This window comes from Phoxinus phoxinus, assembly GCF_949152265.1.
Source record: "Phoxinus phoxinus genome assembly, chromosome: 4".
In the NCBI taxonomy this organism is placed as follows: Eukaryota; Metazoa; Chordata; class Actinopteri; order Cypriniformes; family Leuciscidae; genus Phoxinus; species Phoxinus phoxinus.
In genome coordinates this window covers 12,522,116-12,594,204 of record NC_136879.1, presented here as the reverse complement: position 1 = coordinate 12,594,204, position 72,089 = coordinate 12,522,116, and the positions used below count along the sequence as shown (strand labels likewise).

The 72,089-nt window shown below is 38.4% G+C and overlaps 4 protein-coding genes across 5 annotated transcripts in view; 2 read left to right on the top strand and 2 right to left on the bottom strand.

Annotated features, from left to right (window-relative positions):
* The window catches only part of ppp5c (protein phosphatase 5, catalytic subunit), a 26,403-nt gene extending 4,765 nt beyond the window's left edge, over positions 1 to 21,638 (top strand). Inside the window, exons 3-13 of the mRNA XM_079611234.1 lie at positions 3,668 to 3,815; positions 4,245 to 4,366; positions 12,031 to 12,096; positions 12,233 to 12,331; positions 12,763 to 12,868; positions 12,992 to 13,134; positions 13,241 to 13,328; positions 15,963 to 16,003; positions 16,089 to 16,267; positions 18,514 to 18,595; positions 20,416 to 21,638. Coding sequence (XP_079467360.1) covers positions 3,668 to 3,815; positions 4,245 to 4,366; positions 12,031 to 12,096; positions 12,233 to 12,331; positions 12,763 to 12,868; positions 12,992 to 13,134; positions 13,241 to 13,328; positions 15,963 to 16,003; positions 16,089 to 16,267; positions 18,514 to 18,595; positions 20,416 to 20,478 — 1,137 coding nt within the window. The 3' untranslated portion in view covers positions 20,479 to 21,638. The remainder of the gene's footprint in view (positions 1 to 3,667; positions 3,816 to 4,244; positions 4,367 to 12,030; positions 12,097 to 12,232; positions 12,332 to 12,762; positions 12,869 to 12,991; positions 13,135 to 13,240; positions 13,329 to 15,962; positions 16,004 to 16,088; positions 16,268 to 18,513; positions 18,596 to 20,415) is intronic.
* Positions 21,639 to 30,190: 8,552 nt separating this feature from the next.
* On the top strand, positions 30,191 to 52,959 carry LOC306996622 (BICD family-like cargo adapter 1). 2 transcript variants are annotated; one of them, XM_079609344.1, is made up of 10 exons: positions 30,191 to 30,552; positions 31,256 to 31,471; positions 35,136 to 35,252; positions 35,656 to 35,802; positions 36,240 to 36,419; positions 42,346 to 42,495; positions 43,819 to 43,896; positions 50,858 to 50,958; positions 51,084 to 51,204; positions 51,426 to 52,959. In XM_079609344.1, the coding sequence occupies exons 1-10, from the start codon at positions 30,337 to 30,339 to the stop codon at positions 51,615 to 51,617; spliced, it is 1,518 nt and encodes a 505-aa protein (XP_079465470.1). In that variant the 5' UTR covers positions 30,191 to 30,336; the 3' UTR covers positions 51,618 to 52,959. The 2 variants fall into 2 exon arrangements, with proteins under 2 accessions (XP_079465470.1, XP_079465469.1); XM_079609343.1 differs by having other exon boundaries at positions 42,343 to 42,495.
* A 6,935-nt stretch (positions 52,960 to 59,894) lies between these two features.
* LOC306996764 (claudin-3-like) lies at positions 59,895 to 66,316 on the bottom strand. The gene is made up of 2 exons (XM_079609620.1): positions 65,414 to 66,316; positions 59,895 to 64,399 (listed from the first exon to the last, which is right to left on the bottom strand). The coding sequence occupies exon 2, from the start codon at positions 61,291 to 61,293 to the stop codon at positions 60,646 to 60,648; it is 648 nt and encodes a 215-aa protein (XP_079465746.1). The 5' UTR covers positions 61,294 to 64,399; positions 65,414 to 66,316; the 3' UTR covers positions 59,895 to 60,645.
* Positions 66,317 to 66,491: 175 nt separating this feature from the next.
* LOC306996760 (uncharacterized protein) lies at positions 66,492 to 67,644 on the bottom strand. The gene is made up of 2 exons (XM_079609616.1): positions 67,355 to 67,644; positions 66,492 to 67,151 (listed from the first exon to the last, which is right to left on the bottom strand). The coding sequence occupies exons 1-2, from the start codon at positions 67,619 to 67,621 to the stop codon at positions 66,741 to 66,743; spliced, it is 678 nt and encodes a 225-aa protein (XP_079465742.1). The 5' UTR covers positions 67,622 to 67,644; the 3' UTR covers positions 66,492 to 66,740.
* Positions 67,645 to 72,089: the final 4,445 nt, after the last annotated feature.

Below are 72,089 nucleotides of genomic sequence, written 5' to 3'. Positions count from 1 at the left end.
GCTGGTTCAGAGCTAGAGCTATTGCCTTTACAGAGTTGGTTCTACTGACGGGTCTTCTAAGAACCGGTTTGTCTTTCCACAGGCTAGAGAGCCAAAACAGAGCCAGATCTTACGTCACTGTGTATACATCTCACATTGCCCAGCAACGCTAGCACGGCAGCGCCAAACAATCTACTTCTCGCAGACCGATCGCCGCATGACATCAAAGCACTGCGAAAGCGATCCAAAAGCACAAGGAGTCGTATGCTCTCCAAACACTCCCGGAGCTCTGATCGGTCCGCGCCGCTCCGATGCATCTCGAACAAGCCTTACATCAACAATGGCGGTCATTGCGTTACTATTCATGCTCATGGCTTTGCGAACCTACATCGGCATCCAAACACGGCGAATCCAACGCGTTCGCGCAGCTCGCCGTAACTTGCATAGACGGGAGATTACAATCGAGCAGCTATTAGCTCGATTAGCTGCTATTTTAAAAATGGCGGTCACAAGTTTCTTTTCGTCTTGTTGGTCACGGTAACCCCGCCCCCAGCCCCTGATGCGAGCGGTTCTTACTTCTAGCCCAGCAATGTTTTGGTGCTACTTAAGAACCACTTTTACTGGTTCGGAGCTGGTGCTTTGGTGGTCGAAAAACAAAGAACCGATTTGAAATTAGGCTCTGGCTCCGAACCAGCACCAGCTCTGCCTTGGTGGAAAAGGGGTATCTATGGTACATGGTATCACATTTACATAAGTATGCACAGGCTTTTCTCAATACTTTGTTGAAGCACCTTTGGCACCAATTATAGCCTCAAGTCTTTTTCAGTATAATGCTACAAGCTTGGCACAGCTATTTTTGGGCAGTTTCTCCCATTCTTCTTTACAAAACCTTTCAAGCTCCATCAGGTTGGATGGGGAGTGTCGGTGCAAAGCCTTTTTCAGATCTCTCCAGAGATGTTCAATCGGGTTCAAGTCTAGGCTCTGGCTGGGACACTCAAGGACATTCACAGAGTTGTCCCATAGCCACTACTTTGTTATCTTGGCTGTGTGCTTTGAGTCGTTGTCCTGCTGGAAGATGAACCGTCGCCCCAGTCGGTTACCGCAATACCGCTCGTCACCGTCATCACCGCAAAAACCCCCCCAAAAAAACATTGGCGTGCTTGAACGTTTGTATCTAATGACATGGATTAATTGATTCTAATTCTTTTTTTTTTTTCTTTTTTTTTTTCTTTACATTTTTTTATTAACAAAACAGTAACATATACAAGGTAAGAAATCAGACACTTAAACATACAGAAGAGAGAGAAGAACTGATTGAATTGATTCTAATTCTAATGACATGGATTATGTCTAATGAAATTGTGTCTTACATGGATTCAAGGTTTTCTAAACAAAACTTATCAAACGATGGAGAAAATCTGACCTTTCAAGAGTTGGGGAACGCAATGTTTCATGACGCATAATATAGATTCCATTCTAGAGATGCGCGGATGGGCTATTATTTCTTCCACAAGCGCATCACAAAACTAATCCGTTCACCATCCATCCGCACCAACGTTTTTTGACCAATTTTTAAAACCGCACCCGCCCTCAATCCGCGGATTGTTTTAAGGTCTATGGGCGATGGAAGGCGCTGCTGCCGCGAGGCTAAAGCTCTTGGCTGTTCTAGAAAGGAGACTGATCCAATGCAGCAACGATATTTAACGGCTAAAGTCCGTAGTATTGCCTATTGGCTCTGTTGTATCCCCAGAATTCCGATCGGCGCACAGGGACTAAAATAAATCAATATTTTCACAGAGTAAAGTCTTCTCTACGAAATGCAAGAGAAGGCACAGGTGCCTCCGCGTCCTGATTATATGTCTGCTATATTTGCTTCTTATTTATTAATTCCAGGCAATTGGTTGATGAAACATTGATTAAAATTAAGATACAATTTATACAAAACAAAATGTAATTTAAATAAAGGCTTTCTACAAAACAAAACTTAAGTGGTCAAAATAATCTCTGACCCATCTTATGATCCTACTCATGCTGTTCACTTTTCATATACCAGTTATCAACAGATTAAATTTAAATAATAAAATAACATTATATTATGTAAACATAAATATGGAATATAATTTAATTACTGCCTGATGAAAATTTGACGATTTCAAAGTGTGCTCGTTTTTTTTTCTGAGGTAACAACATTTAACAAAGTCTGTCTAGCAAAAGATGTAAAGCATAGCTAGACTATATTTTGGTTTGCCAGCACTTTATTTAGACATCATTCCATTTCTGTTCTAAATGTGAAATAATAAATATAAAAGCTAGGGATGCAAATTATCGATTAATTCATTAATCATTAGTTGATTGACCTTATCGATCGATTAACGATTAACTGATAAGCGGCTATTTTCCTGAGAATGTAAATTTAAAGCGGTTCACCGCTATACCGCAGGAATTTCTTGCTTTTCAACCGCGGTAAGAAAAAATCCATACCGTCCCAGCCCTAGTCTCTGTACATTACTGCGTTCATCTTTCCCTCAATCTTGACTAGTCTCCCAGTTCCTGCAGCTGAAAAACATCCCCATAACATGATGCTGCTGTAAGGATGATATTGGCCAGGTGATGAGCGGCGCCTGGTTTCCTCCAGACATGACGCTTGCCATTCAGGCTAAAGAGTTCAATCTTTGTTTCATCAGACCAGAGAATTTTATTTCTCATGGTCTGAGAGTCCTCCAGGTGCCTTTTGGCAAACTCCAGGCGGGCTGTCATGTGCCTTTTACTGAGGAGTGGCTTCTGTCTGGCCACTCTACCATACAGGCCTGATTGGTGGAGAGCTGCAGAGATGGTTGTTCTTCTGGAAGGTTCTCCTCTCCACAGAGAAACGCTGGATCTCTGTCAGAGTGACCATCGGGTTCTTGGTCACCTCCTTGACTTTTCCCCCGATCGCTCAGTGTCCTGGGTGGTTCCAAACTTCTTCCATTTACGGATGGAGGCCTCTGTGCTCATTGGGACCTTCAATGCTGCAGAAATCTTTCTGTACCCTTCCCCAGATCTGTGCCTCGATACAATCCTGTCTTCGGAGGTCTACAGACAATTCCTGGGACTTCATGGCTTGGTTTGTGCTCTGACATGCACTTCTTCTTTGGGACCTTATGTAGACAGGTGTGTGCCTTTCCAAATCATGTCCAATCAACTGAATTTTCCACAGGTGGACTCCAATCAAGTTGTAGAAACATCTCAAGGATGATCAGTGGAAACATTATGCACCTGAGCTCAATTTTGAGTGTAATGGAAAAGGCTGTAAATACTTATGTACATGTGATTTGTTAATTTTTTTATTTTTAATAAATTTGCAAAGATTTCAGACAAACTTCTTTCACGTTATCATTATGGGGTATTGTTTGTAGAATTTTTGAGGAAATAATAAATTGAATCCATTTTGGAATAAGGCTGTAACAACAAAATGTGGAAAAAGTGAAGCGCTGTGATTACTTTCCAGATGCACTGTATGTACATACTGTATTAGTGAAATTATACCTTTGAATAGTGCCTTGCTGAAAAATTCCCTAACTGAACCTTGAAATATAATTTCTAGTCTTAAAACATAATTCAGCTCAACACACAAAAGTTCAATAACTTTTTTTTTTTTTTTTTGTAAAAACTAATTTTGTTAAGTTTTTCATGCCATTGTCATTTTCAGGTAGTTCGAGTTCGTCCCAATGACAAAGATGCCAAGATGAAGTACCAGGAATGCAATAAGATTGTCAAACAGAAGGCCTTCGAACGGGCCATTGCCAGCGACGAGCTCAAACGATCAGTAGTCGACTCCTTAGACATCGAGAACATGAGTAAGTGTTTGGAGTTACAGATTTATAAAAAATTTTGGTATCACTTTATTTTACTATATTTATAACAGTAAATTATGCATAATTATAAAGAACCAACCTCAACCCCATAGTAAGTAATATTTTGTTAATTTACATTACTCCGTACTTAATTACGTCACAAAAGTGGATGTCAGTCATACAAATATATCTTCTGGGGGGAAATGCCAATATTTTTCTCATGGTAAAACTGATTTCATTGAGGTACATTATTTTAAATAAGGTGACTTAACTAAAATTATAGTAATAGGGTCAGCTATTATAAATCTTTATCGACAATATTCTGTTTTGACAAGGCAGCAAAAAGTGCTATGGTATTATTGAGTAATTCGTTGATGGACACTAATACTCTCTTTACTTTACTCTACTAATGCTTTTATACTCTCCCACCAGCAATCGAGGATGACTATACTGGACCTAAACTTGAAGATGGGAAAGTTACACTGAATTTCATGAAAGAGTTAATGGACTGGTTCAAAGACCAGAAGAAACTGCACAGAAAGTGTGCTTACCAGGTGAATGCTCTTCAAGTACACGCATATACATAGATATTGAAACATCTATTCATCTATTATTTATTCTTGGTAAAATTCAACACTTTGAACAGTCACTTTGGGCATCCCTATATCTCTGGGATTGAACCATGTAGGGCCTTTAAAATGAAGATTCCAAAAGAGAAGTTTATTAAGAACCAGAATCTAAAAGGATATTAATGTTTCAACATAATTTGTTGCTCAGACATTCCTCTTTAAAAGAAAAAAAAATATCAGCTGTATGCTGACCCACATATGATTTGAGCACTTAAAATTTGTACAATTTACTCATGGAGCGATATTGAAATCCATATATCTCTGGAAATGAACAATATAGAGCTTTAAAAATTAAGATACCAGAAGAAAAGTTTAAAGGTGCTGCATGTAACTTTTTTTGACAGTACTAAAGCATATAAATACCATATTATGTTTGCAGGTATTTAGGAAAAATGCTAAGTTCACATACTTGTTTCTCAGAAAAACAATGCTACAGTAATTCTACTTCTGCTACTACTATCTGCGTTCCGAGTTGGAATGTCTTTTTTTTTCTCTGTGATCCCGCCAACAGGCGCCCCATCAAATACCCAATAGTATTTCAACACCTCGGGTCGCCAGTTGGTGAAAAACAGCGTAAACAGCCACAGAAGCCAGCTAGCGATCTGAGTCTGAGATTGCAGATTCTACCTAACTAAAAATCCTTGGCATCCATCTAAAAATCTCTATGACCAATTAAAACCCAGATAAATCAACTCATGAACTTAGTGTAAGGCTCATCGCCTTCCATTGACTATTGCGCTCGTTCCTGTTGTGAGTCCTAAATCTTGTCAACCCATGTGAGCGTCGAGTCTGAGGAGGAAAGGGAAACAACTCTCTCCAATATTTTGTATTTGGACTGCAGTACCCATTTCAACCGCTAGCTGTCAATATTACAAACGGCACCTTTAAAGATTACTTTGAAATAAAATTTTGGTATGTTTTAGCTTACCTCAAGGGCATCCAAGATGTAGGTGTCTTTTTTTCCGCAGTAGTTTCAATTTTGATATTTTTAGGTCAAACCGTTCTTGTCTGTCAGTCATATAATGCAGGTCTATGGTCACTGTCTCAAAGAGCACGCACAGAGTCCAAATTAAATTTTTTTTTACGTTTTAGGGCTAAAACGGGGGCTCAATGACGCACTGGAGCCACTGAGCTCCTGGCCCCGCCCCTACTGTCGATGACGCACTGGAGCCACTGACCCTGGCCCCGCCCCTAACAATAGAGCACATTCACATCAGTTCGCCGCTCAATCGCAAGTTACTGTCGGTACTATTAGTTACTACAGCCTACAGTTTGCTAGCTAGCTATGCCTTCGTCACGGAAATGCGTATTACCTGGATGTGATCGCGTACAAAACTGATCGGTGTCCTTATTTAAATTTCTGAAAAAACAACCATATCAAGAAGAGGTGGATTAATTTTGTGAATATCCACCTTGATGGAGAGCCGAGGATCACCAACACCCGCCTCTGTAGTGATCATTTTACACAGGATAGTCTTATAAACTTTCGTTGGAGACAATAATCTGATAATCCGCTGTTACTGGTGAATGTGGCCGAACCAACTATCTCCCGCCTCGGCCTTTATTCTCCCGTCCAGCGAGTGGCCGTGGTTTCAGCGCAGCCAGTGGACACGCCCCCAGCATTTGAGAGCAGAGAATACTGCTAATTTTTTCAAGATGTTGATCGCTTATTTTATTTACTTGGCGGCTTTTTTTATAATTCAAATTTGGCTGGGTGGCTAATAACACATTTAGCTCAACGCTCAACGCAGCAAAATATAGATATATCATTAATAAAAACCTGGTTCTTTCCGTGAGATGGAGCAGAACGCTGAACATGAAGTACACCTGGGCCTTAAGACAACGCAAGAGTGTTTTTATGAACAACTCTGTGAATGTCTTTGAGTGGGTCAGTGAGAGCCAGTACCCAATCAAACATCTCTGGAGAAACCTGAAAATGGCTACATGCCGATGGTCCCTATCCAACCTGACAGAGCGTAAAGGAGTTCACTTAGTTCACTTCAGAATAAAAATTGCCTGATAATTTACTCACCCCCATGCCATCTAAGATGTTTATGTCTCTCTTCAGTCGAAAAGAAATTAAGGGTTTTAAGGAAACCATTCTAGGATTTTTCTCCATATAGTGTCTTCAATGGGGTCCAACGGTTTGAAGATCCAAATTGCAGTTTCAGTGCAGCTTTAAAGATCTTTACACGATCCCACCTGGGGAATAAGAGTCTTATCTAGCCAAACCATCGGCCATTTTCTAAAACAAATACACATTTATATACTTTTTAACCAAAAATGCTCGTCTTACACTAGCTCTGCGATGCGCCACACATCACGATGAAAGGTCAAGCGTGAAATAGGTGGAAGTACCGACCTAGTGTTTACAAAGCGAACGTGCAAAGACTCGTGCTAAGTTTACTAAGTCAAACGGCATTTACAAAAAATAAAAAATAAATAAAAGGTTTGTTTCGCCCTGCCCTACATTTTTTATCCGGAACACGCGTGACCTTTCAACGTGATTAATTAATGCATTGCACATCACAGAGTTAATGCAAGACGAGCATTTGTGGATAAAAGTGTATATATATATATATAATACAATTTTTTTTTTTTTTTTTAATGGTCGATGGTTTGTCTAGATAAGACCTTATTCCTCGGCTGGGGATCGTGTAGAGATCTTTGAAGCTGCATTGAAATTGCAATTTGGACCTTCAACCCATTGTACCCCATTAACCCTCTGGGGTCTAAGGTGTTTTTGGGGTCCTTGAGATGTTTTGACATGCCCTGATATTTGTATTTTTTTCAGTTGCTTATAAACATATTAATGGCAAAGGTGTAATTACACTCTATTTAGCACGAACATGGCTATCATAATATGTGAGCAACATGCATGTACATGTTTGCATTTTTGAGAGAATATTATTTATGCGTGGTTATTCAAAAAACTCAAACTTAAATTGTCTGATATAAGACCACAAACGACCAACTTCACATATTTCCACAATACTTTTGACTAATGGATGTTGTCGGCTAAAGTGTTTACTTCAAAATGATCTGAAAATCATCCGGGCTAATCGTTCACATTAAACAATAGATTGATTTAAATTTTGTAAGACACTTTTTGTTTGGAAAGGCAATATGCAGGTGGGCGTGAATGATCCAACAAGGTCATGAATAATGTCCTCATTCACACCTGAGGACACAAAGACCTGCTAATGCTGCATACTAATGAGCCTTTCATTCAGGTGTCACTGAGCCACAAGATAGAATGCAAAGACAACACACACACACACACACACATATATATACATACATACACACACACACATATATATATATACACACACACACACACATATATATATACACACACACACACACACATACATGCATACACACATACATGCATACATACATACATGCATGCATACATACATACATACATATAGGGCTGGGTTGATATGACCAAAATCTCATATCACGATATAAGTCATCTCATATCCCGATAACGATATATATCACGATATAGTACCTTTTCTGTAAATTCAATCAATTAATAATTTATATATATAATTACTACATGGAAAATACTTTTAGCATGTATCAAATAAAAGAAAAGTTGATATATATTGAGTATATATTAAGTATATCCTCAAAAATGTTTTTTATATATATATATATTTTATATTCTCAAAAAAAATGGGCAAATGTTTGATTAAGAATGTAGAAATATAAAATATGAACGAAATATAAAACACTTTTCAAAAACAAATGATTACAGGCCCAACATAAAATATTGCTATATAAAATACCAAATGTAAAAATTCAATGGAAGGTGTTTAAAATGTAGCAGAAATCAGGGCTCCGAACCTGTTCAATGAACGAAAACAAACAAACGAAATTTTGACAGGAGCATAACCAGAAACGGAACCAAATTAAATTTAATCGTTCTGAACAGACACGCTTATTTGAAATGGCCATTAACCGGTTAACAACGTTATTTTATCGTTCTGTTAACTATTTTAATTTGCCAGTCAACCAATCATGAATTCAAATAGTACAGACTGAGAAAATGTGATATTGACGCGCATAGCCTATCCAATGAGTGAAATGCCCATGCTCAGCTGTCAGTCATCATTGATAAGACGCAATGGGAATGCGCTGGCGTTAGTTTTCCATACTGTATGTCACCAACTGTCAAGAAATTAGGCCTACATTTCAGTGAAAATGAATAGCAGGTAATATGCAACTTTTTGTTTTTTGAAACCAGCGAAAATTGCAGGATAGTGTAGAACATGGATCCACACAACGTCACATCACGCACTTAAAGCGCTTCTGTGAACGGAGAAAACAGAATAAAGCTAAATATATAAAACTAATATATAGGCCGATATGCGAAATATAGGCTATTTGCCTTAAATAATTACAGATTAACAAAACGAAAGGACATTTTGCTGAGCTTCGGATCATGCGACAGGGTCCAAAGTTCACAAAAAGGAAACCGAGATGGTAGAAAAGGGAATCGAGCTTGTTTTCTGTATTTTACGGCTTTACAGTTTTGAATAATTTTTTGCTTCTATCCGTATGACCATAAATTACGGAGTAACGGATTCCTGTTCCTGTGATCGCGCCGACGCTTCACAGCACGCGCACACGTTCTTGCATTGCTAACTTGACATAGCAGCATGTTCATTATCAAAATATAATAGTCAACCAAACATATAGAAATATAACCAAATCATGTTCATGCTACAGAGGTAGCCCCTCATTTAGGAACGAGCTCCTCGGTTTGTCCTGGCTGGTCCTGCTCGGAAACACCCGGTTCTATCACCCTTCACTCGCCATGTTATTCACGTTTCTGCCATTCTCATGGAGGCGTGTAAGATTGCAGTCCTCCAAATGATGAAAAAGTTTTGCCGTAAACAATTTTTTTTGCGACACCACGATATGAACGATAGAGCATAATATGGATCGATAGACTTTTTATATCGTCCATCCGATATATATCGTCATATCGCACAGCCCTACATACATACATACATACATACATATATATATATATAACTACAGAATTGGTTCAGAGTTGGAAACATCTTGAAAAAAGTGTATTTTTCCACAAACTGTATGCTTGCAAATTGTATAATATCCAAGGTAAACATTTCTAGTAATTGTGCAGTTAATTCTCATTCGTATTTTCAGAAAGTTTTGGATGTAGGCTATCCTCTCCCCAAATTTGTCACTAATAAAACACAAAAATAATTTAAGGCTTATATTGATCATTTAAGATTTTGTTTGCACCTTCTAAATTAGGTTTTGATGTGGCAGTAAAAACTTTATAATCTATCCAAAAAGAAATGTTGTCTTTCATATTTCGTCTGTAACATAGGCTATCGTCTTTTATAGGCTAATATATATTAGCCTAGGGCATAAATGTTAATTTGCAGTTTAATATGTTGCTTATACAAAGACATTTTATTTCAACGTATTCAGTCGATTTTTACTCATCTCAGTAGGCAATATAGATAGTTTGCTAAAAGCGATATTCATTCACACACAGACACGCGTGAGCTGTAGACAACAACAACAACAACAACATGCATGCATGCATATGTGCCGTGCATTCATTCAAACACAGAAACGCGATTCAAATTTAAACAGTCTTTTGCGGTTTACAGACACCATTTCATATCGCGATTAGAACAAAGCACTTGCTGATCATCTGCAGCTGGATCCGTTGTTAGGCTACTCCAGCACGTTTGAGGTAAAATTTCCAGGATTATCACGATATTATTATTCCTCACAGCGAGTGTGTTGTCCAGCTGTTGTGGGCGTTGACTGGTTTGCATGTGTTGCTCCAGATAATCTGTGTTTGAATAGCGCGTGCTCTCGATTAGCGGAGTAATGAGCTGGCAAAACGATAATGAGAACTGCTGATCTCTCTCTTTTTATATAGATTACATAAACAGAGAATATTTCTTTTAGTTTTGAATTAGATAATTTAAAACTACACACTTAAATGATTATAGAGATATATAGCTCATGTCTGAGTGAATAGTATTCGCTGAGTTTTGTTTATGTTTAGAGACGTGCTTCAGAAAAAAAGTTCACGGAGACGGAGAGGCAGAAAGCACTCCCTGTATATTGTCTTTATTTTACAAAAGCACAATGTATTATTTCGATTGTAAGTGGACACATAAAAAAATAGACATTTAACAGCTTATTTTTTTCATATTTCTTAAGTCTGTATGACCAAAAATGACAGAGTATTTTAGGTCTATTTTGCTGCTATGTAAAAAAAAAAAGAGCAAAACGCGCCCGCGCGTTTGCCGACCTCAGAGGGTTAAAGTCACTATATGGAGAAAAATTCTGGAATGTTTTCCTCAAAAACCTTCATTTCTTTTCGAAGAAAAAAAAACAAACATCTTGGATGGGTGTGAGTAAATTATCAAGAAATTTTAATTCTGAAGTGAACTACTTCTTTAAAGCTACACTGTATCATTTTAAGTGGATTCTTAGCAAAAACCACTTTGTTCTTTCAAAATTATATGTGCTCATTAATGTATAATTACTTCTACCAACTAATCAAGTATTCTCGTAAGTGTCGAATCTGCCATTTATAATACATACGGGTGAGTCGCTCGAATGGTGGCAGCCATGTTGCGCCTCCATCTTGAAAATACATTAGCCAAAGAGGGACATACCTGGAAATTCAAGCTTCGCCTTTCAGGTTTTTACACTCAGTGGCACCGTGACGAATGCGAGGGGAGATTACTCGCGACTGCCGGGAGATTTGAAATAATACGGCCACCGTAGGAGTTAAAACGCCCACGGAATGGGAGGGGCTAGATAGTAATATTCAGTTGGTAGTCATATACAATTTCACCGCTAGATGGGAGTAATTCCTACACAGTGTAGCTTTAAGAGGATCTGAGGAGAAGAATGGCAGAAAATCCCCAATGCAGATGTGCATCATACCTAAGACGACTTGTGTCTGTAAAGGTGCTTCACCTAAGCACTGAAAACTAATGCATTGTAATTATTTCATTTTTTCATTTTTAATAATTTTGCAAAGTTGTCACAAATCTTTGCTTTGTCATTATTGGTTTTGGAATGTAAATTGATGTAAAAAAACAACAAAAAGAGAGAACAGTTTAACATAAGATTGCAACACAACAAAATGTGAACAAAAATGAAGGTGTGTGAATGCTTCAGTGGTCCATCGATCTTTACTATATCATAGTATATGCTTTACAATTGTGCTTATGCAACTTCATGGAGTCTCTTTTTATTTTTATTTTTTTTTATAGAAAAAACCCCACAATTTAGATAATGTGTTAATTTATATCATTCAGTAAACATAATAAATCAGGAAACTAAATCAATTTGTGCTTCTAGTGCAATAATTCTGATAAAATGTAAAAATACATTTCTCAAAAGGCAAACATGATCATCAGTTGAACCAATATCAGGCATTCCATATTCATTGATAATGTGTGTTAAAGTTACTGTCTTTATGAATTGTATTTTTGAATAAAACAATAGATCTTACAAAACAATCACGTCATTGACCCATGATCATAATGAAACTGTCTGCGTTTCAGATGCTGATTCAAGTTAAAGAACTGTTATCCAAACTTCCAAGTCTTGTTGAAGTTTCGTTAAAAGAGGTAAGAGAATATTCTGCTTGACAACAAGCTTGAATTCAGTTTATGGCCTTTTTATGTTTTTGTCGTCCTTATAGTAATTCCCTTTGATATTGAAATGATTTTCTTGTTCTCACTGTTCATTTGTCTTGTTGTTTAGACAGAGAAAATGACTATTTGTGGGGACACGCATGGCCAGTACTATGATCTTCTAAATATCTTTGAGTTGAACAGCTTACCGTCTCCAACTAATCCTTATGTATCCTTTTCCTTTTGGGTTTGTAATCTTAATTGTGTGAGAGCTGTTCTCATGAAAATGAATATTATATTAATTTGATTTAAATGAATAAGCTACACAGTACAAGCTTATCCTTTGCATTGTTTTATGATTTTATGATTTCTGCTTTTACCCAGTGTGAGGACAGTAACACATGGCAGCGCCTGCGAGTGACTTGAGTCTTTTATAAAACCCTGGCAGCAGCAAGACGATGAAAGGCACCAATGTTCCATAGTTTATGTTATTATTATTATTATTAATAATAACAAAAACATGCATTCCTCCTAGTAATGTAGTTTAGCCAAACTGTTTGCAGTGTAAATTCTTAGCAGCATTGCTCAGTAATGATGAGTTGTGCTATACACACTTCCCCCACGAGGTCCAGTAAATTAGCCTTGACTTTCGGATCTCAGCTGTTCAATGGTGACTTTGTGGACCGTGGCTCTTTCTCTGTAGAAGTCATTCTCACACTTTTTGGCTTCAAGCTGCTCTATCCCGAACACTTCCACCTGCTTAGGGGTGAGGACACACCAACGCTTCCTTGTATTGTACCAGCAGAATTCCCAAAAACATTTCAAATGTTCGTGTGTGAAAGATAAATGTTATCATTCGGAATGTATTTTTCTTCTTGGGTTTGTGAAGGTAACCATGAGACAGACAACATGAATCAGATGTATGGGTTCGAGGGTGAGGTGAAAGCGAAGTACACTGGCCAGATGTTCCAGCTTTTCAGCGAAGTTTTCCAGTGGCTTCCTCTCGCACAGTGCATCAATAGCAAAGTGCTGGTAAGAAGCAAGTCGGACGTCATATTCAGTGTATATTCTGCAGTCGGATTTATACCGCTTTGTATTTTTGTCTTTGAATTTGAGTACAAGTGGAATTGTGTTTCAGGTGATGCACGGCGGACTGTTTAGTGAGGATGGTGTGACCTTAGATGACATTAGAAAGATAGACAGGAACAGGCAGCCTCCAGACTCTGGTAAGACGTGTCTGATATCACAAGATAATGTTGTTAATGTCAAAGCTTATACGGCCCGGCACTGTTTATGACCTCAGAGATTCCTCAAATCAGGTGGCTTATTGCTGAGAGGTGTGCTATTACTTGTGATCAGATTTAAGATTTTATTCTGGTGGACTGTACAATGGACAAAATAATCTCATAGATTTACACTGAAAGAAGAATCTAGAGCCTTGAGTATTTTGACTCTGGCTAAAGACCCGTCCACACCAAGAACGATAACTGTAAAGAGAACCATGTTAGTGTCCACACCAGCAGACGATATCGCTCTGTTTATTCTAAGCGCGTGCTTGTCTGACGCTTTAAATGCTCGAGCTCGTTACAGCAGGATGGGTTCTGATTGGCTGTCAATGTTCATCATCTGGATAAAATCGTTGTGAAAGTGATTCCAACGATATTGATTCTCTGTGAGTTATCGTTGTAGCTGAGGTGTGAACTCTGCTATTCTTTTATATCGAGAACGATTTTTAGAACTATATCTTTATAGTTATTGTCTTTGGTGTGAAAGGGCCTTAAGAAGAAACCTAGCAAAGCCTTAGCAGTCAGAAGGCTCCAGACTGCGACCTTTTCTGCCGTCGTGACTACATTCTTCACATTGGTCACACTGGTGCTACTTCAACATTACAAAATATTTGGTGACATTTAAAAATATGTATACAGTCATAAAGTGCTCACAAATTATTTGCAAACTATCAGTTTGTAGTTAATTTATATATTGTAGTCTCTACATTGGTTATATATTACTAGGATATATACAATTATTACAGTTTTATTCATTATAACACAATTATTATTGTTTAATTAGCTCATAAAATAGTTAGATAATGTTTTAATGTTTTGTGTACAGTATTTTAAAGTTGTTAATGGTTATTAGGAGTAAATGCTTAGATTTCACTCTATAGACCTTATGTAGCCCCGCCCCCTTTCAGCGCTGCGCTCATTGTCTTTCGTCTTCCGGTCTGTATTTTCACTGCGATCTGACATATTTATGAATGAACGGCTCGTTTTAAAATCTTCCCTGTCTCCTAGCATTTGTTAAGACATCTGCTTTAAATATTACAATGCTCTTTATGACTTTTGTTTACTCTACAATAAGTAAATCCACTTCACCAGCTAATTACTGGACAGCGATGCCATAGAAATATACAGAGCAACCGCAAAAACAGAAGTTCAAAGACAATATTCTGAAGATGGCTGCGCTAGATAATGTTTAGTACAGCTAAGTTCCAACAATCACTTTAACAACCACATAGTGATGCCCTAGCAACCATCCAGAGCACCCTAGCAACCACATGCACCAAGACCAATCAGAAGGCCTGGCCAATCACACACAACACTCTTGCACAGTGTTATCAAGTGTTGCACGGCCAAGCATGTTTTTATTGGAAAATGTAACTCTCAAGTTGTAATTTGTAATAGAGCCCTGCACGGGCCTCAAATCTAGGCCCTAGCCCGGCCCGAGACGCTCAGGCCCTAGCCCGGCCCGTGTCCGACAGCTCATCATAATTATCAGCCCGAGTCCGACCCGAGCCCGTTTTTTATTTTTTATTTTTTTATATATACACAGCTGTAGCCTGGCCTAGGGCAAACTAGCTATTTGCAGCCATTAAAATAGGTCCGTTTTGTTAGTTATGTATCTTTTCATTTCTTTATTAAGTTGATTTAGACAAATGTTCGGTTTCTTTTTGTTTTTTTATTGACGACCAAGCAGCCGACAGCGAGTTAAACATGTTTGATCCATTTAGCCTCTCAAATCAACACTTTACTTGGCTACAATAAAATCCATAAACAGTTATAGAGTTATCACACATAGACAGTTATAGTTTAAACGTTTATTATCATTTTTTAAAAGCTGAGGCAAACTGCTGCTCACAGTCGCAACAGCGCTCGCAAACAACATGAGCTATAGCCTACAATCTAAACAAATCAAATAAATGGCATTAAATTAAAAACAAACATGCAGTTTATCTTACCTCAAAAATCAAGTCTTCACTACAGAACATGATCATTCTTATTTCCAATAGTTTCCAACAGACTGATGAAAATAAAGTCGTTTTCAAACGAAAACCAACAAGACAGCCCCATATGGCTAAGAATAGTTTCTTACAGAGCATCGTGAAGAAAAATCACAGCATCCACAGTGGAAGGTTTTAATCCAGTCGTACTTTTTTCTTGAACTATTCCAGCTGCGCTGAAGTCACGCTCGCTATACTTCTGCTGCTGGCGGGGACACTAACAGAGCGAGCCGGTCGCGCAAATCTTGGGTCGTGCCGCCGGGAAACCTGTGTGCGTGCGTGTGTGTGTGCGCGAGCGCGAGCAGACTGTCATGTGTCAGTCATATGTCAGTGTGATAGGTTTAAAACGTCTTTCTATGTTTGTTTTTCCATCGTCAACTTCTCATATTTAATTTTAATACATGTCTGAAATAGGCTATAAAAAGAAGGATAAGCCTAAAACAGGCCCGAGGCCCGGCCCGCGTGTGAACTATGACGTGAAAATTGGCCCGAAGCCCGGCCCTAGGGGTGTAAATAAGTCGGGGCCCGTCGGGCTCGGGCTGAAATGCAGGGCTCTAATTTGTAATTCTCTGTTGCACAGGTCCAATGTGTGATCTCCTGTGGTCAGATCCTCAGCCGCAGGTTAGTTCCTGTTCCCCCTTCAGCTAACCAAAGGCTTTAGGCCACAGCGTTCACCTGTGTTTGACTGATGTGTGTTCTCTTCCAGAGCGGGCGGTCCGTCAGTAAGCGGGGTGTGAGCTGTCAGTTTGGGCCTGATGTTACAGAGCGCTTCCTGGAGCAGAACAAACTGCAGTATATAGTGCGCAGTCATGAGGTGAAAGCCGAGGGTTACGAGGTCACTCACTCAGGGAAGTGCATAACCGTGTTCTCAGCGCCAAACTACTGGTATGATCATCTCTCTGTCCTTATTGTGTGTTTGTGCCCTAATAAGTGCATTGTGATTTTCAGAGGGGATATTAAAGGCACAATATGTACGATTTTTGGATCAAGATACAGTGGTATATATTTTATGGACTTGTATACTTGCATTCTCCCAAATGTTTCCAACAATGTTTAAATCTAGAGAAAACCCCAATTTGTTTGGATACCTTTATCCTCAGAAAAATAACCATTATATAGTTCAACACGGTTAGTTTTATAGTTTGAACCTCTTGTTTTCTTGATTTACAGCGAGTATCATAGTTGTACCGTGTCTCAGAGACAACACTATTTTGTCAAGAGGATAACATAATCAGAAAGAGCTTTATTTGTAGTTACAGTAATATAGCCTTTTTCTGCACCATACAATGTTTTAAAATGAATTATTAACACAAGTCATCCAGCTTTTATTAATGTGATATTCTAATATCGATCTTGTTTACTGCGATGTTCAATAAGTGTCTCACAGCAGCCGTCGAGCGAACACACAGAGTAACGTTATAACACAACTTTCAACACACTCAAATGTATTTTTGATATGATTGTTTTTTTTTACCAAGTTTTGACCGCTGCGTTACACCACAATTTTAAATGGTCAAATAAAGTGACACGAGTAGTAATTCAGCACTTCCGGCTGTTTTCATTAGAATGAAATACAATAATGTGAATTAGGGCTGAACGATTTTGGAAAATAATCAAATTCCGTGTTTTGTTTTTTTTACCAATATTGCAATATTTTTTCAAGCTCTTTATCTTCTGTATTATTCAACAAAGATAAGCAATAAATCATTGAATAGTATGACCAACACAATATTAGATCAATTAAACATAAATTGTGCTTTCCTGTATGCCAGGCCTATATATTATGATGAAATTAGGTGATAAAATTGATATGAATTACATATTTTTATTTAACTATTTGACTGATTTGTTGAACTTCCAGCCTTGTAAACATGTAATAATTATCATGACAACATAAAGTACTGACAAATAAGCCTGGTGTAAACATTAATATGAAAGTCAGTAACCAATCACACAAACTAAAGTGCAGATTGCCGGCTTTACCACACTCAGTATTTAGATCATTCAAAGTCACTGTAATAAACATATATAAACAAGTGGATTGCACTTTTTAAACAGTCTGTGAACTTTACTAGACAGTCTTTAAACACATAAATAAAAATATAAAATGTATATTATCTTACTGATCTCCAGTGCAGAAAAATAAAGGAGAACAGATATCTGCCTGTACCTCTTTTAAAATATTTAGGTAAATCAAAGTTAAACGTAATATAAACATGTGAATTTTTAAAAAATTAAATCTTAAAAGAAAAAGAAACTGTCTGAACTAGGGCTGCCCCTTAATATTAGACTGAATCGCAGAGCAGAATCTGCACTCGTGGGAGAATATAGTGCTTATCACTTTCTCTGAGGATGACTCCGTGTGACTGTGTTTCCGATTTCAGTTTCAGTTCTTCTTTTGCGCTAAGTTTGTGCGCACACTTGGTAAAAAGACACAATCATCTCCGGTAGCTGGGCACATGCGTCTAGAACCACATCTCGATGTGACTCCTCATTAAAAGTTCATAAAGTGGCCAAATGTAAATAATCCCGGACTAGATCCAATGTTTTTGGAGTGATCGGATCATAAAATAAGTTTACGCCTGTATTTAGTGCTGTCTACTTGTACAAGGATTTCCTGAGGTGGATGTTAATATTAGAACATTTTCAATTAATGCAATCTTATTGAAAACAAACATTTGATACGCAAACATGTCATGATCAAGTCAGGATTAAATGTTTGATTTAGAAATCCGCCTAGAAATCCATATCTCAGCGCGCAGTTGAGAAATAAAACGCATGTGTAACAGTATATTGGATCCGTGCAGCTCTTAAAGTGACAGCAGCCTAATATTCCTGCTGCTGTCTGTGTTTTTAAGGTTAAACAAAGAACAATTACTCATGGCTCTTGACTGAAAAACTCACTGACAACTTACTGACAAACTGATAACTTTAATAAAGATAAATAAGTGTTTAATGGAAGGTAAAATATATTTATGGCCGGTAAATGTTCTTAAGTTACTGGCCTAACTAAAAAGTTAGTTTTAGGCCTTGTTTGAACCCCTTAATACAGACTAATTTCCCGTCAGTTACTAATTGTGTGTGAACTTTCATGACTTTTTCTTTTCTGTGTGCTTTTTTTTTGCTCTTAGTGACCAGATGGGAAATAAAGGAGCGTACATTCATCTCAGGGGATCAGACCTCAATCCAGAGTTCCACCAGTTTATTGCTGTGGTCAGTAGAATTACATTTTTATACATTATTTACATTCATTCGTTTTGATTACCGTATTTTTACCGTAATTCGCTTCGGAGTATAAGTCGCATCAGTCAAAAAAATTATTTAGAAATTTATTTCACAAAATCCAAGACCAAGAACAGACATTTAATCTGGAAAGGCAAGTTATTCAGCTCCACAATAGCACACAGAACAACAGGCTGAATAGGTGTCCGGTATGTTAACGTAACACATTAACAGTTATTCAGCTACACAACAGCATAAAGAACATATACCTGGGAGGCTGAATAGGCTAAACTAACATTAGCCAGCGAGTCCAACAAGTTATCGATAAACAAGTTCACCAAGCTCCCGATCTCATCACACAACACTGAATTCTTTCTCGGTGTCGCTTCTGAACAACTCCGCCAACTAGAGCGCACTCTCGCGGCTGTAGGCGGTAATGTTTTCTCTTGGTTCATCTCAGTCAGTAGGAATTAATTTTGATATATAAGTCGCACCTGACTATAAGTCGCAGGACCAGCCAAACTATGAAAAAAAGTGTGACTTATAGTCTGGAAAATACGGTAAGTGACATCTCAAGATTATTGGTAGGGATGCAACAAAATGAGGAAAATGTTTATCCAAAAATGCCATACATGGCATTTATTGCAATCACTGCACAATTATTATAATATTAATAAAATTAATAGAATTGTTTCAGGAAAGTGTCATTTAAAATGAGCTTTTTTTTCCACTAGTGTGTCCGAAATATCTAGGGCCAGATTTACTAATAGCCTCTTTTGGCGTTAAAAAAACTACAGTCAGGATTTACTAAAGACACGCAGTGTTACATTAGCACTGAAAGGCATAAACTGGGTTATTTTTGCGGCTTATTGCAGATGCATTTGTAGGAGTTTATCTTTCAGACGCAAAGTTTATATGAAGAGAGTATTTAAATGAATCACGCAAAGTGACTTACCAAGGTTTGCTTTAGTCAATTTACAGGTATTTGCGGCATTATTTGCTTCCCAAAAAAGCACGTCTTAAAGGGGAACTTGGCAACTATTTCAACTTCAATAAAACCGTTTAGAAATCATTTGGATGGTTAAATAAATGGAAAATGGTGACTTCCCCTAGCGTTCCCAGGTGGAAAACCAACCTAGCAACATGTGGACTAACATCCCGGTAAGTTGGAAATAGGAAGTGTCGTGAGAAGCGAGAACGAGTGAGAAACATGAACTGCTTTGCAGCAATTCGACATGCATGTCAATGCTCTATGATACTGTGTATGATGTATTACCCGCCTCTGTAGACACAGCTCCACACGATAAAGTTGACCGGCTCCGATAATAACAAATGCACATGAGCAGCGGTAGAAAGGGGGAGGAGGGCGCCGCAAGTGAGTTTTATTTTTTGACAGTGTTGTGAAATATACGCCCCACCACTGTAGGGGGCGCTCGTTGAGGAAACATGCGACAACAAAAGTGAAAATCAGCGAAGAAATGGCGAAGTTCCCCTTTAATTTAGACGCTAATTTGCGCTGCTCTTGGTAGATTGCATTGGTCATAACGGAAATGGTCTGGCGGTGTTGGTGTTCTTTAATTTGTCAGTAGATCACGTGCAGAACTTTCCACTCACATCGGCGCTGTTTTGGTTTTGCGCTAATTTGCCTTGTTTCGTAAATCTGGCCCCTACTTTTTTCCTATTGGTGCATCGCGCCTGTCATTTAAAAAAATTATTATTATTATTACATGGCTTAGCACACTAGTACAATTAGAAAAAAAGTGTTGCAGTTATAAATTAGTCTATGAACATCATTTTTTCCTTTTCCGCAGCCTCATCCAAACGTCAAGCCGATGGCATATGCGAACTCTCTGATGCAGATGGGGATGATGTAGAGGTTTTCCATTTATCCCACAGCAGCTGCTGTGCTCTGAAGTCCACACCAATCCCTCTAAATCCACTCTCACATTCTTCTCATCTCTGTTTCAAACAAACAGCTTCTTCCTTGCGAACACACACACACTTTTACAGTACTCACCTTACCTGTAGCTACATAGGGGAGAAATCACAGAGTCATACATTGGCAATGCCTTGACTTTCAAAAGGAAATAGGAATGTAATTTGCTTATTACTGGATGTCATTCTTGGGATGATGCTTCCCCCCCCCCCATGCCCCCACACCCTTGTCATTAATGTATCAGTTCATGTAGAGCCGCATAGTTTGAATTGGATGTTGCTCTATGATAATGGAGCTGAATTGTACCAAAGAATGGGCAAATGTATACAATGCATCCCAAAGTAAGAGTGCAGATGCAGACTTTCTCCTCCTGTGACCATATTATTATGAGAACCAGAGGCATAAAACCTGATCAGCACTTTTACCCAAAGGTGTGTTTCTACATAGGGCCTTTATTTTAAAATCCCCCCCCCCCCCCCCCCCCCCCCCATGAATACTTCATAACCCCCCATGTTATTTCATGTTAGTGAAGTTCTGTTGGGAGGGAGAACAGCGTGTCATTTCATTTGTGTAGCAGTTAATGTGTTGTATGTGTCATCTATCAAAAACCATTAAAAAGCATAATAAAAAAAAACCTTTTTATAACAAACTCCATCAGGAAACCTGACCCAGAGCATCTGTCTAATCCGTCAAGTAAACATCACGAAACAAGTTTAGGTGCTGTGTAACTCCAGTAGTTTTCTTCACACACTCTGAAGTGCAGTATTGTGAAGCTCAGTAATGTTTGGTGTCCTCCACGATGTAGGCAGCTCCCACATGTTCTGTCTCCCAACATGCTTGACTGGAGATCTTTTATTACTCTTGTACCTTCCACTGTTTGTCTAGCAGATCCTGAACCCTTTGTGTGGACTCAAAATAACAGCAGAAACCTACCTTCCTCTCTTTAAGCGCACAGCAGCCATGTCCCATGCCCTTGACTTTTTAGAGAATATCATTATATACACCAACATGTGTATATATATATACTGTATCATTGAGATTTCTGTGTATGTTTGGAAAAAAGAAGCTATTGAATAAAAAACGCCAGTCCAATAATATAGAATGTGGTCATACCTTTTTTTTTTTGTGAACGATATGTTTTAGTTTAGACATGAGTTGCACCAGCAGGGTAGGGCTGCACGATTCTTGCTAAAATGTGAATGACGATTTTTCTCCATGGGAATTGAGATCACGATTCTCTTACACGATTCTCATTTTTTTCAACAAAAATTTATTGCACTCAAGTACAAAAAAACACAGGACATTCAGTATAATAAAGTGCAGGTCTGCAGGAGTAACAAAAAATCGTCTCTACTCTCTTTTCTTTATTTTAGACCCCTTAACCCTTATGTGCTGTTGGGGCTGTTTTCAGCCACTATGGGGTATTTTTGAGTCTTATTTTGGCCATAACTTTTTCCGTGTTTCAGCAAATGGAATGATTTTTGGTGACAAAGCTTATTTTTACACATATTTTAGGAAAATGCTTTGAAAATTTTCAAAAACTTAACAGTACACTCTGGGCAAATTCACTACCCTTTCGTTATGTTCGTGGCTGAAAACAGCCACTACTTTAAACTGCTGTAAAAATTGATCAGATAAATATTTTTTTGCCATTTTTTTTTCATAAATCTATTAATCAACATCAGTCCTGTTCAAAACTACTAAATGTTTTTAAAAAAAATCAAGATTTTAACTCTTTAATTGCCAAATTCATAAATTATGACACTGATTTGGGAGGGGAAAAAACACAAAATTACTTATTTTCAATATAAAATGTGATTGTGGACTGGATTTTTTTTTACCTTTTATCACAGTCTTGGACATGTCAAAGATTAGAAACAACATTGGTTTTGATGCATTGTTAGTTTTTGTGCAGCATCAGATTTTAACTTTTTCTCCCTCATTTACTGTTCGTGGCTGTTTTTGCCCCATTGACTTCCATTATAACCACATTTTTTGATTGCAAAGCCATGACACCATAAAATCATGCATTTTTGATTGTTGGTGGTTTTCCCTGTTGGGAAGAGGTAAAATTTGTAATTTTTACTGTTGATAACCAGGTGGCACCATTAACCCTTTAGATAGGCCTGTGCAAAAAAAAGCTTAGTTTCTGGCTTTTACATGGAGTTATATGGAGTATAATAGCATAATAAAGTGTGTGTGTGTGTGTGTGTGTGTGTGTGTGTGTGTGTGTGTGTGTGTGTGTGTGTGTGTGTGTGTGTGTGTGTGTGTGTGTGTGTGTGTGTGTGAGAGAGAGAACTCACCTTGATGCGTCTGAGAAAATCAAAATATGCACCTCAGAACTACATGGAGTAAACAAAAACAAAGTAAGTGTATTTATGCATCTGCCTTTTGATAATGAGAAATGCAGACTAAACAAAAACAAAGCAAGTGGATTTGAACACTTGCATGCAAGCCTGCTGGTCATTTGATGGTGAGAAGAGCAGGCAACATGAGAAAGGGCTTGACTTGTAGTGAAGTTTTAGAGATGATCATGCAGCCCGACCCCTCCAGCGAGCTGCAGGATGTATTGTCTTCTCCCTCTGACACCACAGACTCAGGAGAGGCAGATCCTGATTTGGATGTGGCACCCTCATCATCCTCTCTAGCTTCCACTGAAGGCGAGGAGGATTCGGAGGATCCTGGGTCTGGGTGGATTGGGAGAAACGGCGAAGTGTGGTTTTCCACCAACGCGGAGACAACTCCCTTTCTTCAGCCTGCCAGAGGCGTGACTCCAGGGCCGACGAGATGATTGACCTCATTGTCAGCATGACCAACCTCCAAAACGCAGAGCTCTGCTGATTTCTTGAATCTTGAGAGGGACATGGTGGCTCTAAAAATCGCACGACCACTGCGATCATCCCACAGGCAACGTGTGGACTCCCCTCTGGACCTGTAGACACCGGCCAAAATCAGTAGCCCCATGTATGCACGGAGATCTGTGGAGTCCACCCCGGTCCAGTTTCTCATTGTGCGGCGCCCGTAAAAAACAGATTGAACACAGAATCGATGTTATGGACCCTTGCGATGGCATAGCGCGTCGGCCATGAAGTCACGCCTCTGGCAGGCTGAAGAAAGGGAGTTGTCTCCGCGTTGGTGGAAAACCACACTTCGCCGTTTCTCCCAATCCACCCAGACCCAGGATCCTCCGAATCCTCCTCGCCTTCAGTGGAAGCTAGAGAGGATGATGAGGGTGCCACATCCAAATCAGGATCTGCCTCTCCTGAGTCTGTGGTGTCAGAGGGAGAAGACAATACATCCTGCAGCTCGCTGGAGGGGTCAGGCTGCATGATCATCTCTAGAACTTCACTGCAAGTCAAGCCCTTTCTCATGTTGCCTGCTCTTCTCACCATCAAATGACCAGCAGGCTTGCATGCAAGTGTTCAAATCCACTTGCTTTGTTTTTGTTTAGTCTGCATTTCTCACCATCAAAAGGCAGCAGATGCATAAATACACTTACTTTGTTTTTGTTTACTCCATTAGTTCTGAGAGCTGAGGTGCATATTTTGATTTTCTCAGACGCATCAAGGTGAGTTCTCTCTCTCTCACACACACACACACACACACACACACACACACACACACACACACACACACACTTTATTATGCTATTATACTCCATATAACTCCATGTAAAAGCCAGAAACTAAGCTTTTTTTTGCACAGGCCTATCTAAAGGGTTAATGGTACCACCTGGTTATCAACAGTAAAAATTACAAATTTTACCTCTTCCCAACAGGGAAAACCACCAACAATCAAAAATGCATGATTTTATGGTGTCATGGCTTTGCAATCAAAAAATGTGGTTATAATGGAAGTCAATGGGGCAAAAACAGCCACGAACAGTAAATGAGGGAGAAAAAGTTAAAATCTGATGCTGCACAAAAACTAACAATGCATCAAAACCAATGTTGTTTCTAATCTTTGACATGTCCAAGACTGTGATAAAAGGTAAAAAAAAATCCAGTCCACAATCACATTTTATATTGAAAATAAGTAATTTTGTGTTTTTTCCCCTCCCAAATCAGTGACATAATTTATGAATTTGGCAATTAAAGAGTTAAAATCTTGATTTTTTTTAAAACATTTAGTAGTTTTGAACAGGACTGATGTTGATTAATAGATTTATGCAAAAAAAATGGCAAAAAAATATTTATCTGATCAATTTTTACAGCAGTTTAAAGTAGTGGCTGTTTTCAGCCACGAACATAACGAAAGGATGGGAATTTGAACAATGCACAAGGGTTAAAGAAAATAATTTGTTCATATTATGGGCTCATCTGATTTTTTGTACATAGCCTATTTGTTAGGATTATTATTATTTTTTTTTTTTACTTTGTCATAATGATTAGGCTAATAAATGCATGCACAATTATCCGTGAACTTTTTTTTTAACAAATGCCTTTCAACTTGTGTGTGCAAAATTCAGAATTAAATTAATGTGCAGAAATTTGTACAAATAGAGAGTAGGCTATGTAGGCCTACTATAGGCCTACTGTTGTAGCCATTAAAAAAAGCGCGTTTCATATTTGTTAAAATATTATAATGTTATTTTTTTCTTCATTTATGTTGATTTATGAAAAGTGAACAGCACGACGAGTGAGGATGCGCAATATGAGACATGGAGCGGGTCAGACATGATTTTGACCGTTGAAGTTGTTATAGAAAGCCTTTCTTTAAAGTGAATTTCGTTTTGTATAAATTGTATCTTAATTTTAATCAATTTTTCATCAACCAATTGCCTGTATTTAATGAATAGGCCGACGAAACAAATATAACGGAGGCGCCCGCGCGCTCACTTGCACGTGAACTAGAGCACATCCTAACTTAACGAAACTCAGTGTATGCCTCACACAGACATGACAAATACATCAAATAGGCTACACAAAGCTTGAAATGTCTTTACACGAAATAATTCAAAACGAAAAAAGAAAAAGGCTAGGCTACTCTCTGATTATGTAATCCATTATTAGGCTTATTTATGTAGCCTAGAAATCTAGACGCCCCTAGCGGCAGCAAAATGTATTTTGCAGCCAGGGCCAGTCTAGCAACTCTCAATACACATTCTAGCAGCAAAAACCCAGATTGGGTCAGGCCAATCACGTCGTGTATAGAGCATGCGGGGCGGGCTTAACATATGACGACAGAGTTGCGACGGCTGGCATAGGCACTTGTAAACAAAGAATGGCGGCAGCAGCTGTCGAACAGCAGTCTTTCGAATCGGCTTTGGCCGCGACTCTGGAGGACTTGGAGTTAAGTTTCTCTTTAAGAAAAGAGCAAAAAACGGCACTTAAATCATTTTTAAAAAAGGAAGATGTGTTCGGAGTTTTGCCGACTGGATACGGAAAAAGTTTAATATACCAATTAGCTCCGCTGGTGGGAAAACGTCACCTTCTTCGTTGCTCTGATTGGTTGTAGCGCTATCCTATTGCGTGCAGAGGGATTTTGAGAGACAGCCGTTTATCCCGCCTCTCGGAGTAAGCCTAGTCTATGGAGAGTGTCCAGACTAAACATCTTGATGTAAGTCTGGCTGGCCAGGCTATTATTTATGTGCATTTCTCTCTAAAAGAGAAATGCCGTTCACACGGAGATGGCGATCGTCAACTTCATCTTTGCAGCCGAGCCTACACTTTTAGAGAAAACACTTGTTTATTAATAAAAATCAATACACGTGTCACCGGATTTACAGATGCACGCACACATATTTCGAAATAACGAGATATTGTGTTGAAATAACATTATTATTAATAATAGCCTACATCTTTTAGAATAGGCCTATTTGATTGAATGTTGAATGTTGCGCTTGTTCAATTTAATAAAATTAAAACTTTAATTGTGATCAATAACATAACTGAATATTAAATATTTAGTGACCAAGTTTTGCGCAGCTCCCCGTCAATGATCTAGCAGCACCCACTCAGCACATGCTGTCCCTGCAGAGAAGGTACGTAGGCAGTGTATTTTTTATTTTTTTTCGTTACCTCCAACCCCTGTTTTGAGTCGCCGGATCCCCCTCTGCGCTCCGGGATCTCCCACTTTACAAATTAAGCACTGCACGGAAGTGAATCGCCATCATTAAGAAATGAGATCGCATTTATGTTTGAATCGAGATCGTGATTTTTTTTCTTCGATTAATCGTGCAGCCCTAGTAGTGACACAGGTTGGCATTATCAGCATTGGCTGCGGCTGATAAGAAAAGGAGCGTTTCATTCATTCAACGGGGACTGAATGGGAAAATGTGTCGTTTTATGTTTCAATATTGCACAATAGGCAAAGTGTCTGGCAGTATGTTTTGAATAAAAATTGAAAAGCGGACAAAAAAAACTAGTTGTGTTTTTTTTTGTGACTCCTGGAGGTTTAGCTGGTGCTATCGACCCAGAGCTTATTTGAAAGAGACTAAGTTCATCACTAACCCCTTTAGGACTATAAAGTGTGTTAGGTCAGTCAGATAACAGCACAGAATTCATGGCAGGGGATTTTCTGTCACTGCTAAACATGAACTGCATTATGCTCGAGACTAAAGAAACATTTACACCCATCAAAGTTAAGCTTCTGGGAGAACCCTGTTTGAATGGCAAGATGGCTCTCGGAGAGCAAAGGTTGTGGACGACTGCTGTAATGATAAGAGATGCTACAATAGTTGAATATGAAGCAAACCCCAAAGTTAGAAAACATAACTTTTCCAAACTACTTGTTTCCATATGTTACACACAACAAACTTTACAAAAAGAAATTGAATAATGTGAAAAATGACTTTTTCAAAAACAGCCCTGCTTGCTTAGTCTATTATTCAGCCAGAGAAAAAACACTTATGCACAACCTGTTGTTTAACTCGTCAGAAAGTGTGTTGCTGAACACTAGACTAGACAGACACCGATATGTATTCTCTCTGCCAAAAGGGGAGCATGGGGACGTTTGAACATCTTCAGTTTTCAGACAGAGAGAGATGAATGGATTCTAGCCAATCTTACAGAATGTGTGACATACCACAGACTTTCACAGAAGCTATCAGTTTAAATAAATCCCAGATGTGGGCTTAGGTCATGAAAGAGGTAACACACATTTACTTTAACCACACTACCCGAGGGGAAACCTGCAGTGTGGGGTAGATGGGTCGAAGACATACAAGGCCAGATATGTTGCTAAAGGTTATAGCCAAGTGATGGGAGTAGAACACAAAGAGTCGTTCTCACCAACAGCAATTATATCACTTTAATACGAGCCTTGATACAAATGCACAATATGATCCCGACCACCAGATGGATGTATAAACAGCCTACTCGCATGCTCCAACTGACTGATATCTACCAGGAAGAGCCGGACGGATTTGAGTTGAAGACATTGACATTGGGAAAAAAACTAGTTAAGTGGTTTAACACAGTCATGTAGCAACTGGAACAAGAGAGTGTTTCTGATAATCTGATAATCAGGATCTCCACCATTGGTGTAATGGCTTTGCTCACATTGTGTTGATCTGGGTTTACAATCTGACCATTTGAAATGTACACAAATACCAACAAAACTATCGAAGACCACCTCACTCTTTTAGAAATGTGCAATAAAAAAAAGTGAAATAAACCATAAATGCTTATAATAATAATATCAGAAGAGTTTTGCTCTTAGTGGGGTTTTCTTTTCTTTTTTTTCCAAGAAGATACTATCACATTTATAATGCGCAGTGACCTTTAGACCTCAAATTATATTACAGGTCTGAGGGGATTTTGAACATTTTTAATATCCATTTTTGCCATTTTGTTTTCAAAAGGGAGCAAACAGCAGTGGATTTTATTTCATATTTTGTTCACTTTTTTTACCAAGAGGTCTAACAATTACTAACCACTGAGGTGTTGATCATATTAAAGTAAAAATTAAAGTTGCAATATTTTCAGTGTTTGTATTACTTTTGTTATATTATGTGGATCATTGAAAGGGTATATAAATATATATAAGCTTGTTGATTGCTTTATTTACTGCTATTTTATTGTACAGCAGTGGCAAAAAGTAGTTATTTTGTATTTCGCAAAGTTTCCTGCCTCAGTATTTGTAGATTATTTTTTCATGTTGAAAAAAAAGATAAATATTTCATATGTTTTAAAGGCTTCTATTAGCAAACACATTCAATATAAGAGTCAATATTTACAGTGTTGAGCCTCTTCAATTCACTCTGGCATGCTGGATATCAGCTTCTGGGCCAAATCATGACTGGTGGCCATCCATGGCCTTGTTAGGGCTTGGTTTTGGTGATATTAAGCTTTTTGCATTTATTTAAAATGCATCTGATCACTCTGCACAATATTCTAGAAAAAATGTGTATCAAAACCACACCTGAAGCAGAAACCTATGTGAAACACAAAGTTAATTTCACTGCCAATACTTCTGGCCACGGCTGTAGTTCACGTAGTCCAGTGGGATACTTCAAATTCAAGTTAAATCTCTTGTTTGAGCCCTTTGTCTTGGACAGTATGACATTTACCTCATTTCATTCAAGGATTAAATCCTAAACATATACCTTTCTCATTTAGGGTTATTCTTGTTGCAGTATTAATGAATGTAAATTAGTAAATACATAAAAGTCTAATTTGTTTTGGTCCCAGTGCCTCAGTTACACCAGTAAGATGATTGGCCATGTACAGGAACATTCAAACTAAAAAAACATATCTTCTTGAGATGTACTGTTTTCGTTTGGTACTTATTCTTGTATTTTATGTTAGAATGTGAGAACAAGTCGTGTTAAACATCAGTAGACTACTGTATTAATTATCCATTTATTATCTTGTTTTAAATAGAACACACATTTGTTTGGCCAAGCAGTGTTGTATATCCTATATAATTACATATTAATCATTCACAGTATGTGAATATATAGTGTATCATATAAATATATACTATAACCTTGTGTTGTGTTGAGGTAGGAAAAAAGAAAGAAAGAAAGAACTTATGTCTCATACTGTAAGGGCACACCATAAATTGCAGGGAAAAAACAAACAAACATGAGATCACTTTGGTATTAAATTCCAGACTACTGTAGTCAGCTGTTGCATTGATAATCTAAATATCATTTTGAGTAGAATATGGGTGGAGTGAGTCCTCCTGTTTCCACTTCTCTACACAGCCAGCACTCCACAAGGGGCTTTAAACTTTGGTGGAATAAGTCCCGTGCCCTTTTGGAGTTCCCCAACCCCTTTAGTTCAAGAGTTGAAAACCATTTGAAAAACATGTTTTAAATTTATTTGCAATAGCCTAAATATCGTAAAACTCAGTGTGTGTTTTATTTTATTGATTCGTATGCAAATCCGTTTAATTTTTGTGAAAGGTATTACCGGTACATTTATTTGTGCATCTGCTTTTAGATATTTGTGATGTGAAATGCATCTACTTGTAAAAATAATAATCCCATATGCTAATTTCGTTTTTTTTCTCCGCGTAAATGCCTTGCATCTAAACTATCTAAGGTCTTTTTGCATGTTGTAGGCCTGAATGTGATGTTCTCAAAAAGTATTACTATAATATTTAGTAATGCAATAGTATAGTAGATACATTTGTTTAAGAAAAAGAATAGGTGACGAGTCACCTGTCCTGAAACTAACCCGCAAGCCCAACCCACACACGACGACACCAGTTCCTTTCCATCATCCGCCTTCGAGAAAACCATGAGCAGACTGGGACTATTACACAGAAGCACACACGCATGGAGCGTTTTCACTCATAATACACACGCCATGAGTCGGGGAGAAGAGCTGTAAAACAAATACATAAGATGGAAGTGGAGGAAGACTTCTACTCGTACGAGTTCAGCAATGGTGCTGGTGGTCTGCCGGTGTATAAGGACCGTGAGGAGTTGTTCGAGGCTCTTCGGCAGAAGGAGGATGAAGTTCTTCTGGCTGCTCAGGTGGGGAATGCTCTGCTCATAGAGAACAGAAAGCTGAAAGAAGACAGAGACACACTTCAGGACAAATACATGCAGCAGCTGGAGGTGAGACTCGAGACAAGTTTCCATTTCTCTGCAGCTTAATAATAACCGCACGGTAGCTATAGAGAGTCGTCATAATTTCCGTTTTTTGTTTGTCAAGTCAAGTCACCTTTAATAGTGCTTTTTACAACACAGATTGTTTCAAAGCAGCTTAACAGTGATAGCCTAACAGGAAAATGTTATGCAACAAAGTTTGTTTTTGATAGCCGACACTTTAGTCTTCTAGGTTTCTGTTTTATATAAAATGTAATAATATTCATGTGTCCACCACTTTCATGTCTCTAGATCTACTGTACATAGTATGTCTATATTAAAATTCTGTTATATTTTACTCACCCTCGTGTCTTTCCTAACTCGTATGACTTTTTTAGCTGTAGAAATCAAAACAAGATGTTTAAAAATATATAATTTGCTCTCATTGTATGGATAAAAAGCACTGAGACGTTTTTCACAATATAGCCTATGTTGTGTTACACAGAAGAAAGAAAGTCATACAGGTTTGGAACGACATGAGGGTAAAAGTTTGGAAGACTGTCAGTGTAAGTTTACTACCGTCTACCGGTACTAAAAATAAAGATGCCCATAGGCATAGTTTTGTGTCGCTGTAGGATCCACTATTAATGTAAAGTTAAGCCGTGTTGTTTTTATAACTGTAGTGTGATATCTCGGGTTAAAATGCAGTGAAGCTGTTGTGGTTGCACCTCAGGAGCTCCAGCAGGGCAGGTACGAGCTGCGAGTGAAGCTGGATATCTGTCAGGCTCAGTGGGAGAGTCAGGCGTCTGAGCTGGAGCGAGATGTGCAGGAGCTGCAGGCGCAGGTGGACACACTGAACCAGACTCTGAGTGAGGCTGAGAGTGAGAAGACCAGACTGAAGCATGAGCACAGCGAGCAGAGCCAGAGACTCAGAGAACAGCTGCAGACGGTCAGTGACACACATCACACCGCTTTTACTCGTCTTTTCAAGCATCACTTTTACTCATATTTTGGTTAGTGATCTGAACAAACATCAACCCCGAGTATTAATCCTTGGTGTATCGTTGGAACTACTGGCATGAAGTGACACCTCAAGTAGTGCAGCAGTTAAAAAATAATAACACTGTGTCAAATCAAAATCATTGTAACCTTCTCTCTCATATATGTAGTGATCATAGTGATAAGCCAGTTTTCATGATATGATCATTAAAGGCTGGTGCATTTGTTGCTTTTCCAGTGGAAAGAGAGAATGTGCTTCAAAACCTGACGTAATATACAGTACGCACAACATATGTAGGGGTCATAAAAAAGACGATAACGATTAGAAGGCCAACAGATACTGTCTCTCACTCAGAAGAAGATGACGTCACACTGTTCCCTGCACAGATATGAAATGGTAAAATGAGCCATTCGCACATTTCAAGTGCTAAGCCTGCAATATTTGCTTTAAGTAAGTCTATATAGCACTTAACAAACAATTAAAAACTCATTCATCCCAGTGTCTGTAAAGATGTTAAATAGTGGTGCTATGGAGTTGTAATTTATGATTTTTTTTATTTTTATTTATTTATCACTATTATTGTTGTCTAGTTTGTCGATTTGTTGTATGTCTGTACTGAATGCAGCATGGGTGATGGCCCAAGACAAATTTCCCTTCTTGGGATAATAAAGTTTTACCTTACCTTACCTTACCTTACCTTACAATGAACAGCATTTGTTAATCTTAGTTCATGTTAATTTCAACATATAATAATACATTTTAAATTAAAATATTGTATCTGATAACATTAATGCTCTGTGAATTGTATTTTGTATTAACTAACATTAACAAAGATTAATAAATGCTGTAAAAAATATATTTATCAATGTTAGTTCATGTTGAATAAAGCATTTACTAATGTTAACAAATGGGACATTACTGTAAAGTGTTACCAATCTATAAAAAACAAAGTGGTGTCATCTTGTAGAGTGGGTCAACATGTGACAAGAAAGAGTGGATCATCACAGTATTTGTCTCTGTGATTGTGGAAGTGCTGTTTTGTTGCATTCCTGTTTTCTTTTATCATCCTTTCCATATGAGCTAAAGCACAGCAACATCTGACTCATATGCCAAAGATAATAGTATGAAACTCATAAAAACACATTTCAGCCCAAAAGAGAAAAACAAGAAAACATATTTTGCATAAAGAAAATGAAACATATTTTAGGACAATTCATATTTCCCCCCACTATTATGTTATTTCTTTTATAATAATTTAGTTTAATAATTTATTATTCATAAGGGTTATTCTCATTACCATAATACTGTAATGTTTTACATTATTATAGTAAAATAAAGATTTTTTGGACTTGGACAAGAAAAAAGCAACAACACAAACCAATTTACCGTATAGATATAATCTATATTTAGATCACCTGCTCCTGTTGACTCATTCACACACGTTGCTCTCACATTGGGCTGATATCTAATCTCACCGGTTTGTTATGCTCAAGGTCAAGCTTTACACATGTTTTATTATGTGTTTGTGCACTTGCCAGGATTCCCAGTTCAAACTCATGAGCTCATTTAGAAAGCTGTTTAATCACAGTTTTGTATTACAGACATGCCAAAACACCAGGGCTGTATTCTGTTATGTGTGTGTGTAGTCATGTGTTTTACTGTAGTAATGGCTAACTCTTGCTGTTCCACTGGGTGGTCACTTATCCTCTCATTCTCCACATGACAGTCGACTGAAGTAGACGTCTTTGACAGTTTTTTTCCAAGAAGTCAAAGTTCAGGAAACACTGATGTTTACTGTATGCATCCTGTCTTGCTCTGAAGGAAGAGGAAGTATCTCTCACTCATTCCACTGCGGCTCCCACCGTCTATAACTGCGCTCGAACACTGTCTAGAGTGGAGTTATAGATAAGCGACTTTTATGGCTCGGTTGGAGATATGCTTTTGTCAGTTATGGTAAACAGACCTTGAATGGTGAGTATTTAAGCTATACTTTTTGAGACAAAAGTAAACTTGTGTGTCTGTCTGTGTGGACCAGTGTCCCCACAAAGACAGTGCAATATTAACGTAATATGCTTAATGAACATACTCAATAATGTCTTCATAAAAATTCAGAAAGTTTTTTGTGAGAGGGTTTAGATTAGGTTGGGTTAAATATGTGTATTTGAAAGTATTCCTAATACCTTCTGGTGTTACTGTTTATTACATACTCTTAGTACATGACTGTCTGTACAGTACAGAGGCGTACAGAAGCACTAGGAGAGTCTTATCAGGAGCATACTGGGTAATTCAGAGGAAATCTGCCTCCCCCGATTGTTTACAGAGAAGGCTCAAAACAAGCATTAGTTTTTCCAGGAAAGCTGTGCCTTCCTGTTGGAGAGAGTACACCTCTCAGGATGCTTCGAACACACACCATGCAGGAGTATCAGTTTGATTGTGTTGTTGTTTCTTATACAAGTGTATTTGTAAGAACATAAACCTGTTTTCTCTGCACACTTTGAATTCACCTTTAAATGTGTGTACTGGAAGTGGAGAGTTGTTGAGGTCACATGACTCTGATTCAGCTAATCAGTCAGTTTAATTGCATGATTTGTAAATCATTCACACTTGTGCTGTTCTCCAGTCACCTGACCACAGGGGACCAGTCTTACGTAATGCCACACCTACAAAAAAAAAAAAACACCATCAATGGAATTAAATTGGTTATGCAATGTTCTGACTTAAGAAAATAAAGTCTTGAGTAGGGAGCCTCCAAATTCATGCACTGAATTTAACAATATACACAAAGTTGCTTTCAGAGTTGTGCGCAACATTAAGTTGTTCCCTGATTTTTCTTTTTTTTTTCTTTTTATTCTTTGATCAATTTCACTCTTTTGACCACATTTGAAAAAAAAAAACACTGCTCGACTGCTAGTAGTCCCTTGAGAAAAGCCTGCGATGCAATCTGATTAGGAATACATTGAGATGTATTGGCTTGGAGACGCCACAGGAGGTTGATGCGCTTCGTCATGAATGCGGTCTGGCTGGGGGCGTCAGCTGGGGGGAGTTACTGAACGCTACAGGAGCGGGACTTGTGCTGGTTAACATAATGGCACGTTAGCTTTATCTTCAGTCCTGAATAGCCTTTCCCTCAAGGGACCACTAACCTTGTGCCGGTTGGTAGTTGAGTCTCATTGAACCAGGACCTCTTGCCACCCCCCATATGCTGTTGGGCGTGGGGTCATTCCCCGCCCCGTCCCATACACACTCACAGGACGATGATGATGCCACCGCCAAGGCCGAGATGCCAAGCTGCATCTGTCATGTGTCTCTTTGATCTGTTCTGAGCGTGTGTGATGAGAGCTGAGGGCTGTCCAGTTTTCTGCTGATTCAGGTCGGTCTCCACAGGCCTCCCATCGCCCAGTGCAGGCTTTTGTTCTGCTCTTATCAAGCGAACGTAACTCCTTTTCATTATGAAAATGGGACACATTCCTTAGTGGAAAAACACGGCTCTTTGTTTCTGTGGCTTTCTCTTCTTAATTGCGACTCTCCCGAATATGAACCCATTTGATTTGTGAACACTGCATGTATTTGAGAGTTTTGAGGTTGATAAGTGAGCTGTGTTGTGTTTGTTTAGGGAATGGAAGTGGAGCGAACCATGAGCAGCGAGCTTCAAAGACTAAAACAGGAAATGAGAGAAAGGGGGCATCCCAGACCCCAGGATGAAGAAATCATCAATGCTCTTAGAGAACAGGTGAGCAACGGTTCCATACGTGCACACTCAGATGTCTGTATGGCATTATATATGATACAAATATACTCCAAAAATAGTCCAGCACTGATTCTGCAGCTTTCCATGCATGCTTGTTTATTAAATATGATATAACAGTTCATTCCGGACCTCAGATTTGATTGGCTGAGAGACGTTTAAAGAGTGCTTTCACTGCTGTGTCACTCTGTTTGTCTTTGTGGCATTCTAGACTAGACCATGTGTGCAATTCTTTGGAGGGGATTCATTCAAGGATTATAATAACATGCAAACTCATGCTAAAGTGACAGTATCTTTAGCGTGAACGATTGTAGTATCTGCTAACTTTAAAGTTTAGAAAGTTGTGATAAATGTTTATGTGTGTGTGTGTGTGTGTGTGTGTGTTCAGGTAGCGCGGCTCACGCAACGGGAGCAAACACTTGAACAGCGCTTGAAGATGACTTGTCACGAGAATGAGGAACTTAAAGACAGTGTGTCCTCACTGCACAAACACCTGGATTTACAGGAACAACAGAGTCACGCACACATACAACAGGTTCGGTCACTCACACAACACACACTCACAGACAGGCTATGCTCAATCGAGCAGAATGCTTAATGGTAAATAATAAGGCGGGAAACTGTTGCCTGTAGATTATTGGAACAGGAATCTGGTGCTCTAGGATTTCAGTTCTTATAATAAGTTCTTATAATAGATGTGTTTTTACATGAATCAGAGAGGACAAACGTTCTCAAATGCTGATGTTCTGCCACAAGATGTCTGTGTGTGCACGAGGGGGAGAAATCAACCAGGGCTCAGGGCAAAAATCACACCAAATGTTTGTTTTATACAGTTAGGAAAAATATGCCCTTGTAAATGTTAAAAAAATTCACATCTAGGGTCAAATGTTGGCTCTTTCTAGAAGATAGCGTGCACAAATTTGTACATAACCTACATAACCTAGTAATAATGCATTTTCCCCTGTGTCCCAGCTGGCAGAGGCCTGGCGAGACGTGGATGGCGCTCGTTCCTGGGCACACGAGCTGCAATCTCAGGTAGAGGCGCTGCAGGAGGAAGTGGCCCTCCAGGAGAACAGTCACAATGACACTTCTTTACTGTCTGAGCTGGAAAACAATCTGGACACCGCAGACTGGAGCCGGGACAAAGAACAGGTGATACCCTGAACTGTTCTCACTGAAACCTGATAATGCCAGATTGTACCACACTCTACTTTCAAATAAATGTGTTACTGGAAATTTTTCGTGGGTCTGGTTAAAATGAATACACGTGCAAGGGACAGTGTAACAGGTCAACATTTCTATGGTCATCTTTTAACCACATTTAATCAGAGTTTAATTAGTCCAACAGGTTAACAACTATTCCATGTAGTCAAGTCTAGTCATCTTCATTTATATAGCACTTTTAACAATGTAGATTGTTTCAAAGCTGCTTTACAGAGATAAACGGATAATTTAAGGTAACAGATTGTTTTGGCTTTATATGGAAGCTTATGAGTAGCAATATTCAATTTGATATGTAATATGCAAAATGACAATTCAATATGTAAAATGGCAATGCATTTCTGTAATTACATTTACATTTTCCCATACATTTGTGCAACGTTTGGTGCAAAATGAAAATGAAAATGCAATTATATAATTTACATTTGCCATTTCATACACTAGGTTTAATATGTAAATTGAATACATATTTTAACGCTTTATAAGTTGCAAAATGAAAATGAAAATGTATTACAGAAATGATTAGATATGTGTAACATGTTCAAGCAACAACTGTTGCAAAATGATCATTCAAATGTTATTTTTCTCAATTGCATTTACACTCACAGTCAAGACACTTACGATTGCATTTTCATTCAATGTCCCGCAATGTATGTAGCAAAATTCAATGTGCACATTGAAAATGCATTCCGAGCAGATCACGTCTGTCTCCGCCCCCTCCCGCCATGTCAATCACTGCGTGAAGGCGGGGTTTCCCCACTCCCCTAGGCCTATCCGAAGACAATCGTTCTTTCACCACATTTAAGATGTCAGCAGCCAAACGGGTGTCAGCACCTGATAAGGCAGACAATTCTCCCAGACGTTCCAACAACGTATTTGTTCTATCACCTACATACGCGTAACAATCTTCGGAAATACTACCGTTTCTCTGTTCACGCTCCACTTCATCTGCTAGTGTATTTAACGCCCGTATTATCTCTGCCGCCGCCATGTTTCCAACATCTCAAAAAGCACGTTATGTTTACCTGTTGCCGTGCCCGTGCCCGTGCCCCGCCTTCACGCAGTGATTGACATGGCGGGAGGGGGCGGAGACAGACGTGATCTGCTCGGAATGCATTTTCAATGTGCACATTGAATTTTGCTACATACATTGCGGGACATTGAATGAAAATGCAATCGTAAGTGTCTTGACTGTGAGTGTAAATGCAATTGAGAAAAATAACATTTGAATGATCATTTTGCAACAGTTGTTGCTTGAACATGTTACACATATCTAATCATTTCTGTAATACATTTTCATTTTCATTTTGCAACTTATAAAGCGTTAAAATATGTATTCAATTTACATATTAAACCTAGTGTATGAAATGGCAAATGTAAATTATATAATTGCATTTTCATTTTCATTTTGCACCAAACGTTGCACAAATGTATGGGAAAATGTAAATGTAATTACAGAAATGCATTGCCATTTTACATATTGAATTGTCATTTTGCATATTACATATCAAATTGAATATTGCTACTCATAAGCTTCCATAGCTTTATAGCGGTTCTTGAATAATGTTATTTTTCAGCTAAAGTTAGTTTTGATTGATTCACTTTCGTCACACGGATCATTAGTTATTAAATTAGAGACCGCTAAGACGACATCGTTCTCTCTACACAGAATTTAAACGTGAACCTGTGAGAAACGCTGATGGCGCATTAAGAATGAATTCTATAGTTATGTGCATTTGAATATATGTGCGCAGGTTTGTAATTCCCTACAAACCAAGCCTTAAACTACTTGTCTGGCCTTAACATTTTGATACAGAATTTTATCACTTCGGGGTAGATACGCGAAACCGAAATTATCCCGACAACGCTTTATCTGTAGAGTGGTAAAGAGATCCTCCATAGGGAGAGGCTAGTTGGCACTTCAGCACTGCGTTGTCATCGGGTCTAGGCGAAGGTCCTTCGTCAGATCTGGATACGGCCTGGATCCGGCAGGCTGCGGGAAAACCTCGGGATAAACAAAGACACTAAAATTAGCGTAGATGCCATTCTTCTTATGATGTAACGAGTACATCAGGATTTAAGGGAAGTGTTCCCAGTTCCGGCTGTTCTAAACTATGCAGCCTAACATTGAGTTATAGAAGTCTATAATGTATTATGTGAATGCTAGGTCAAGAGATGTGTCTTTAATCTAGCTTTGAACTGACAGAGTGTGTCTGCTTCCCGGACAACGGTAGGAAGACTGTTCCAAAGTTTTGGTGCTAAATAGGGAAAGGATCTACCGCCAGCAGTCGATGTTGATATTCTAGGTATTATTAAAGGGATAGTTCACTTTGAAATAAAATTTTGGTATGTTTTAGCTTACCTGAAGTGCATCCAAGATGTAGGTGTCTTTGTCTCCGCAGTAGTTTCAATTTTGATATTTTTAGGTCAAACCGTTCTTCAGGTAAGCTAAAACATACCAAAATTTAATTACAAAGTGAACTATCCCTTTAACTGGCCGGAATTTTGAGATCGCTGTAAGACTGGAAAAACTGGTTGGAGAGATAGACTGGTCTATGAGACAAATTACCTTGCTGGAAATTAACATTTGACCTCCCCTATGCAGTCTCACTCCCTCTCACACCTAAAAACTCACACAAGAATATATATGTGGTTTAATGTGAATGACAGGATGATGATGATTATCATTGAGTATTATGTTTAGTATCATTTAAAATGTCTCAGAGTGAGTGGTACAAATGTCTCATTTCCGCGTTAAGAGCTCGCTAGAGTACTGCGGAGCTAAACCATTTAGTGCTTTGTAAGTAATCAGCAATATTTTAAAATTTATACAATGTTTAATAGGCAGCCAATGCAGTGTTGACAGAACGGGGCTAATATGGTCATACTTCCTGGTTCTGGTAAGAACTCGAGCTGCTGCGTTTTGAACTAGCTGTAGTTTGTTTATTAAGCATACAGGGCAACCACCCAGTAGAGCATTACAATAATCTAGCCTTGAGGTCATGAACGCATGAACTGCATATGCATGTGGCGTACTGCATAACTGCATATGAGCATATGGCGTAATTTAGATATATTTTCAAGATGGTAAAATGCGGTTTTACAGATACTAGACACGTGACTTTCAAATGAAAGATTGGTATCGAAGAGCACACCCAGGTTCCTAACCGACGACGAAGACTTAACAGAGCAGCCATCAAGTGTTAGACAGTATTCTAGGTTATTACGTGTGGAAGTTTTTTGTCCAATAATTAGAATCTCTGTTTTTTCAGAATTTAGTAGTAGGAAATTACTAGTCATCCAATTTTTTATATCAGCTATGCATTCCGTTAATTTTGTGAATTGGTAAGTTTCGGTTTTGAAGAAATATACAGCTGAGTATCATCGGCATAACAGTGAAAATGAATGCCATGCTTCCTAATGATATCTCCTAATAGTAGCATGTACAGAGTGAACAGCAGCGGTCCTAGTACTGAGCCTTGTGGTACGCCATACTGAACTTGTGATCGATAAGACATCTCTTCATTTACTGCTACAAACTGATAACGGTCAGATAAGTATGATTTAAACCGTGCTAGTGCAATTCCACTAATGCCAACATGGTTTTCTAAATCTAGTCTATTTAAAAGAATGTTGTGGTCAATGGTGTCAAATTCAGCACTAAGATCAAGTAATACTAATAGAGAGATACAACCACGATCAGATGATAAGAGCAAATCATTTGTGACTCTAACGAGAGCTGTCTCGGTACTATGATACGGTCTAAATCCGGACTGAAAATCCTCGCAGATATAATTTCTTTCTAGAAAAGAACACAGTTGTGAGGATACTGCTTTTTCTAATATCTTTGACAGAAAAGGCCGATTCGAGATCAGCCTGTAATTGACTAGTTTTGTAGGATCAAGTTGCTGTTTTTTAACAAGCGGTTTAATCACAGCTAGCTTAAAGGTTTTTGGTACGTATCCTAGAGACAAAGACGAATTAATGATATTAAGAAGAGGATCTATGACATCTGGAAGCATCTCTTTCAGTAGCTTAGTCGGTATAGGGTCTAACAACATCGATTTAGATGATTTGACGAGTTTGCAAAATTCTTCCTCTCCTATAGCAATGAATGAATCAAATTTTCCCTCAGAGAGACTACAATGCACTTCCTGATGCGATACTGTATTAGACGGTTGCAGTTATAATTTTGTCCCTGATATTATCGATCTTATAAGTGAAGAAGTTCATAAAGTCATTACTACTGTGTTGCTTGGAAACTTCTGGGCTTGAAGCTTTCTTTTTCATTAGTTTAGCCACTGTTTCAAATAAATACCTGGGATTATGTTTATTTTCTTCTGATAGGGTTGAGAAATAAGCAGATCTAGCAGCTTTTAAAGCCTCTCTGTAAGCAATCGAGCTCTCCTTCCATGAAATCCGAAATACCTCTAGTTTTGTTTTCTTCCAGTTGCGCTCCATTTTTCTAGCTGCTCTCTTAAAGGATTAGTTCACTTTTAAAATGAAAATTCTGTCATCATATACTCACCCTTAAGTTGTTTCAAACCTGTATGAATTTCTTTCCTCTGCTGAACACAAAGGAAGATATTTAGAAGAATGTCAGTAACCAGACAGTTTCTGGTTCCCATTGACTTCCATAGTATATTTTTTTCCTACTATGGAAGTCAATGGGAACCAGAAACTGTCTGGGTGTGCTCGTTGTGCCACGGCGTTGGACTATTTCCTTTAATCTTCTTTAAGCGCAACGGAGCAACTGTGTCTAAAGTGCTGGAAAAGAGAGAGTTAAAAGTTTCTTTTGCAATATCAAGTTCTTCTAAGTTACCTGGGATGCTGAGATGATGAAACTGATCAGGAAGATTATTGATAAAGCAATCTTTAGTGGCAGAAGTGATAGTTCTAACATATTTATAACACGGAGTCGGCTTTGCAGCCTTGGCTAAATGTAATTTACACGAGACTAGATAGTGATCTGAGATGTCATCGCTCTGCTGCAGTATTTCAACGGCATCAACATCTATTCCATGTGATAGTATTAGATCTAGAGTATGATTACGACAATGAGTCGGTCCTGACACGTGTTGTCTAACTCCAATTGAGTTTACAATGTCTTTAAATGCCAATCCTAATGCATCTTTTTCATTATCTATGTGTATATTAAAATCACCAACAATTAGTACTTTATCTGCAGCCAATACTAATAGAAAGTCCGCAAATTCTTTGATAAAGGTACCCTTGTGGCCTGTATACAGTAGCCAGGCCAGCACAAATCTCACACATGATTTATCGTTTACAATAGATATTGTTATATTAAGCACCAACACTTCAAAATAATACAATTTAAAACTAGACTTCTTAGTAATTCTGAAAATATTACTATAAATTACAGCAACACCTCCTTTGCCTTATGGACAAGGTTCATGTTTATAACCGTTATCTTGGGGGTTGACTCATTTAAAGTAATGTAATTGTTTGGTTTTAACCAGATTTCTGTCAAACAGCACATCTAGGTTATAATCTGACTCTGTAATCATATCATGTAGTCTATATATTGTCTGCCTCTAAAGCCGCTCACACACCGGAAAAGAAGCGGTTCAGCACATTCAGATGTGGTCTGGGATGGATTCTGACCACATTTAATGAAATATAATACTACTAATTTATTACATGGGTTGGGTGGTAGGGTGACCAGAGTTTTTCCAGAGACAGTCCCATATTTCAGCTCTATGTTTAGTGTCCGTATTTTTCTTTCCTAAATGTTATTTGCTAGGTGATCATAAAAGCGAGTAGTAGTCTTCTGTCACGTGAGAACAGCATAATTAAAGGTCGCCGATCTCATCTATCTACCCTTGCCCAGCAGGTCTCTCGGGACGTGCACTGCGTCCTGGAATTGCTTCAGCCTGTGGCCTACAGAACAGAGGCTGAGCAGAACTCAGATGACAGCCTGCAGGGCATGCTGGGACAGTTGAAACATGCAGCACAATGGATAGCACAGAGCGAGACACTACAGGTAAAGTTGTTTTGGAGCACACACTGTCACAAGCGTAACAGAAGCTGACATGTGATGTGCTGCATATAACATATCATCTTCCCTGGAGTATTTTGACATCTCGTACAGTCTTACATTTCAACAACAATAATTCACATTCACAAGCATATAGTAGTGGCCAAGAGTGATGTCCGGAGGTGATATTTGTTTTTAACGACCTTACAAGTTCGAGTAAATCATCAAAATATTTTATATATTTTAAAATACGAGGGAAGAACAAAACGTTAAACTTGGTTAAAAGGTATTTAAATTACTCCTTTTTTTTTTTTGAACAAAAGGTTAAGATGTCAAATTTCTTAGGCCTGAAAACCCCTTTTGGCCACTACTCCATATCTTCAAGTATATCTTCATTCAGACCATATCAGTTGTCTTTGATTTGTCCTCATGGCTTATAACAAGTTTTGTCATTGGGTAAATCTTACGTAACCTGTCAAGAACCTTCCCGGATCATATTCCTTGCATATTATAAAGGATTTTTTTTTTTTTTTTTACATTTGCTTAAAAAAGGGAAGCAGTTTGGACCCTGGTGTTTTTGGATTGTGATTTTCTTTCCAATGCAATTTTTTTTATATTTTTATCTAATTTTTACTGTAATGTGATTTTTTTTTTATTACATTAATGATCTATTAATAATTAATTCAGCATCAGTATGAACAGAATTACTAATTGTTGAATTACTAATTACAAATATTTGACAGAAAATGAACTAGTTTATGAATATAATGCAAAAAGTATTATGTTAATATAAAACATGCAACACATTTCTTTCTTTTGTTCTTTTAAAAAACAATTATTAGGAGGTAAAAAGTCACCTGGACCTGTTTTTGTGAGATTTGCCCATTATGAATGGAGAGGGGATCAGAATATATATTATTTACTGTTAATTTGCATCAGTAGTTGCTGAAGTGTGCAATGTTATTAATGGACCAAAAGTTTGGATGTTAAAAAACTTTCCACTATGCTATTGATGATATTATATTGCTAGTTTGGGTCAGTTGACTGGTTGAGTGTTGGTGTGTGTGTGCATTGAAGTAAGAGTTTGTTGCTCAGGTTGGGGTGTGTTCAGTTAAGGATCAACAAAGACACAAATGTAGCCAGAGGTAGAGACTGAGAGAGAGAAAGAGGGAGAGATGGAACAGAGGGCTGTTTATGTCTGCTACATGATACTGATGCTGAAGAGAGATACACCCTCCCATCAAGCCCTAACAAAGGCGACGCTTCACAAATTCTCCCAGGCTAACCCGCATGCAGTGCTTAACGCTCCAGTATCATTTGTGTCTGCAGGAGATGAGGAAGTCCATTGTGGGACCGGTGAGCGATCCTTGTGAGAATGTCATCCGGATACAGGAGCTCCAGGATCAGGTAACATTTATCCATGCATTCAAGCTTTCAGCCAATACCACTGTCACTGACCTGGGGTCAGTTTCTTAAAAATGGCTCCATTCTTTGGAAGGCCTGGCAAAGCCTGAGGAATGTGTTTTTTTTTTTACAAAGATTCACTGCTTTTCCTGCTGGGATTCTCAGCTGAATTAAGATATTTAACAAATGCAGTCAATTGGTGAAAGTGTTGCGAGTCTCCAATAGATATGCTTTTAGGAAGAGAAGAATATTACATGGCAAGACCTGTAAAACTGGTCCTCCCTCACTGACTCTTAGGCCCTGTTTACACGAGAACGCTCGTGGGTGAAAACGTAAAAATATTTTATCGGATGTGCCTTTCGTTTACACGGCGACGGCGTTTTTGGGGCTTAAAAACGCAAAAAAGTGAAACCACCCTCCAGAGTGGAAATCTTAAAAACGCTCCACCATCGCGTTCCCGTCTAAAGGGTAAAAACGCAAAAGTCTGCTAGACAGTGAAGGCGTCGCGTACGCGTTTACGTCACAGGCATGCGCCAGTACAGGAAAATAACAAAACATTATCAAACTAAAATATAGCATTAATTTCATTGACAAAAATAAAATACAAAATTCTGTCATTTCTGAGCGACACGCGAAGAGCACCGAGGGTTAAAGCAGCAGCTTTACCGTATTAAACATGAGAAAATGTGTCAGCGGCTCTTTCACTTTCAGTGCTTCACACGCCACCTAGCCGTCTGGAGTGCACACTACATCCAATTTCACACACTTTTGCGTCACCATATGCACGCAGATTTCCCCCCCATAACGCTCGTCTAAACGCAGAATAAAAAGTGATAACGCAACGCCACTTTTGCGTTTTCTCTTCAGATCGTTTTCCGTGTAAACATAGCCTTATTTGGGCCTTTCACACTTTTATTGGCTAAAGGTGAAATGTGTAATTTCTGGCAAAAATTATCAATTGCATAAGTAATAGTTGTCAAACACTTGCACCCCATCTAAATGACATGCTTCACCTTTAAACTCACCATTTACATAATCCTGGCTTATCTTGTTCTATGTTTTACACTGTTCATACTTTGCCCTAGGGTTAACGTCTGTCCTGGGTCAGCTGTTTTCAAGTTTTGGGTTAGCATTTTTTAATTTGCATATTTACAGTTGAGAAAATAATAATTTGAACCCCTGAAGATTTTGTAAGTTTGCCCACTTACAAAGAAATGTAGGGTCTATAATTTTTTATGGTATACTATATTTTAACGTATAGAGACAGAATATCAACCAAAAAATCCAGAAAAAAACACACATTATTTAAAGGTTATAAATTTATCAGCATTTGGTCGAGTGAAATAAGTATTTGATCCCCTACAGAACAGCAAGAATTCTGCCTCCCACAGATTAGTCCGGTCACTTTAAGAAAGTACTCCTCATGTCTGTTAGTTATGTGTATAAAAGACACCTGTCCACAGAATCTGTATCTTCCATTCCAACCTCTCCACCACCATGGGCAAGACCAAAGACCAGTCAAAGGACGTCAGGGACCAGAGATTGTAGATCTGCACAAGGCTGGTGTGGGCTACAAGACCATCAGCAAGAAGCTTGGTGAGAAGGAGACAACTGTTGGTGTGTATATTCGGAAATGGAAGAAATACAAAATAACCATCAATCACCCTCGGTCTGGAGCTCCATTCGAGATCTCGCCTCATGGGGTAAGGATAATCATGAGAAAGGTGAGAGATCAGCCCAGAACTACACAGGAGGAGCTTGTTAATGATCTCAAGGCAGTTGGGACCACAGTCACCAAGCAAACCATTACGCCAACACACTACACCGCAATGGATTGAAATCCTGCAGCACCCGCAAGGTCCCCCTGCTCAAGAAGGCACATGTTCAAGCCCATCTGAAGTTTACCAGTGAACATATAATGATTCAGAGAAGCCTTGGGAGAAAATGCTGTGGTCAGATTAGACCAAAATTGAGCTCTTTGGCATCAACTCAACTCGTCGTGTTTGGAGGAAGAGAAATTCTGCCTATGATCCCAAGAACACCGTCCCTACAGTCAAGCACGGCGGTGGAAACATTATGCTCTGGGGCTTTCTCTGCTGAGGGTTCAGGACAACTTCACTGTATTGAGGGGCCGATGGACGGTGCCATGTACCGTTAAATCTTGGACGAGAACCTCCTTCCTTCAGCCAGAACACTGAAGATGGGTCGTGGATGGGTCTTCCAGCATGACAATGGCCCAAAACACCCTTACGGAAAACAAAAATATATGGGAATATACTGCAAAATATAATGCAATGTATATTACATAATACATTTTCATATATGGGAAACTTGTCCTTGCATTGACCATTAATGAATATAACATATTTATAAATTAAGACAAAAATAGCATTACATGTAATATTCACAAAGCTTTATTCTTTATTGCACATACATGTTCCCATATAAATGTGAATGTATGTTCGCACACATTCACGGAATGAGTTGCAACAGATTTATAGTTCCCAGACTGACTTCTGAAAGGAGAGCAAATGTTAAAACTAAGTGTTATTTAATGTATTTTGCTCATTATTAATATAGGGGGAGATCAGTTAGTGTTTAATGTTGTATTATTTTTGAATTTAGAAGGTTTTCTGGTGTGTGTGAGTTGTTGGGGTCATAGTGCTGAAGAGCAGGTGAAAAAAAAATGCACTAAAATACATTTTATTTAAGTGCACTTAGTACACTTCCATAATACACTTCCATAATGTACGTAAAGTGCTCTATTTTCGACCCACTTATTTTGCACTTAATATACTAAAAGCTTATCTTAAGTACTGCTTAATATAAACTTAAGATCATCTTAGTGTACTAAATTGTGCTTTTTTGGGACACATTGAAGTTGAACTAAAGTGTATTTTTAATATACTATTTCATATTTGTAAAAAATGTATTTCGTTAACACTTTAAGTACAATTGAAACCATCTTTAAATACAATAATAAACTATTTAAATAATAATAATATATAATTATATAAAAATTATACTTATAATGTATTCCTAGATTTTAAAAAATGGACTAAAATACATTTTAAGTTCACTTAGTACACTTCTATAATACACTTCCGTAATGTACTTAAAGTGCTCTATTTTCGACCCACTTATTTTGCACTTAATATACTAAAAGCTTATCTTAAGTACTGCTTAATATAAACTTAAGATCATCTTAGTGTACTAAATTGTGCTTTTTTGGGACACATTGAAGATGACCTAAAGTGTATTTTTAATATACTATTTCATATTTTTTAAAAATGTATTTCGTTACCACTTTAAGTATAATTTAAACCATCTTTAAATACAATAATAAACTATTTAAATTATAATAATAATAATATGTAATTATATAAAAATTATACTTATAATGTATTCCTAGATTTTTTTAAAATGGACTAAAATACATTTTAAGTTCACTTAGTACACTTCTATAATACACTTCCGTAATGTACTTAAAGTGCTCTATTTTCGACCCACTTATTTTGCACTTAATATACTAAAAGCTTATCTTAAGTACTGCTTAATATAAACTTAAGATCATCTTAGTGTACTAAATTGTGCTTTTTTGGGACACATTGAAGATGACCTAAAGTGTATTTTTAATATACTATTTCATATTTTTTAAAAATGTATTTTGTTACCACTTTAAGTATAATTTAAACCATCTTTAAATACAATAATAAACTATTTAAATTATAATAATAATAATATGTAATTATATAAAAATTATACTTATAATGTATTCCTAGATTTTTTTTAAATGGACTAAAATACATTTTAAGTTCACTTAGTACACTTCTATAATACACTTCCGTAATGTACTTAAAGTGCTCTATTTTCGACCCACTTATTTTGCACTTAATATACTAAAAGCTTATCTTAAGTACTGCTTAATATAAACTTAAGATCATCTTAGTGTACTAAATTGTGCTTTTTTGGGACACATTGAAGATGAACTTAAATATGCTTTTAACATACTATTTCAGCTTTAATTTTATCTTTAGATTAAATCTTTAATACATTTTTAAATACACTTATAAATTATTTAAAATATACGAATATATCAACTTTGCTATACAAATCATATTTATGTATTGCTCACATATTTTTTTATATAGTAAATCATTTCAAATATGTTTTAATACTGTGAACAGTACCTTTATAAAACATTAAATATGTTAATGGTGTATTAAAACACACAGTAAAAAAATATTTGTATAAAACACACACACTTTGAAAGCTAGTAAACTTTAATGCATTACCCAGTGTACATCAGTACAGCAGCATATGTAAACTGTAAAAAAAAATATATACATTAACATAAAATACAGTGATTTGCAGAGGTATTATAAACAACAACAAAAAAAACTAACTTCAATAAACCTAACTAGTCAATAAAGTGCAGTCATTAATAGCTGCAAACAGTTACAGTACTGTTACTGATTGGTCTTTGAGTTTGCCTCATTGTTGCATTTCCTTCGAATCAGTGCTCGCACCTCAGACGTGTTGGAAATTGTTTGATCACAGTGTCTATGAAAGGGGAAAAAGATGAGTTTATTTTATATTAAAGCAAAATTAACCTCTGTTAAAAAAAAGTAACTTCCCTATCAAAAGTGAACTTGCACTGCTTCGATGATGCTATTGGGGAACAATGTCCTCTAGGCGCCTCTTTAATTCACCTGAGTCGCACTAGTCGTGTCATAGGCTGTCGCCAGTCAAATTCTATTGATGTGATTGTACAGCTTTTCAAACACCGGTTCACATGGAGGGTGTTCCTCATAGCGTCATCAATGCAGTGTCTCATTGCCTGTTCTCAGGGAACAGAGGTCGTAACCTAGACGTTTTTTTATTACAACACAGTACACTGTAAAAAAATTCTAACCTCTCCAAGTCAAAATTTTCTAGTGACTGGTCACATCTAAATTTTTTAATTGGCCCAAGTGCAATTCTTGTTGCAATAGTCTGTTAACATTGGCTCAATGAGAAATAATACGTCAGACTAATTGAAAAATTTTGATGTGACCAGTCACTAGAAAGTTTTGACTTGGGGATGTAATTTTTTTTACAGTGTATGATGTTTTGACATTTCCCTCTGTTGTACATACAAGGTGAAAAACACATACTGTTAAATGTATTATAAATGCATTAAAGTATATTTGTTTTGTACAAAAAACATTATTTTGGTTAAATACTCTAATACATGTAGGTGTGCTTGAGTTTTTGATAACTACTTGAAAATATGAAACATTTATAATGTAAATAATTATCTGAGTAAATATATATTACACATGCAGTACTGTTTTTGAACCAGGAGGCAGAGACAGATCCATGTGAAACAATTTATTAATAACGTAATAGTAAAAAGGGAACTCAAAACAGTAGCAAAGGCAGCAGGCAGAGTAGAAGTAAACCAGGCGTGAGTCTGGGGTTGGGAGCAAGCATGCAGGTCAGAGTCAGGCAGAAGTTCAGGGCTGGCGGAGAGTATCAGAGTCAGGTCACAGGCGGGGGTTCACAAGGCAGGCTGCACACAATCAAAGAGGTTAGTTCAAGTCCAGGATCAGTATATCAGAATAACAGAGGTATATCCAGAGAAGGCTCAGACATGTAACAAGGGAATGAGACAATACTTCGCAAAGAGCGCTGAATTAACAAGCTAGATATAGGCTTGAGCTCAGAGTTCATTACAGACAGGTGGAAGGTGATCAGAGCACCAATGATGCATACTAGGAGGCTAGTATGCAAAATTAGTATTCAGGGGAAGGGGCTCGAGACTGAGTACTGGGGATCTCACTAGATGCCGTAACAAGTACCATATCTGATCACATATACATCTATATATTATGAATGTATTACTGAATATAAAATCACATACATTATGATATATTAGTAAATATATTGTCACATATTTTTCACTATATGAAAAGCAGCATTTCCTTATATTAAAACAATACATTCTGCATATTTTCAAATATATGGTTAAACCATTTAATACATTGATCATTCATATATGGGAAATATATTTTCGTTCCTCAGAGTGGCTCAAGAAGAAGCACATTAAGGTCTCCAGACCTTACTCCTACTGCAAATTTGTGGAGGTTTGAAGAGCTGAAACTTTGAGTTGCAAAGCGACAGCCAAGAAACCTTAAGGATTTAGAGAGGATCTGTAAAGAGGAGTGGACCAAAATCCCTCCTGAGATGTGTGCAAACCTGGTGACCAACTACAAGAAACATCTTAGCTCTGTGCTTGCCAACAAGTACTAAATTATGTTTTGCTTGGGGATCAAATACTTATTTCACTTACTGAAATGCAAATAAATGTATAACCTATATATGTGTTTTTTTCTGGATTTTCTGGTTGATATTCTGTCTCTATCCGTTAAAACAAACCTACAATTAAAAAATATTGACCCTTCATTTCTTTTTAAGTGGGCAAACTTACAAAATCAGCAGGGGATCAAATAATCATGCTCCCCACTGTACAAGGTTATCAACATTGATTGGACATGTTTTTAACAGATGCTGAAAAACACACAGAAAAATTGTGTTTGTGTCACACAAACACAATTTTTCACAATGTTTTTCAAAATTTTTCAAAAATTTCACAATGTGTGAAAGTTTCTGCAACTGAAAGCTCCTCAATATTTCATGAGGCACACTCATAGTTTAAGAGCACTTGTCTGTTTTTTAACAACTCGCTTTTTTAAAACATTTTTTTCCCATCTGTACACAACCAGGACAAATATTTTAAATATTTATCATTACTTTAAAAACATCAGTGAGCTTAAGCTTAAATGCTTGAAATGAGTTTAGCAAGCTAGCAGAGCAAATACAGAACGTTTTATGTTTCTGTGTTCACTGAGAGACATTAAGGTCTTTATTAGTTGCATTAGACAGACATTTGCAAAACATATTAATCATAATTTCTCTCCAGAATGAGCGTCTGATGGCAGAAAACAGCGAGCTGAAGCTGCGACTCGTGGACGAGGAGGTAGTTCAGCAGGCCATGAAGGACCGAGACGATGCCATCGCTAAGTAAATATTACACACTTACTTGGTACTATGGTTCCTTAAATGAGAAAGTGAATATACATAATATAATTATAAAGTATAATAGAAAGGTGTGATTTTTAAGAAAGTGTTGATTTCCTCCCTGGCAGGAAGACAGCGATGGAAGCAGAGCTGCTGAGGACTAAGCATGATATGATGTGTTTAAACAACCAGCTCCTGGAAGCCATTCAGCGTAAACTCGAGCTGTCACAGGAGCTGGAGGCCTGGCAGGTAGGAGAACAACAAAAGTCCTCATGGATCTTCAGTTGTTAGGATTATGTCTCTGTCACCCCCTGCTGGTCACAGTGGAAGCATGCAGCTGTTTAATGTGCCATCATGGAACTGCCTTTGAGATTAAATGAATTAACTAGCTCATAGACCAATAACAGAATAGAAAAACAATAATATATATATATATTTTTTTTTTTGAACGATTGACGTGTACCCCTCAGGACGATATCCAGATTGTCATCAATCAGCAGCTGAGGAGCCAACAGCAGACAGAGCAGCAGCAGCTGCCCCAGAAGAGATCGACCGGACGTCTTTCTTTCCTGCGTAAGTCCAGACGGCCCTCGGCTGTGTCCGAGATCAGCCCAGAGCAGAACCTGTCCCACTGGAGAGACTGGCTCAGACTGAGCAAGTGAACCGGCTGCTGTGATCAATGCCAAAAACACATGCCAACCATGTTAGAAAACATTTTCTTGGAGAGAAGACCTGCTTTCACATGTGCAAAAACACGTGGGCACATGTGGAACACACACGTTGCACATGTGAAAACCATGTGATGGGATACTCGTGTGGTTTTGAAGGAAGTTTGGCTGAATCTCACAAAAATGCATTCCTCCCCAAACTCAAAAAATAAAAAGAAGTCATATTTTGTATGAAGATAATGCATCTTTTTAGAACCAGGTATTTATTTTTATTTTTTTTGCATTGACACATTTTGACAATCAAGCACATTTCCCTCTCAAAATTCTCATAAATGTAATGCATCCAGATGTTTTACTTATAATTTCATTATTTTAATTCCCAGTTTTGTCATACGTGGCCATGATTTTACTCTCTCAGTAAATGTAACATAAATACTGTGGTATATACAATGGTATATGAATATTTTTCGATTTCAAAATCCTTGTATTTTTGCATTACGCTAATAAGAATGAGATATTTTTTTGTGGTTGTAATCTTATTATTCCTAAAATGTCTTCTTTAAAAAAAAATCCTTATGCAAAATAGTATTTCTTTTTTCTTTCTATTGACTTTGGAGTGAAATTTGCTTTTAATGGTTTTTGTGAGATTTAATTGTATATTATGAGTATTTATACTTACTTTACAGTCATATGATTTTTTGTAGAAAATGTGTTTATTTAAATGGTACTATTAATTTACATGGTAATTTTTTGCTGCTGTCAAATCCTAAATGTAAGTTATGAGAGAATCAATGACATCATGCTGGTCATGATCTTGTTGGTTTGAATGGCATTTCACATAATACTATTATGATATAATAACATTACACAGAAAAAAACATGTACCTGAACTCCAAGTATGTGGGCATGAAAGTATGTTTCAGACTATAGTGAAATACTCAAAATGGTGCTTAAGATTTCAAAAACTGACATTGTTCACTGCAATAATGCTCTGTATCATATATGAAGAATCTGTAGCGCTCAAACTCGTGCCATTGTAATGATTTAAAGCCGGTTCACACCAAGAAAGATAACCATAAAGATAACTTGATTAGCATTCATCTGCTGGAAATCGTTCTGAAAGCGAGTCCAACGATATCATTTTGACTTAAGAACCATATCTTTATTAGTTATCGTCCTTGGTGTGATCGGCCCTATTCGATGGTCTTTGCTCTGGCACAGTTCTTCTGCTAGAAGTGTGTTATCATTCATGCATTTTTAAAGCTAGTTTTGTATGTAATTTATTTATTTTTCAATGTGACAGATTTGTACAATTAAATGTTTTATTATGAACGGTCTTCTGAATATTTATTGAGAAATGCATTTGCGCTCCAGGCATTTGTGTTTTCCGTTGTAAAAATCATTAGTTATTAACTTAGGGCCGTTACACACCACCGTTTTAACTAAAGACAGAAAACCTTTAATGCTCTGGTCGTTCATGTACACCACAACAGCGTTTTGAGAACACACACTTTGAAATAGGTTTTTTGTGTGCCTGCTTCGTCACTGGTAATACAGTGCAATACATTATTATAATAAAACATTTTTAAGGAATAAAGCTTTACATTGAACAGACTTTAATACATGGAACAATGAAACAACCCCAAATAATGAATATTAACTAATACATCACATTGGCCGGGGACAAAAGCACATTAACACAGTCATGTCATCACATTTCTTCAGGGAACGAGCCAAACATCAGAAAAAATACAACAAAAAGAGATTAGAAAATCACAACAAATGAGTCATTCAGTAAGACAGATTGCACTACGCTCAAACCAATGTGCACAACAGGACATCTCGCTTTCCCAGGTAAAGGAGGAAATACTTTGATTGATTGAACGGGTTTTAATCGTGGCGGTCAAAAAAAGACGGGTACAAAACTAGTGAGGATTGAGACAAACTGAGAAAGTACTGCCATCTTCACGAATGTATTCTTACAGCCAGAGTAAAGGAAGACCTCACCACCTCTTCAAATCCAGATGAATTATTATAAGGACCATTCACTTTTTGTTTTGTTTCCTGAAAAACTTCCAAACTAACCGGATAATAATGCAATCTCATATGGGATCACTAATGTAAAGCAAAATGTCTTCTGCATATAGAAACATGTAATGTTCAATACACCCTCGCTCTTGCTTGTGACAGTTTGACTGGTTTCATTGCCGTTTTCAATTGCAAAAAAGGGGGGTGAAGCAATGGGTATCCTCCATATCTAAAAGGTCGAACTATATAGTGAGGAATAAAAAGCTTTACAAATACTATTAAGTTTGCTTGTTTGTTTAGAGTCTTATCTTTTACAGGGATTAGAAGCACCTTTGCTTTTCAGCTGGTGAACCAGAAGCTATTTGAGTTGTATAAGAGATTAAGCATCTCCAAACATCTACATGTGTACATTTCGAGATATTTAAAGCCTAAAAAAAAGGGAATAATAGGTTAAGGGAAAAAAAGGGTTAAAACCATGTCTGTGGACATAGATTATTTGTAAAGCAGATAACAGATTCTTAAAGATGAGAATCTGGTTAAATGTTACATTAAATGACCAACACTGGAAATACAGAAGAGTTGTCTAATTTCCTCCCAAAGTGTATTAAAAATAGTAAAATGTATATATTATTTCATCTTTGTGTTTGAGTTTATCATTTTGCATTTAAATTATATAAATCTGTCTCAAACAGTGCATAAACATAATCAAAATGTTTTAGATAAGCAATTTGTTTATCATAAAAGCTCAAATAGTTTTAGTAACTTTCTTTTTCTGAATGAACCATGTTTTTCTCAAACTGAATGGTTGGCTTGCGCTCACAGTCACTCGAGGCCTCCTACTGACTGAACGATGCAAGTGGCACTGAAGTCAGTCTGTTCGCAATGCTGATAGTGAATGTATGTGCACATTCTTTATAATCATATGCCAAATATACTGAAAACAGCTCCCTTAATGTCTCGTCACATTGACAAATATGAATAGATAGTCATCTTATAAGCATCACCCAATGATGCACAGACATCAATACTTGACATACATAACGTGATGTTTTATTAACAACGTTCGGGAGGAACACGTTCAAATGATCTATCCAATCAACACGTCTACCCAAATCAGCATGAGAGGACGCCTATATAAAGCGCTTTACACAGAAGAGGGAATCTCCTCATCCACCACCAGTGTGTGCAGCTCCACCTGGATGATGATGCGACGGCAGCCATATTGCGCCAGGACGCCCACCACACACCAGCTTACTGGTGGAGAGGAGACCGTGATTTGATTTCTTTATTTCTTTTTTCATATTTCTTAAGTCTGTATGACCACTAAGTACAATAAGTAGGAATTACTCCCATCTAGTGATGAATTTGTATTTTGCATTCAAACTAATTTTGCTCTCCAGCGCCTCGCTTTTTCAAATGCGCGTTGCATCTACGGTAGGCGACAAACGAATGTCACAGTATGAATTACTGACTGTGAAAAACATGAAATATTGTAGTTATGCCCAGGGTGCGATTTGTGGGAAAAAAAAACAGAGGGGAGGGTTGGGGATGTTTTGAAACATTGTTATTCATAAAAATAAATCATGAGAACATGAACTTCATCACTGCATTTGCAGGAATTGTAAAATCTTTTTTCTTATTAACTGAAGTAGCCTAACACAATATTTGTACTCTAATAGCTTATCTTTCCCCACACATATGAACTGTGATCATGCAATAACGTTAACTTTACATCGCGATGCTGAGCTACTGTGAAATGATAGAAAATACATTATCTGTGATAGCAATTCGCCTCATTTGCGCAAACTGGACGCGCAAATGAGGCTCGCGTCTACCGCACAGCGCTAAACACCGCGCCGCCGGACCTCTAGATGCGCATAAACGCGGCTTTACATTTAAATCACTCGCGCCAGACGCTCAAGAGTGAGTGAGTAATCATTTTAAAATAAAATTGACTTTAATCAAACCACGGATCCGTGATAAGTTTTGTGATCCGTCTCGCCACTATGTAGTAGCACTATGATCACTTTGAGGGGAGGATAAATTTATCCCCACCGGACCGGGATAAAAATAATTAAGCAGAGGCAGGGATACATTGACCAGAAAGGGGGAAATCCCACGCATTTTACATTCTATTTTTGACTTTTTTGGCGACGATGTTTTCTTCTCCTGTGGCTTGGCATATGTATGGTCCATAATAACAATGCAATCCAGACTTTTAAACTTGCCGGTGCAGTTTCAAGCGCCTCTCACTGCTCTGCACCTGCGTTTCTGCTGGTTTCGGCTGGCTCTGAACGAAAACGCGTTGTGGAAACCCGTTGGCTTTTAAACCCTCTCTGCTATTATAGTTTTGCAAGATGGCGGAACTACATGGAAGCCTCCGTGGACCTACCCGTCCCATGTATATAAAGATAATAAATTCTTCATTTATAAGGATAAGTCAGATAATTGGCCGAGGTATTTGTACACCATTGAGGACATATTTATGAAAAAAAATATTGATTTTAGATAATAAAATACCTAAAAAGATACTTAGTGTCCCTTTAAGTCTATTTTGCTGCTATGTAAAAAAAAATTACAAAATGCGCCGGCGCGTTTGCCGACCCCAGAGGTTTAAAAGGGACAACGCACATTAATCAACACGAGTAAAAAGTTCAGCATGTAAATGTGCCAGATTTAGCCATACAGACTCATTTTCATCTGCAGTCCCTAGCAGGTTGATGGTTAAAACAATAAAAACACTACAACAATACAATAAATACATATCAATAAAAAAACATAAACACCACTATAGCAATGAATACAAACACATTATTCTGTATTATGGCAGCATATTTGATTTGTCAATAACCAATGTTTTATGGATTTAGAAAATGATTTGATAGATGTGATGTTCCTTAGATTTGTGGGTATGGTATTGCATGAGCTGCACGAAAGAAGAAAGCTGACTGTCTAAAACTACTTTTTCTACATGGTATTTTACAATCCCCTCTTGTAGATGCTCTGGTGGGTGATGAAGCCAGTCAGTGTATGAAGATGATGAGGAGGCCGTGATGGACAGAGGCCAAGGGGCAAATTTGACCGTTACACCCCTACTCTTTTTCGAAGGACATCCTGGGATTTTTAATGACCCCGGAGAGTCAGGACCTAGGTTTAACGTCTCATCCGAAGGACGGATTTATATGTTTTTGGTTATAATATACATAATAATCAAGACAGAAAACAGGAAGATGAGGGACAGGAAACAGTGGACAAGAATGAACAAGACTGAATTTCAAAATAAAAGACATGAACTAAGAACATGAGACACAATCTAAACCGACGTGACATGATCATAGCATTCAGTTTTAACATGCTATTGTTATTGTGCCTGACATAAATTAAACATTTTACTTCTTTCAGTCATTTCTTTTTTATCCAGGCATTGTCTAAAACTGCACACACTCTGTGATATAATCATCACTGTCGCAGAGACAAAAAAAAAACTAATATGTAAAATATTATTATGTAAAATATAACCAATAAATATGGTCTTTTTGCCAATATCAGCTGAATATGAAACTGAACGTTTTCTCCCGCCAAACACAAGGTTTCTGTGATAAAGAAGCACAGATCTTTCTTTCAGTGACTCTGGCGGTTCCTCAGCTTCTCCAGTATCGGTCACGTGACCTCGGTTTCAGGGGATCGCTGTTGTGAGTCGCTTGAGTTTCCCGGTGGAACAAAGAGAACTCTGTGAAGGACAAGATTGAGATCAATTATACAGACAACAATTGAAGTCATTGGGCTTAATAATGTAGTCATTCATCAGGAAACTGGAAATATGAAAACCTGAACATATTTAACAGTTTTACAAAAGGGAATTATGTTGACAAATTACAGTATGTCATTATATATATTTTTATTATATGACACATTCCTTATAATGTACATCATTTGAAAGTACCTTTGGAAAAAGTCTGTAAACGTAATTGTAAGTGTTCTGATCACCTGCTAGTGTGTAATGTCTGTAATGTGCTACACTTAAAGGATTAGTCCACTTTAAAAAAAACTTTTGCTGATAATTTACTCACCCCGATGTCATCCAAGACTGTCTTTCTTTCTTCAGTCGAAAAGAAATGAAGCATTTTGATGAAAACATTTCTCCATATAATGTACTTCACTGGCGACCAAACGGTTCAAGGTCCAGATGACAGTGTCAGTGCCGCTTCAACAGGCTTTAAACGACACCAGACGATGAATAAGGGTCTTATCTAGCGAAACGATCGTCATTTCAAAAATAAATTAAAAAAGTTAGTTTTATAAGCACAAATGCTCGTCTTGCTCTGTTTTGTGCGTTCGTGCTGTCACGTAATACGCAGTTACGTTGAAAAGGTCACGCTTGATGAGTCAGTGTTTACAGATGTGAGGAAGGAGGACCATACACACATATTCAAATGTCTTTGTGTCACTTTATCGTTTAAAATGGCCATTGCGTGTGCGTATCCTGGGTGTTGGAATATTAAAAAGCCTAAAAGAAAATTTTCGTCAGGACAGTAATGCTTTACTTTTCATAGAAGCGTGACCTTTTCAACGTAATTGCGAACGTTTCGCTAGATAAGACCCTTATTCATCGTCTGGTGTCGTTTAAAGCCCGTTGAAGCGGCACTGAAACTGTCATTTGGACCTTGAACCGTTTGGGGCCCATTGACGTCCATTATATGGATAAATGTTTTCATCAAAAACCTTAATTTCTTTTCGACTGAAGAAAGAAAGACATGGACATCTTGGATGACATGGGGGTGAGTAAATTATCAGCAAAAGTTGTTTTAAAAGTGGACTAATCCTTTAAAACTTGACGCACAACATAATGAAGGCATTTGACGACTCTCGGTCGAAACACGCTGGGCAACCGCGCTCGTCATCACGTTGTGCGTCAAGTTGAAGGGTTACTTTTTTGCCGTAAATCGATAAATCGTCTGCTGGAAACTAGTTATTTAGTTTTTTTTTTTTTTTTTTTCAATACACTAACACATCACTTCACTTCAGAAGGCCTTTATTAAGCCCCTGGAGACGCGGTTTAGCCCTTCAATCATGAATAGATGCGCTTCCAAAGACATACAGCCATTCACTGCCATTCAAGCTTGGGAAAGACAAGACATTTTTTTTATATAACTCTGATTGTATTCGTCTGAAAGAATAATGTCATATACATCTAGGATGGCTTCAGGCTGAGTAAATCATGGGCTAATTTTCATTATTGGGTGAGCCTTAATTCCACAAAAAGACGTTCACATGCTTCACAGCCGTTGGAATGACCCATGCAGTCCGCATATTTCCAAATTAAAGCCGTTTGTTTAATCCTGTTAGTAACTCAGCAAGTCATTTATTAAAATCATTCATCTCATTCATTTTTGCACACAGCATGACATAGTGATTTACAAAATGTAGACCATTAGACTTTCAAGACCCCTATTCCTATTCCTATTAATATTATGAGTGTAAGTAATTTAGCCTGCATGCTGGGCTTAACTGAGCTGACACTGATCTGTGTTTATAGACACGGGTGACATACCCTGGTAAAGTGATATGCTTGATGTATTCATATGAGTCCCTGTTCAATATTTCAAGTTGCCACAGTTAAAAGCTGTTAAAACTGGTTCTCAATCAAGTATTTAATTGAAATACAATTAATGCTGGGCAACAATAAATCGCGATTAATCACATCCAAAATAAATGTTTGTGTATACATAATATATGTGTATAATTTTTTTGTAAATACACACACATGCATGTATATATTTAAGAAAAATCTGTTATTTATATATAAAATACATATATATACAGTATATACATGCAAATATTTCTTAAATATAGCATGCGATTAATCGTTGCCCAGCACAATACATCACTCAACAGAATTAATAAAGATGGTTTCTGTCTAAGTTTTCTGTATCCATTTTTGTGCATTTATTGCATTGGTTTTTTTTTATAATGAAGATAACTTCAGCTATAATTAACCTCTTCCAAGTGTATTTGTTTAACTACTGCCATTGTATTCTGTCTTACTGCCACCATCTGCCACCTGCACTGGTAAGCTGATCTGTTGATGATTTCATGGTGTGTATTCGGCTTTGTTGCTAACTGGAGGTAACATGGCCCTGTGGCTTGAGTTTCAGGTTTTCTCTAGTCATCATGATTATAAAAGAACAGACACTGAGATGAATTCAAGCATCCATACTACAATATTCAAAATTCATCACGGGTTGATGTATTCATTTATTGTTGCACTGGAACAGAAAGGTACAATGTTAATGTTCCTGATCAACAATACACTATACAGTAGCTTACACACATTACAAACTCTGGACAAAAATGAGCGTGCTCAGATCCTCGGCTGTTCTTTCTGCCTCAATTTCTATAAAACAGTCCTAGAGCCATTTCATAATTTTTCTAATACAAATTGAAGTGGCAGCAAGTGTCTATCAAACAATGATGTAAAAGAGTATGTGCTTCTCAAATTACATTCCTACAGCTTGATGAAAAACATTGTATAAATAATAAAGAAATGCACATTACAATTCGAATCATATAAAGTAAATACATTACAACATGGACATTTACCTGTGTCTAGTTGAGGAAAAAGGACAATGACAGGTTTAAATTCTCCAGCATAGTAAACACACAGTCAACTTGTCTGTGTCAAAATCTTAGTGCAACTAGTCCTACAAAACTAAAAGAAATGGCCAATAAATAAAAAGTCAGCTTTATACACCTCAGGTAACTGAAAATCATGCTTTGTTGAGAATTCGGTCGAGAGGAACAGTCCGAGTGTACATTTTCATAGCAATTACCAAAGGCCATTTTCACACGGTCAGCGTTTGAGTTCTTGTATTCTGAACAGCCAAAACCGCACTGACATAGAAACCAAAAACATCAAACAACTTCCTCAGTTCCCCCGTTGCATATTTCAACTTTTCTCCAGAAAATATGATGTTCATATATTGAGCTGCTGGTTTCACACATAGTCTCTTCTGTCATACCCTCCTCCACCCGTTGAGCGAGACGCTGGATACGGCATTCGAGACTGGCTGTAATTCTTCCCTTGTGGAGGACAGGAGCAGCAGAGCAAGGATCCCCCCATGATCAAGAGCACAGATGCTGCCCAGCCGATGTAAAGCGCGGCTCCCAGCTCCCGTCTCTGGGCGTCGGGCAGCAGAGGGTTGTAGAAGTCCCTGATGATACTGTTGGCAGACCAGGACACAGGAATCAGCTGCATAAGCCCAGCCACGATGAAGAGCACCCCTCCGAAGATCATCACTTTAGCTTTGGACGACTCGTCCTCAATGCAGGTAGTGCACTTTGCTCCTCCGATGGACACCAGCACAGCCAGGACGGTCAGAAGGATGGATATCACGGTCAGGGCTCGAGCTGCCTGGAGGTCCTGAGAGAGGGCCAGCATGGAGTCGTAGACTTTACACTGCATCTGTCCCGTGCTCTGAACCACACAGCTCATCCACATGCCATCCCAGACGATCTGAGCCGTCACGATGTTGGAGCCGATGAAGGCTGTGACCCTCCACATGGGAAGAGCACAAGCCACGATGGCCAAGAGCCAGCCCAGCACACATGACACCATACCTATGAGCTCCAGCCCTAAAGACATGACTTCTTAAAGATCTGTGACTGCTACATGCAATGCGAGCGCGTTCAGTAACCGGGCAAGCAGCTAGAGCAGATGCAAGCCTAATTTGAGCCAATGCCTCAGAGCAAATGGAGCGCATCTGTGACAAAACAAGTGTCCTTTATACCCAAGACCAGGTAGAGAGGAGGAGTCTGAGAGCATGAAGACATTACACAGAGGAAGGGCTTAGTCACACCAGAACTAAAACTGCTCTCCATTCTTGGAAAGTATTGGGAAGTAAGAACAAAACATTTATTTGCCCATCAATGGAGACTCTGCCAATGCTTGTGCACATTCATTTTTATAACGGTAGAGACTAAATGAAAATTTTAAGGTATTCTTTTGAAAGGATTAGTAATTTTTCTGTAATACCAGCAAATACCTCAATATTGAGTATTTTTAAATGATTGTCATTCATGAAAGCTATTATCATTTGTAATAGTAATTCCTTCCGATGGATTTGGTAACTCATTACTAGTGGATTACCATGATCTTCACTTTAAAACACTGATCCACATTATCAGCAATTCGGTAACACTTTAGTGTGGAGTCTAATTAACAGGAGCAAATTTGGTTACACTTTAGTTTAGAGTCTAAACAGCGTGTTGAATGTTATATTTAGCTTTTTGTCACTGCATAACCTGGCTCCTTCATACTTATCTGGTCTACTTTTAACATATACTCCCTCTCAAACTCTTAGATCATCGTCTACATTCTCTTTAGTTCTTCCACGCATGCGTTTGGCTTCTACAGGATCTCGAGCTTTTAGCTTCACTGCTCCTCATCTGTGGAACTCACTTCCACAGGACATTCACAATAAGTGACTCTCTCCTTCAATTTTAAAATCTCATTTGAGATTTTTAAATGAGATTTTTTCGTATCTTTTTAGGCAGGTATACTGGTGATATTGTATATGTATCTCCTATTGGTTGTAAAGCTTTTTGGAAAGTTTTTTTGTTGTTGCTTTTTTTGCTTAAAGGTACAATATGTAAGATATATCCAAAAACCACTTGCACAGTGTTATATATTTATTTCAATTGTGTACTTACATTATCCTAAATGTTTCCAAGAATTAGTAAATTCAGAGAAATCACAATTTTAAATAGTCCCCATCCCTTGTCACTTGTCGCCTGTCAATTACCTAATATCCGCGTTATCCCTGGTTTCCATTTGTACTGCCATAGTAACCATGGCGACAGACGTGGACAACTGCGTAACGTCTAGCGGCACAATGTTGTTGTTTCGTTCAGACATAATGGACCATGGAAAGCAGACTTTGGGACAAAAGGAGAAATAAAACGGGGATGAATATCAGCGTGTCGTTTTCGAAATGCCGAGAGCTCCGCTGCAAACTTCGACTTGACAGAGACGCTCTTGCATTTAACGTTACTTTATTAGACAGGTAGGTGAGCAAATGTACATAAAACAAATCAATGTTATATAGCTCAACATGAAATGTTAGGATATGATCAGTATCTTATTCTAGTCTCATACAGCCAACACATAGAATAACATTATAACTTTCAACACACACAAATGCAGTTTAGTATGATACTGCAGACCAAGTGAAACATCACTGCGTTACCTCACAAGTTTAATTTGTTACATAAACTGACCAGTTTAAGTAGTAATTCAGCACTTGCGAGTAGTTCGTTTTCTCATTCCTTTATATCCGCGGTAGAGATTTTGACCAATTTTTTTGAAGCACAACTCACGTAAAGTTGATAATTGTCGTCAAGATGGCTATTATAATGTTTAAGGATGAGTGAATATGTTTTTGTTTTTAACATGATTGTGGTATGAAGCAGGTCGTGATTGCTAATGAGAGAGATGTCAGCGCCACACGCGAGTCCTGCGGATATAAAGCAATAAGAGGACAGAGACGCATTCGGAAGTGCATTTTCAGAAGTGCTGGGTACAATGACGCATTCATTTTTGGAGTGTGGAGCGCGCACTGCATGGCAGGCGTCGGTGCGAACACTTGCATTTTCCTATCAACAGTGGAAACAACTTTAAATACTCAATCTTTTCTGGTCATACAGAAAGGAATAATGCATCTGTCGCAAGTACTTTTATTTGGGTAAACTCACAATAACAAGAAAACGTTGTGCTTTTTGTAAAATAAAATAAAACAAACAGGGCGCGCTATAATTATCTCCACGTAGCGTGAACTGGAGCGCATCTCAATAATGAACTGAAATACAGTGTATAGCCTCAAAAACATGATGAATATTTCTATATAAAGCTCGAAATGTCCACTTTTAAACGAAAAAATTTGAATCGAAAGCAAATACCGGCTGATGAGGCTGTATAGCTAATCCATATGAAAGGTGCATTTCTCTCTAAAGGCGCATCCACTTTACAGCGGAGATGTATATAGATATGTTTGGAGCCGACACTGATTTAGAAATATATATTTTATTAATAAACAAAAAAAATGGCTCATTATTTTTTCAGACATATTATCATTAGCCTGCTTTTGCCGGTGCTTTGCGGCAAGATTTATGCATGCGCTTGAGCGCGGAATAGGCTATATTCCTCCATGCACTCAGTATTTAAGCAGAAATTAATATAAACGTGAGAAAAAATAAAACGAGCTCCACAGAACATAAAATATTCATTTTATTTTATTTTTCGTGTTCGCATTTATGAGGAAAAAACGATGTTACGGACGTGACCGCTCTGAAATCGGCACTAAAAGATGCTTTAAAACTTTCACAGACCTCAATCAGAAAGCACAAAGCCTTTCTTTAAGGTGAATTTCGTTTTGTATTAATTGTATCTTAATTTGAATTAATGTTTCATCCAGGGCTCCAGACTAACTTTTTTCACCTCCGTCCTGGAACAGTCCTGAAAAACAATTTGAATCGTCCTAAAGTGAATGTCAACCGTCCCAAAATAAACATGTTGTTTCTGTACTTTGTTATTATCAACAAAGTAGTTGTTAGTGTCACGGGGTGACCAAGGGCCGGAACTTTTCTTTTTGTTCCCCCCTGGGACGCATTTCCGGGAACCCCGAGGCCGGTTCCGGTAGCTTGTGAGCAGGAGCCCGAGACAGCTCGCATTGATTGCGGAAGATTGGCTGCACCTGTGAGAGGAGAACAAAGCCACGAGTGATATGTGAGAGGGGCAGATAAAAGCAGGCTCTAGAGGAGTGTGAGGATCGCAGTTTGACGATAGTTTTCCGGCGTGAAGCTTTCCCGGGTCGAAGCCAGCCCGTGCAGTGCTGTGAATACGTGTCTAGCTCGATTGGCCAGCTATCTCCGGCGAGTTCGTGCATGTGGTGATGGACCATCGGCAGTGGATTTGAGGAAGGGAGGAAGTAGACATCGGAGTAACCGCCTGAAAGATAAGTGCTCAGCTTTATGTTGTGAGGAAAAGGAAACAATAGAGAGAAACTCGTTGACTGTGTTATCAAGAGTAAAGCTGTGTTTGTTCACTAGACGTCCGCCACCGACCTGCATGGGAATATCTCACTGAGCCTGAACATTGTTCTAGTTTTGGGGATTGGAGTGATACTGCTGTGTCTGCTGAACTTTGCACGACTGATGAGAGTGATATTGCGGTGATTGCACGTGTGGGGCGAAGTACAGTGTTTGCAGCGAGGGAAAAAGTGCAGCAACAAGTGCAGCAACAACGTGTCGATTGGTGGAGGATAAAAGCATTTCAGTTGAACACACCCAACACGGAAAGCCCATTGTGAGTACGCTCTCTTGAAGACATACTGCATATTCTGAATGTCTCCTCTCTTCATGCTGTCTGCATTGAAGTCTATAGACTCAGCCACCACAGCCGAATGTCCCTTGTGAGTACGCTCTCTTGAAGATATACTGACTATTCTGAATGTCTCCTCTCTTTATGCTGTGTGCATTGAAGTCTCTATGCTGAGCCACCACAGTCAAAAGCGCCGTCTTCTATGCTGAAGCACCCCAGTTAAAGGCCCTTTGTGAGTACTCTCTCTTGACGATATACTGCATATTCTGAATGTCTCCTCTCTTCATGCTGTCTGCATTGAAGCCTATATACTGAGCCACCACAGCCGAATGTCCCTCGTGGGTACGCTCTCTTGAAGATATACTGACTATTCTGAATCCCTACTCACCTGTAGCGGTGATCCGAGTTCGATTCAGATCCCCAGCGGCCAGAGTGTCGGCTCCCCGCATCCTTCGACGAGGTGTAAACCCCGAGTTCTGAGCCCGAAGTTGTCCTGGTGGTGCATTGATCCTGTAACACAGAAGCCGAAGATTATAAGATATAACCAGTTAACCACGTTGACACTGTCCTGAGCCTCCTGTAGTGGCACTGCTGCTCCAGCCAGCGATTCTTCCTTGTCGTGGTCCAGGCCGACCCTGTGAAACAGACGCTCAACGTTAGTACATACACTCTTGTTCAACTGCTGCGGTGGAATTAGTGCTGTCACTTTCCTGTCCTTGCCTTGCCGGTCCTGGCCCGTCCTCGGAAGAACTCCAGCCTCCGGTGTGGCGTCCGGTCCCTTCCAGCCGAATCCAGATCATGTGAAGTAGAAATCAACGGTTAATAATGGCCCACCGAGTCCCTCGCGCCCACCCCCTCGAAGGAGGTATAGAATGGCCACAAGAAGTGAGAATCTGCGCTACTGCGCCTGAGAGCCCTTCCCGAGTTTCATACTCACCCATCGACGTGACTCGATCCTGATACCAAGATACTTACCACCTGTCCACAACCAGAGCCGTCCTCAGTTTTAAGAAATTCCTTTTATCAATAAAGTCTTTTAAATTGTCGTTCTGTTGTCTGTCATCTCTGTGCTGCGGGGTAGCTCCTCAGAAAGGGCACTGCCAAAGGGTTAACGGGGAGGTCGGTTGGCATAGTGCCACCGCACCCCCGACCTGTGAAATTAGTTGTCAGTCACATAATAAAAACACCATTAAAATGTTTGATCTATATTATTATATTTATTTAGCTCAATTGAAAGTAGTTATCTGTAAACAGGTAAAAAACTGATTTAATAAAAAATAACAGGAGTTAAATGCTTTTGTGTATTCATGCAGAACAAATTTTTACATATACGAAAATTAAGAGAAAAATACAGCTCAAAACGTTTTTTGAAAAGTGTAATATGACTTCTCTAGAACAGAATTTGGGGGAATTTCAGTGTCTCCGTCTCAGACTTTGTACTGAGGTCTTCGTGCCCTGGAGCCACTACTCCACCACTTGGTCACTGCTTTCACAGAGTCATAGTGGTCTGCAGGAGGGCCATGAACAGAGATTTGAAGGAGGCTGTTGAGCATCTCATTGGACAGGCAGGACCTCCAGTCTGACTTGATCCTCTTCATGCTGAAGAAGCCACGCTCACAGCAAGAGGAGCTCATAGGGAGGACAAGGCTGATCTCTGCTATCACCTGCATGTGCTGAAACTGGCCATCCCTTCCAATGGCACCCTGAATCAGCCGCTACCACAGCACCTGGGAATCGAGGTGCCTGTAGTGACGGGAAACAAGGATCTTAAGGTCAAGCCACTCTCGCCTAGCTGCCTCAACGGATTCAAAATCCTCACATGTCTCAAGTATGGGATGGAAATGCTCCATGAAGGCATTCATCTCAGCTGTGCCAAATGTTGCCAGATCAGTAGTGTCTTCTGGCCAGTTGGAAAGGTCAAAGAGAGTGGAGGTTGCCTTCAGAACGCCGGTCTCCAGACTTTTGAAACGCTCTGACACAAACTCACAGAAGCTGTTGGTGAGACGAAGCTTGAGGATTTTGAAGTTGTCGTCATCAGCATTGGTCCTGCTGATCTGGACACCCTGCCAGGTACTTCCAGCCCCAACCTCATCCATGAACTGGTGTAGCCTTGGGCCTGGGATTGTCTACAGTTTGAAAAGAGGTAAAGAACATTTTAGTCATTTTAATTACTAAAAGGACCCATACAAATGTTGAGCTGTGACAATATTAAATAGAATTATGTAATTCTAAAATAGTTAAATATGTATGTATATAGGTCAATGACAAATAAGGTTTTCCACCTGACATTTAGCACCTAATAATGGCAAATCTAAAAAAGAATTCTCACCTGCATGGCCACGAGAGCCAGGGATGTTGTCTGCAGTCCATCCGAGACCATCTGCAACGTGAGGCCTTCTTGCTGAAACAGGAGGCTGAGGTGCTTCAGTTCTTGTAAGACATCTAGCATGAGGTGGATGAATAGCAGCATATTGTACTGTTTCAGGGTGTGCTGCACAAGCTTTGCTCTCCCCTTCATGGCTGCACTTGCTTCCCTGTCATTAGGGTCACTGGCATGGTTCTCAAAGTGTACCAAGGTGGGCCTGTAGTTCCTCATCAATGCCTCCAATGCATGTGACATGTGTGGTAGCCAGCGAGTACCTTCAGTGTTGCCTGGCCTCACAATGGAGATCTCCATCGCCTTGCTGATCTCCTGAAGCTCCCGTGAGGCCTTCGCAGAGCAGGTGTAGTGCTTGTGGATGGCACGTAGTGTTTGCTTGATGTCTTGCAGCTGAGGAACCTGTTTGACACAGTCTAGAGCAGCTAGCTCTAGACGATGAGCCACACACCAGATTGAGACAAGGGATGAGCACAAACGCTGAAGTCTGGCGGTCACTCCATTGTTCACACCCAGCATAACGGCAGCACCATCACACCCAAAGCCAACCAGATGTTTTTTCAGGTCCTCCTCACCCACTCCAACCTTCAACAGTCCAGCCAGAATGGCATCCAAAATGCCCTGGCTATGGGCATGGTCCAGGGCAACAATCTGGATAAGCTGGTTCACTGGATTGCCATTCTGGAGGTAGACGCAATAGATTAGCTCCTGGTCCTTCACTGATCGGTCAACTGAAGAGTCAGACACGATAGAAAAGAACCTGGCTGATCGCAACTTTTCCTGAAGCTCCTCAATGAAAGTCATACCAATGGCTGTGATGAACATGCGGCATGCCTGGTCATTGCTATATGTATTGCCGAGGTCCAGGCCGTTGGTGTGATGAAGAGCCACCAGCTTGGGGAACATGGTGAAGGCCATCTCCTCTTTGACAATGAAGTAGGCTATGTTGAAGAGTTTCACCATCTTTTCCTGTATTGCTTCATCCATTCTGTCAAAAAGTGCCACCAGTGCTCCTCTTTCTGGGTGAGCTCTTGCTTGTAGGGCATCATCAGCTGATTTGTGTGCAATTGTGGCTGCATGCTCTTTGATGCTCCTCACTCTGATTTTCTGTCCAGTTACCCCATGGAACAGGGTGTTCCCCATGGCCTGAGCTGGGCAGCTCCTGCATGTTTTGCAGTACATCAATTGTGCAGGTTCATCATATTCAATGAATGAATAGCACTTTTTCCATTCAGGAAGAAATTTTATTTTCTGTTTTGTTGCATTTGTTCCTTGTTTCTGTAAAGAAGAAGAAAATGTATTGATTTGCCTCAGACCCCCCTAACTATGCACGGCTTCAGGCCAATTTTCACGTCATAGCTCATGCAGGCAGGCTTCAGGTCTATAATGGGTTTAGTTCAATTGTAATGCATTAATTTAGAATTTCTCTAAAATGTCTGAAGACTTACATCTCATATTTTTAATGTTGTTTTTAGTATTATTATTATTATTTTTTTATTGATATTCATAATCAGAAGTATTACGTATTTGTTTTATACCTTTTATACTTTTTATATACGTTCATAATCATTTGTAATCATTGTGTTTTATAAATCATACTGTTCACATACCGTTTTGAATGCATATATGTGTGAGAGAGACTTTGGGAGATTTTGAGTGTGTGTCTGGAGTGGAATGTATGCAGTGTTTTTTCTGCCTAGCATAATATATACATTCTATGCTATGTTAATGGAAACCACATGTTTCAGCCTATATGAACTGAAGTCCTTTGTTTAGGCGGAGAGAGAGAAACTGACTGAGATGCAATGAAGATCTGTTGCTGATCCGTTCTCTCCCTTATGTCTTATATAAAATGGTAAAATAAATTAGATATCTTGGCAAGATCATTGGTGTCTGTTTCCATGAAATCAATTAATAAGGGGAAGCAAGATCTTTAAATCTACAATGTCCAAACCCACATACTTCCGGAGAAAACATATATTAACCTGTTAATATGAATGATTTTAAAGTTTGAACATGCCATGCAATACAGATTTAACTACTGTGACTTAAAAAATGTCTTACAATTAAATAAAACCACTTTTCCTAAAGTAGAACTGTTGTGAATTCTCTCCCTTTTATTAAGTATTAAAGGATAATTCCGGTATTTAACACCATGAGTCTATATTGTAGTTTGTTTTGGATGAACAAGAGTGGTGGACAAATTTTTTTTGACAATGGTTCCTCTCTCGAGTTTTTGACTATAAAAGAATTGGCCATGGACCCATTTAACATTGGAGTCAATGGGCATGTCCAAAAATGTCATTAAAACAACCTTTAACATTAGTTTTCAAAACTGTGCAACTCACCGAGTGATTAGTGATGTTAGTTGATGTTCCAGAAACAAAAAGTGTTGCGAAATACAGTTTCTGTCGTGTTTTATTCATCATTTTGTAAAATCCCATTGAATTCTGTTGAAGGACTGCGTGCTCGTTAATATAAATGCGCTACCGGAAACGGAAAGGGGACTGTTTACATTTGGTCGATGTAGTCTTTTTGCTCGCTTCCGTTTCTCATAAGGCTAGCGAGCAGAGCAACTGTGCTCCGGGAGAGTAAGCGAAATAAACAAACAAAACCTTGAAAATATTGAAAGACGTGACCACTGACCAGTGCAATATGAAGTTGAACTCGACTGTGACCGTGAGTGTCCCGCGAGACATAAACATCGGTTATCGCCATCAAGTGGTCGGGAGTGCTTCAGATTCAAATATTGAGCGGAAGTTACACGGTTGTGAAGTGTCTGAAAAAATAGTTCCACTATAGCAAAATAAACAGATTGGAATCATATATTGCGACGATATATTGTTTATAATCATCAACGGACACCACTAACCACTCGGTGAGTTTAACAGTTTTGTAAACGAACATTATTGGCTGTTTTAATGACATTTTCGGACATGCCCATTGACTCCAATGTTAAATGGGTCCATGGCCAATTCTATTATAGTCAAAAACTTGAGAGAGGAACCATTGTCAAAAAAATGTTGTCCACCACTCTTGTTCATCCAAAACAAACTACAATATAGACTCAAGGTGTTAAATACCGGAATTATCCTTTAAGGTAGCTACGCGTGTGAGGTTTTAAGTTGCGTTGTACGCAAATAACGTAGTGCAGCATTCTCTGCACGCACGGACTCAGTGTAATTGCCTATTCACTAAGCTACTCTAGTTGAGCGATCATATCGCGTGCACACATTCATGTGAAGTGTTTATGTGCAAGATAAAGTTTGTGACAAATAAGTTTTCTTCTAATGTATATTGTTAATAACACAGATTGTCACACTGTATCCCAACTGCGCTAAGTTGACTATTTATGATGTTGTTCGGCTAGCGATCTCTCTGTAATTTGATCCTGCTTAACGAGCGGATTATCCCGCTAGCATCGCGGCTCGTATTGTTCATGTTTAGTTATTATCTTGAAGTGCATTTTTCCGTGGGACAATATCCTTCACTGGTTGTCATTTATCACTGCCTTTATTAACGAGACAGTCCAATTTCTATCATCCATATGTTGGTGTTTTTGTAAATTTCATTGCACTATGCAGTTTATTATTGCAGACTCATACTAATATATTTCTCCATGTATATTTGATGTATCAGTGCACTTTACAGAGAGTTTATATTTGAGTTCGCAATCTGTTAAGTTGTTGAATATATTTAGACAATGAGTATTTATTTCTGTTATATTATTTATTTCAGAAATTACCTCAAGTAGGCTACACTATTATGTGTATATGGTCACTCTTGTACAATAAACGTCTAAACTCTATCTGATGACTCCGACTCCCTGACCTGAGTTCTGCAGCGGTCAATAATATAATCCACCAGTTTCAGTGGGGCAATCCCCAACAGGAACAGTCTTCTTTTCAATTAATGATATGCATTCTTTATTCTTTCAAGCAGCAGACATATTTATTTGTATGAATTAAATATAATGAATCCTTATTAAAGCTAGTAACGAGCAGTGAATGCTTTTCTCTTTTTCTTTTGTTACTTAATCAATATTAAGGACACAGACCGCATTAGGTTTATTACCCACTGTCACTTTAAGACATCGGATCATGTCCAATGACATGCAGATACAATTGCACTGATGCACATCTGATAGACTCAAAACTGTTTAAGACATATTAACCAACATAGTTTACGTGAATACTCTCCAAAACGGGCTGCTGGGTAGAGCAGCACGTAACGTTACAGTCCAAATGTGCGCATCTACCACAAACGCAGGACATCAGTTCTGACTGGATCGCTTCCCAAATCGTCACTATCTAACATTTTTGTCTAGTTTTTATTAGTTGACGAAAATGTCAATAGATTTTCGTCATAGTTTTTGTCATTCAAAACTAGTTTTTATTTAGCTAGTGTCTCATCTTCGTCTGTGAAAAAATGTCGTTGACAAAAATAATAACGAAAATTATTCGTCAACGAAATTAACACTGCACCAATAACAGGGACTATCCCTAGACAACGTGAAAGTCTGGTCACCCTAAATTAGGCTGACTAAGAAAAAAGACCACAACTATATTGAAATCTAAATGTATGCTTTAGCTAACTTAATATGTAACTTTACACAGTACACACACAGAACTGGATAGCGCCCAGCCAGCTAACGTTACAGTAGCAAGCTGTTAGCAGACTGTTTCAA

Bases quoted from the DNA above. Each gene is read 5' to 3' on its own strand.
- LOC306996622 (XM_079609343.1), top strand. From the start codon at position 30,337: ATGGAAGTGGAGGAAGACTTCTACTCGTACGAGTTCAGCAATGGTGCT. The intron at 35,253-35,655 runs GTGAGCAACGGT...GTGTGTGTTCAG, and splicing joins TCAATGCTCTTAGAGAACAG to GTAGCGCGGCTCACGCAACG. The intron at 50,959-51,083 runs GTAAATATTACA...CCTCCCTGGCAG, and splicing joins CGAGACGATGCCATCGCTAA to GAAGACAGCGATGGAAGCAG.
- LOC306996764 (XM_079609620.1), bottom strand. From the start codon at position 61,293: ATGTCTTTAGGGCTGGAGCTCATAGGTATGGTGTCATGTGTGCTGGGC.
- LOC306996760 (XM_079609616.1), bottom strand. From the start codon at position 67,621: ATGAGGAACTACAGGCCCACCTTGGTACACTTTGAGAACCATGCCAGT. The intron at 67,152-67,354 runs GTGAGAATTCTT...TTCAAACTGTAG, and splicing joins TGGCTCTCGTGGCCATGCAG to ACAATCCCAGGCCCAAGGCT.